The sequence below is a fragment of the Oncorhynchus clarkii genome, chromosome 11 (genome assembly GCF_045791955.1).
Source record: "Oncorhynchus clarkii lewisi isolate Uvic-CL-2024 chromosome 11, UVic_Ocla_1.0, whole genome shotgun sequence".
Taxonomy (NCBI): domain Eukaryota; kingdom Metazoa; phylum Chordata; class Actinopteri; order Salmoniformes; family Salmonidae; genus Oncorhynchus; species Oncorhynchus clarkii.
This window is the reverse complement of record NC_092157.1, coordinates 15924839-15996927: the sequence shown is the minus strand read 5'-3', so window position 1 is coordinate 15996927 and position 72089 is coordinate 15924839. Positions and strand designations below refer to the sequence as shown.

The following is a 72089-nucleotide window of genomic DNA, read 5'->3' as shown; positions in this document are numbered from 1 at the left end:
ATCACCAGTAACGATGACACAGCCTATATGGAGGAGGTCAGTGACCTGGCCGTGTGGTGCCAGGACAACAACCTCTCCCTCAACGTGATCAAGACAAAGGAGATGATTGTGGACTACAGGAAAAGGAGGACCGAGCATGCCCCCATTCTCATCAATGGGGCTGTAGTGGAGCAGGTTGAGAGCTTCAAGTTCCTTGGTGTCCACATCACCAACAAACTATCATGGTCCAAACACACTAAGACAGTCGTGAAGAGGGCACGACAAAGTCTATTCCCCCTCAGGAGACTGAAAAGATTTGGCATGGGTCCTCAGATCCTTAAAAGGTTCTACAGCTACACCATCGAAGGCTGTATGGCAACTGATCAGCCTCTAACAGCACGGCACTACAGAGGGTAGTGAGTACGGCCCAGTACATCACTGGGGCTAAGCTTCCTGCCATCCAGGATCTCTATACCAGGCAGTGTCAGAGGAAGGCCTTAAAAATGGTCAAAGACTCCAGCCACCCTAGTCATGGACTATTCTTTCTGCTACCGCATGGCAAGCGGTACCGGAGCGCCAAGTCTAGGTCCAAAAACAGCTTCGACCCCCAAGCCATAAGACTCCTGAACAGCTAATCAAAGGGCTACCCACATCCCTCTTTTACGCTGCTGCTATTCTCTGTTTATTATCTATGTATAATCACTTTAAATCTCCCTACATGTGCATATTACCTCAATTAATTTGCATGTTGACTCTGTACCGGTACCCCCTGTATATAGCCTCACTACTGTTATTTTACTGCTGCTTTTTAATTATTTGATACTTAAATTTCTTCAAGCTTTGTTGGTTAAGGGCTTGTAAGTAAGCATTTCACTGTAATGCTTCACGGTTGTATTCTGCGCATGTGACAAATTTGATTTGATTTGACAATTCATACAAGTTGGGACATTTCACTGGTTCTTTTAAGGAAAAATACTATTTTAGGCTTGGGGGTTAGGGTTAAATTTAGGGTTAGGTTTAGAATTAGGGTTAACGTTAAGGTTGAGGTGTTTGGGGTTTGGGGTTAGGGTTACGGTTAAGGGTTAAGGCTATGTTTAGCTCTGGCCATCGTCCGACAATTGAGCTTCAACATGTATAACACACCGCCAACTACCTGGTTTACCTTAATGGGGTACATTAATGTGGACACATTCTCATGTACACACTGAAAGACACCTGAAAGATCCCCCTCTCCCTCTCCTCCCTCTCTCACCTCCATTTTTATCTCCCCCTCCCTCTCTCCTCCTCCACTACTCTCTCCTAGGGCTCGGACCTACCAAGGGGGATGGGGGTACAGTGATTGGGCCGCACATGAGGGAAAGTGAGTCGTTTCTCATCCATAACGTGAAGCCTCAATCTGAGTTCTGATATAGCCCCCTATGACTCCTCAAGTCTGACTACAGTACCAGAAAACCAAAAGGCATATGGAAACACACATCTACACAGAAATATTATTTTGAGTATTCCATTACTGTTCCTGAATGATTGACCTCAGTTATCTATGAAATTCACTTACTTGAAATTGTTTTTTCAGTATCCATACCTCATATCGGCTGAAATAGAAGTGAAATATTTGGTTGAAATGCACTCTGGTTTCACAGACCTGTGATAGGCATGATCATAAGACTTTTAATTAAATATGAATTATTTTTATGGTTGTATTACCATTTTTTTATTATAGGCTTTTTACACTTGATACGCAACATAAAAAATGAACAGTGGCGCAGGTGCACAAAGTTAGTGTGCACCTACCATCATCAAAACAATGAAGTGAAACTGTTTGCAATTCACCTGTTCAGCCACAAGATGGCAGCAGTGTTTTATGTAGCCCATAGCTTTTAGCACACTACATGGCCAAAAGTATATGGACACCTGCTCGTCAAACATTTCATTCCAAAATCATGAGCATTAATATGGACTTGGTCCTCCCCCTTTTCTGCTATAACAGCCTCCACTCTTATGGGAAGGCTTTCCACTAGATATTGGCACATTGCTGCAGGGACTTGCTTCCATTCAGCCACAAGAGCATTAGTGAGGTCGGGCATTGATGTTGGGCGATTAGTCGGTGTTCCAATTCATCCCAAAGGTAATTGGGGTTGAGGTCAGGTCTCTGTGCAGGCCAGTCAAGTTCTTCCACACGGATCTCGACAAACCATTTCTGAAAGGAATGCTTTGTGCACAGGGGCATTGTCACGTTGAAACAGGAAAGGGCATTCCCCAACTTTTGCCACAAGTTGGAAGCACAGAATCATCTAGAATGTCATTATATGCTGTAGCATTAAGATTTCCCTTCACTGGAACTAAGGGGTCTAGCCTGAAGCATGAAAACAGCCCTAGACCATTATTCCTCCTGCACCAAACTTTACAGTTGGCACTATACATTCGGGCAGGTAGCGTTCTCCGGGCATCCAGCAAACCCACATTCGTTCATCGGACTGCCAGATGGTGAAGCGTGATTCTTCACTCTAAAGAACGGATTTCCAAAGGCGGCGAGATTTACACCACTCCAGCCGACGCTTTGCATTACGCATGGTGATTTTAGGTTTGTGTGCAGCTGCTCAGCCATGGAAACCCATTTCAACAAACAGATCTTGTTGTTTGCAGAGGTAATGACTGTTACAACCGAGGACAGACAATTTTTACGTGCTACACTTCAAAACCCCACCTCCGACTTGTATCTCAAGACCGTTTAAAAAAATGCTTGCTTTTTCCTCATAGAAAATGTCATCCTGGCTAAGCTGGCCAATCAACGGTCTACTCGCATGAATATTTTTAATGACCGGTATACACACATGACCGGTATACACACATAACACCATTCTGTTGTTGGGGTACGCCCATACCATTAATTCTGTTGTTGGGGTACGCCCACACCATTCTGTTGTTTTTTTTATTTTATTTTTACCCCCTTTTCTCTCCAATTTCGTGGTGTCCAATTGTTGTAGTAGCTACTATCATCGCTACAACTCCCGTACGGGCTCGGGCGAGACGAAGGTTGAAAGTCATGCGTCCTCCGATACACAACCCAACTTAGCTGCACTGCTTCTTAACACAGCGTGCATCCAACCCGGAAGCCAGCCGCACCAATGTGTCGGAGGAAACACTGTGCACCTGGCAACCTTGGTTAGCGCGCACTGCGCCCGGCCCGCCACTGGAGTCGCTGGTGCGCGATGAGACAAGGACCTCCCTACCCAAGGCCTCCCTAACCCGGACAACTGTGCGTCGCCCCATGGACCTCCCGGTCGCGGCCGGTTACGACAGAGCCTGGGCGCGAACCCAGAGTCTCTGATGGCACAGCTGGCGCTGCAGTACAGCGCCCTTAACCACTGCGCCACCCGGGAGGCCCACCATTCTGTTGTTGGGGTACGCCCACACCATTAATTATGTTGTTGGGGTACGCCCACACCATTAATTATGTTGTTAGGGTACGCCCACACCATTAATTATATTGTTGGGGTACGCCCACACCATTAATTATGTTGTTGGGGTACGCCCACACCATTAATTATGTCGTTGGGGTACGCCCACACCATTAATTATGTTGTTGGGGTACGCCCACACCATTAATTATGTTGTTGGGGTATGCCCACACCATTAATTATGTTGTTGGGGTACGCCCACCCCATTAATTCTGTTGTTGGGCTACGCCCACCCCATTAATTATGTTGTTGGGGTATGCCCACACCATTAATTATGTTGTTGGGGTACGCCCACCCCATTAATTCTGTTGTTGGGCTACGCCCACCCCATTAATTATGTTGTTGGGCTACACACACACCATTTCAACACAGAAAAGCTGCTTTTTAACATACTTAATTACCCATTTGTGGAGGGAAAAGTATTTCACTTATTGTAATTAATTATAGCTCATATTTGATAGAAATCTGGAAAGACTGGACAGTTACTTTATCATCTCCACTAATAACAATGTTCTTCTTAATGAATTATATTGATGCTGTTTATGATGGTCCCTGAGGTGAGTGTTTTACGGCCATTGATGCTGTTCAAACTTACATTATGTTGACAGGCATGGCGCCTGTGAGTAACAGCCAGATATCTAAACAGCTGCCAAGCACAGGGTCAGCTCAAGGTCTCTGCATCCCTCATTCAGTAGGAAAGCTGCTCCCAGCTCTTTCTCTCTCTCCCCCATATAATTTCATGTCTGCCAGCCAATGACAGTACAGTTGAAAGTATGACCCCCCTCCCCTTATAATGTTTACTAACTACACTGCTGAAAAAGAGAGTGAGTGTGAGAGTGTGATTTTTACTGGGGGGCTAGAACAGGGTGTATAGGGAGGTCATAATCCACCACTCCAAGGGCATGGTAGTAGTCTGTCCCCGCTGGAAGGGGGTCAGGATAGAGGCTGGTGACAGTTTTGTCTGCGGATTGAGCCTTTCATTCCCACACAGTCCCCTGCTAATCTGTACAAGTGCTAGTTGACACAGAGCTGCTGCAATGGTCCACAGAGTCTATAACACAATGTTTGAGGAGATCCTCTCTCTCTTTGCCTCTCTTTCTCTCGCTTTGCATTGGGAGCTGATAGTCTACAGTACGTGTCTTGGATTTTAATAAGGTGCAAATCAGTGGTGGCTGGTTGCACTTTAAATGGGGAGGACAGGCTCAGTAATGGCTGGAACAGAATGAACGGAATGGTATCAAACACATCAAACACCTGGTTTTCCACGTGTTGGATACCATTCCATCCATTATTATGAGCTTTCCACACCTCACCAGCCTCTTCTGGTGCAAATATCAATACTATCTCTTTCCAAGTGTGTATATGGCTCTAGACCCTAAAATGCCTTTTCCAATTATCTCTCTCCTCTTTCCTTTGCTCCTGTTTCTCTCACATTGCCTCCCCCTCATAGACCACTGGTGTGCAGCAGGAGGCTATAGAAGAATACATCTGGAGTAAGACAAACGGCCTCTGAAAATAATTAGATTCTGCCAATCTTTCCCATGCCCATTAATTTGTGTTTGAAGCCTGCTGATTTTTTACAATGCATAGCGAGATTTACTGGACAGATGGTGTGTGTGTATTAAGGAATCCGGTTCGATTGAGTTCATTGACTGTAAGAGCCATGGAAACATCTGACATACTTATGATAAAAGCGGTTTTGGGGTGAGTTATCTGCTCCATAAAGTAATACTGTTGCTAGGTACTTTGTTCTGTATGACCTGAACAGACCTTGGCCTTTACACACTGGGACTGTCTGGTCATATTAATGGGTTGGCCACTTCTCTCTCGTCTTCCCAGCGCTGAGAGTCGGGAAGCAAGTTCAAGGAGGGAATGTTTCAATAAATAAAAGAAACAATGAACACGAAACACAAACAATGCACCGACATGAAAACAGAGTCAATAACACCTGAGGAAAGAGCCAAGGGGAGGGACAGATATAGGGAAGATAATCAAGGAGGTGATGGAGTCCAGGTGAGTGTCATAAGACAATGGCGATAGGTGTGCGGAATAATCAGCAGCCTGATGACCTAGAGGCCGGAGAGGGAGTATACGTGACACCGTTGCCTATATGGATCAGGTATTATCATAAATGTATGGTTATGGAAGGCAGGGGTGTAGTGCTCCTGCAGCACTTTTTCAATTTGAGAACACACAGAGCTGATAAAAAATATTTCCGGAAAATTATTTCTGAAGGTGAATCAATGTCCTGCACGATCACATAATGACTAATCAGTATATACAAAGTAGCGACCCGTCATTTTGAGCCCCACATTCTTTGCAAAAAAAACAACATGCCTGTTTTGCATGTTATTTTGCCATTAATACGTGTCACATATCAGTTTGCAAACAATGTAAAAAAAAGTTATATCATTGAGATAATAAAGCTGCATACAAACATGGTCTCTTTTTTTATTTCTTCGGTAAGGCAGCTCCAAAATGCAGGCGTTTCAGCCTAGCTCAGTGCTTTCTGTGGTGGTGGGGCAAGCCAGCAGAAAATTGCATTGCGCTGTGATTGGCTCAGTGTTCTGTCACTCATGGGGACACTACGTCACCGCCAAGTCTTAGGGTAGAGCTAGAAAATTCAAGCCCCTTTGGTGATGCCATATAGTTACATTGGAACTACCCATCCAAGAAGGTTCAAAACGTATTTTCCCAGCTCGTTTTCCCAGAGTTCCCACGTGTCTTGAACTCACTAAAGTCAGATCTACAGTAGCTTTGATTGGACTGATCATGTCAAAATCATACTTTCAAAATCTTAGCTAGCAGTCATCATCATGAATCAGAGTCGACAATCTACTGGCAAATCCTTTTTAATCCTTGGCATATGAAGAGAAATAATGAAAATAAATTATAGATAAAACGTATTGGTGCTCATTGGCCATTGGACATAAACATTAAACAACAAGTTGGAAATCGTAAATTCTACAATGAGTGGTTTGGAGGGAATTAGTGGCTAACTGCAATCATTGAAAAGCAATCATTAGCCTGCTATTCTGTGGAGTGGCTATGTGGTCCCAAGTCTAAGATTAAGGGTCTCTTTTCCTAGTTTAAAATGATAAACATTCAACATTGGCCATGCTGTCAATGAAGCATGATTTGTGCCACGCTCAAAACAACTGTTAACTCCAAACTGCAAACGTTGACTTTAGTGAGTTCAAGACAACTGGGAACTCTGTAAAAAGAGCTACAACTGGGAAAATAAGTTTTGAACTTTCATCCAACTTGGAATTGTAAATCCGGAACTCGAGGACTCTTTCTAGAGCTACCACCTAAAGATCACTGACATCTTCATGATTCAACCTGTAAAAAGTAAAGAATTATTCACGATTGACAGTGATGATAGCTTATTTTGAAATTAGGTATGCATCATTTTCTTTTTGAGGTTATTAAACATACACAATTCATTTGAGGCAATATGTGTGGGCATAGGCAAACGTTGCAATTGGAGGATGTATTTTATGCATATTTTATAATCTATTAATAGACTACATCTGTCGGTACAAACTTTGTTTGAGAAATGATGACTTCATTAACATATTTTTTTGCGACCTGGCATCTAAAAAAATGGCACTACAGGAAGTATTCACTCCATCCCTGTGTGTAAGACAGGTATGGATGCACCTTAACAGAGACGCACAGGCGCAAATTGTTTTCCTCTGATAATCATGGTCAAATGGGCAATAATCCTCAAGAACACATAGACAATTATACCACTGTAAATGAACTCACCGACGTGTAATTTGTCGTAAGGATTGACGAGATGAAGTTATTACTTAGTCAGCTTCATCCTAATATGAAACGGATTTCCTCTCTGCCCAGTTACTACTCACAGCCTGTGAAGATTTATTTGGGTGTTTTAAATTAATCTGCACGCTGGAGGGCGATTTTTTTTTTAAATATAAAAATACCATAACAACTTATAGCTCACGCACAACCAACTTCTCACCTTGTCGACTACACGTTGTTATTGACGGAGTCTGTCTCAGAAGGGTGTATTTTAAGACCTGCTCGTTAATGCGCAGCACCAACGGTGTCGCGCGGTGCAATAAATATCTTCCGAGCTCGTCACTAGATTTTACCGTCCTCAATTGCTCTTCCCCTAAAAAATAACAGAGTCTCGGTAATTGAAAATTCGGACCTGCATCCTGATGTAGGCTAGGCTATGTCATACATTTTCCATCTAATAATACACGGGCATTTGACTGATAATTATGAATGTAGGCCACTTTGGTTTATGCCCATAGGCCTTTGTAAATTTATAACTTTTCTCTTCACTCCCACTAGCCAAACAAAACGTATATCAATTGTAAATCTGCTTGAACATATAGGCCTTGTATGACAAGGTAGATGCACCACCACCACGCATAGTGTAATCGTTACACTTGAAGCTCATTTTCATCGAGACTAGATGGCTCTATCACGTTCCGAGATGCTTCAGCGCAACTCAAGTCAAGTGAACCAGTGGCTTTGCTAGAATAACTCAAGGAAGGGAAAAACGGAGTATGTGAGTATCTCTAGTCTTGTGCATTAATGAGTTTCGCGGCTCTGACTCAGAGCGCGTGGACAATGGGCGCCCCACAGCTCTGGGTGCAGTTAGAGCGGATAAAAACAGTCCGGACAACTTTTACCTTCCAACGGACGGATTCCACGATGGCACCTCATGCATCCTGCGCTGAAACAGCCTAACAGGTAGGACTGTCTGTTTGTGGCGCACACATAATAAACATGACAGGTTTAAATACAAGTTGGAACTGTTATTGTCGCCTGCCGAGTTTTATTCTGATGCATTTAACCGTTTTACATCCAGCATTTATTTAGGTGTTTATTTATTCTAGCCCAGCCTGCTTGATGTATGACTTTCATGATTTTTTTCACTTTATGCCGACTATTACCCATGTTTTATTAAGTATGGTCCATTCGACCATATCCTTTGGCCATGCATGTTGGCTTGTCACATGTGGTGTAGGTGTCAGGGACTGACCCCAATCTCAAGAGAGACATATCGAAGGTGTAGGTAGGCAACCTTTCGCGCGGAATTTTATGGGTTCGACTTTAATTTATCCTATGAGGAGTGCATAAGAGGCTTCCGCATGCAAATGAGGATGTCCTGACAGCAGGGAGGATTTATCAGAACTGCATGTGTAAGATAGCATCTCCAAATTGATTTGGACAGCCAAAGTGATTAGAAATGATAACTGCACATTTCAGTGATAATTGTGATAGGCTATCTGGATAAATAGTAGCACTGTTATTTTTAATTACCAGCTTACATATGGAATGCCTATAAGCAATGCAATCATGGATGAATACATTTGATGTCAGTCCAGTTATTTTTCTCATGTGAAAATATTTATGTAAATGTGTGTTTTGGTAGTTTGTTTTGGCGGTGTGTGGGGGTTGTCTGAGGGAGCTGTTTTTTAAAATTTCATGTTCAAGTACATTGGCACCTTCAGCACAACCTGAGCCATCAACAGGACAAACAAGCACTGCCTGTTCCAAAGCACGTACATATGTGTGTGTGTGTGTGTGTGTGTGTGTGTGTGTGTGTGTGTGTGTGTGTGTGTGTGTGTGTGTGTGTGTGTGTGTGTGTGTGAGTGAGAGAGAAAGAGACACAGCCACACTCTGCCAAAACATTTGTGTCTTTTTTCCCTGTCTTCAACGCATGTAGACCCACGCTGCATTGTCGTTCCCGGGTCCAGTGATAGAGGTGTTTATTATCTGAGGGCAGCAAGTGTGCAGCACCAGTCACCTCGATCACTCTTAATTCATCATGTCTCCATGCATATGGAAGATATCTCTCCCTGTAGACTCTGTTTGGGTCTGTTCTATCACTGCATAGGCTCAATAACTAGACAGGATCAAGGACTAGACTGAGTCAAGGACTAGATCGGGTCAAGGACTAGACAGGGGGACTAGACAGGATCCAAGACTAGACAGGATCCAGGACCAGGCATGATCAATGACTAGACAGGAGCAATGACTATACAGGATCCAGTAATAGACAGGGTCAAGGACTTGACAGGATCCAGGACTTGAGAGGGTCAAGGATTAGACTGGGTCAAGGACTAGGCAGGAGGACTTGACAGGATCAAGGACTAGACAGGGTCAAGGACTAGACAGGAGGACTTGACAGGATCAAGGACTAGACAGGGTCAAGGACTAGACAGGATCATGGAATAAACAGGGATAGAGAGAAGATAGAGCATGAGAGAATCAAGAATATTCAGTGCCTTCGGAAAGTATTCACACGCCTTTACTTTTTCCACATTTTGTTGTGTTATTAAAATTGATTCAATGAGATTGTTTGTCACTGAGCTACACACAACACCACGTAATGTAAAAGTGGTATTTTGTTTGTAGAATCTTTTTGAAATTAATAGAAAAATAAAAACAGAAAGTTCTTGAGTCAATAAGTATTCAGCCTCTTTGTTACGGCAAGCCTAAATAAGTTCAGGTGTAAAAATTTGCTGAACAAATCACATAATGAATTGCATGGACTCATTCCGTGTTCAATAACAGTGGTTAACATTCTTTTTTAATAACTACCCCATCTCTCTACCACACACATATCTGTAAGGTCCCTCAATTGAGTACTGAATTTCAAACACAGATTCAACCACAAACACCAGGGAGTTTTTTTCAATGCCTTGCAAAGAAGGGCACCGATTGGTAGATGTGTAAAAAAACAAGCAACAGACGCTGAGTATCTCTTGGAGCATGGTGAAGTTATTAATTAGGCTTTGAATGGTGTATTAATACACTCAGTTACTACAAAGTTACAGGCGACCTTCCTAACTAGTAGCCGGAGAGGAAGGAAACCCCTCAAGGATTTCATCATGAGGCTAATTGTCACGTTCTGACCTTAGTTCCTTTTTTATGTCTACATTTTTGGTTTGGTCAGGGCGTGAGTTGGGGTGGGCATTCTATGTTTTTGTTCTATGTTTTGTATTTCTGTGTTTGGCCTGGTATGGTTCCCAATCAGAGGCAGCTGTCTATCGTTGTCTCTGATTGAGAACCATACTTAGGTAGCCTGTTCCCACCTGTGTTGGTGGGTAGTTGTTTTCTGTTTTGTGTGTCTTCACCTTACAGAACTGTTTCGTTTCGGTCACTCTCTCTCTTTGTTGTTTTTTGGTTATTGCAGTGTTCAGTTTATTTATTAAAATTAACATGGATACTTACCACGCTGCGTTTTGGTCTGATCCTTCCTATTCCTCATCCGAGGAGGACAACGATCGTTACACCAATGGGGATTTTAAAGCAGTTACAGAGTTTAACGGTCGTCATATGACAAAAATGAGGATGTATCAACAGCATTGTAGTTGCTCCACAATTACTGACCTAAATTACATGTTGAAAAGAAGGAAGCCTGTATAGAATAAAAAATATTCCAAAACTTGCATTCTGTTTGCAACAAGGGACTTAAGAAATACTGCAAATAATGTGGTAAAGAAATGTACTTTTGGTCCTGAATACATAGCTTTATGTTTGAGGCAAATCCAACACAACACATCACTTCGTACCTCTGTTCATATTTTCAAGCATGGTGGTGGCTGCGTCATGTTATGGGTATGCTTGTCATCGGCAAGGACTAAGCTCAGGCAAAATCCTAGAGGAAAACCTGGTTAATTTTCTTTCCAACAGACACTTGGAGACAAATTGTCACGTCCTGACCATAGAAAGCCTGTATTTTCTATGGTAGAGTAGGTCAGGGCGTGACTAGGGGTGTTTAGTCTAGTTTATTATTTCTGTGTGGGGTTCTAGGTTTATTTTTCTATGTTGGTGTTTGTGTATGATTCCCAATTAGAGGCAGCTGGTAATCGTTGTCTCTAATTGGGGATCATACTTAAGTTGCATTTTTTCCACCTGTGGGTTATGGGATATTGTTTATGTTTAGTTGACTATTCGCACTATATTGTCATCACGGTTAGTTTATTCTTTATTTTGTTTTGTATTAGCTTAAGTTTCACTTTCTTTATTAAACATGTGGAACTCTATGCACGCTGTGCCTTGGTCCGATCACCACTTATTATAACGATTGTGACAGAATATCCCATCTACAAAGGACCAAGCAGCGTGCCCGGGAGGTAATGGCATCCTGGTTTTTGGAGGAGATTAGGGAGAGAACATCCTGGACTTGGGATGACATAATGGCAGGAGAGAAGAGCCTGCCGTGGAAGCAGGCGGAAGCAGCGAAGGAGGGACAGTGACGAAGTCGGGGAGGAAGGCCACAGAAACCCCAAGATTTTTGGGGAGGAGCACATGGAGCAGTCGGCGGAGCCGAGGAGTGAACAAGAGCCAGTCTGGGAGAAGGAGAATTTGGAGGAGAGAGAAATGGGAGAGTTGTTGAGTTGGTGGAGGATGCACGATTTGGACTAAAGGAACGTGTTGTCAGTTTGGTACCACCTGAGTCAGCTCCCCGTACTTGTCCTGAGAAGTGTGTTAATGTTCCAGAACAATTGATGCCGGCTATACGCACCAGGTCTCCAGCGCACCTTCACAACCCAGTACATCCTGTGCCAGCTCCTCGCACTTGCCGTGTGAAGTGTGTTAAAGTTCGGGAACAATTGATGCCGGCTATACGCACCAGGTATTCAGGGCACCTTCACAGCTCAGTACGTCCTGTGCCAGTTCCTAGCACTTGCCGTGCAAAGTGTGTTGAAGTTCCGGTACCATTGATGCCAGCTATACGCACCAGGTCTCCAGTACGTATCCACAGCCTGGTACGTCCTGTGCTAATTAGCAAATGTTGTACAATCAATGTGTGCAAAGCTCTTAGAGACTTACCCCAAAAGGGTCACAGTTGTAATCGCCACCGAAGGTGCTTCTGCAAAATATTGTCTCAGGGGTGTGAATACTTACAGTACTCATCTACTCATTCTAGGGTTTTTCTTTATTTTTACTATCTTTTACATTGTAGAATAATAGTGAAGACATCAAAAGTATGAAATAACACATATGGAATCATGCAGTAAGCAAAAAAGTGTTAAACAAATCAAGATATATTTTATATTTGAGATTCTTCAAAATAGCCACCCTTTGCCAACTTTGCATAATCTTGGCATTCTCTCAACCAGCTTCATGAGGTAGTCACCTGAAATGCATTTCAATTAACAGGTGTGCCTTGTTAAAATGTTCATTTGTGGAATTTCTATTCTTCTTAATGCGTTTGAGCTAATCAGTTGTTTTGTGACAAGGTAGGGCTGAAGCTGAACAGAAGATGGCCCTATTTGGTAAAAGACCAAGTCCATATTATGGTAAGAACAGCTCAAATAAGCAAAGAGAAACGACAGTCCATCATTACTTTCAGACATGAAGGTCAGTCAATTCGGAAAATTTCAAGAACTTTGAAAGTTTCTTCAAGAGTGCAGTTGCAAAAACCATCACACGCTATGATGAAACTGGTTCTCATGAGGACTGCCACAGGAAAGGAAGACCCAGAGTTACCTCTGATGCAAAGGATAAGTTCATTGGAGTTACCAGCCTCAGAAATTGCAGCCCAAATAAATGCTTCACAGCGTTCAAGTAACAGACACATCTCAACATCAATTGTTCAGAGGAGACTATGTGAATCAGGCCTTCATGGTCGAATTGCTGCAAAGAAACCACAAATAAAGGACACCAATAATAAGAAGACACTTGCTTGGGCCAAGAATTACAAGCAATAGACTATAGACCGGTGGAAAACTGTCCTTTGCTCTGATGAGTCCAAATTTCAGACTTTTGGTTCCAACCTCCATGTCTTTGTGAGACGCAGAGTAGGTGAACGTATGATCTCCGATGTGATGTTCCCACCGTGAAGCTTGGAGGAGGAGGTGTGATGGTGTGGGGGTGCTTTGGTGGTGACACTTTTGGTGATTTATTTAGAATTAAAAGCACAATAAACCAGCATGGCTATCACAGCATTCTGCAGCGATATACCATCCTATCTGGTTTGCGCTTAGTGGGACTATCATTTGTTTTTCAACAGGAAAATGACCCAACACACCTCCAGGCTGTGTAAGGGCTATTTGACCAAGAAGGAGAGTGATGCAATGTTGCATCAGATGACCTGGCCTCCACAATAACCCAACATCAACCCACTTGAGATGGTTTGGGATGAGTTGGACCGTAGAGTGAAGGAAAAGCAGCCAACAAGTGCTCAGCATATGTGGGAACACCTTCAAGACTGTTGGAAAAGCATTCCAGGTGAAGCTGGTTGAGAGAATGCCAAGAGTGTGCGAAGCTGTCATCAAGGCTGTAAGGTTCTGTATTTATTTTCTTAGTCAACCTTGAGTTCTGTTTCGTTGTGTTCTTGGACGTAGCCCTGTTTCTTTGTGTTCTATAACGTAGCCCTGTCTTTCATTTTTGTTCATTAATTTCACCTGTGTTAGTTACTCACCTGGTCTTATCAACTCCTTATTTAGTTCAGTTCATTCTGTTTGTGCCTTGGTGAGGTATTGTCCGTTTTGACTCTACTAAACTTTTTCCTAGCCCGTTTGTGAGAAGCAGTTATAGCCTTCAGTCCTAGTTTTGATTCACCTGCCTGTTTGCCTACCTGTGTATGACCATTGCCTGTCTGTGACCACAATTCCTGCCTTCTGCGAAATAAACAGCTGCCGCGCCCTGCGAGTGAATCTACACCTTTTTCTCCCTGAGTATTCACTACAAAGGAAAAGGGTGGCTACTACTGCTAGAATTTAAAATATAAAATGTACTTTGATTTATTGAACACTTTTTTTAGTTGCTAGATGATTCCATTTGTGTTATGTCATAGTTTTGATGTCTTCACTATTATTCTACAATGTAGAAAATAATTTTAAAATATATAAAACCCTTGAATGAGTAGGTATGTCCAATGAAATATTTCTGTATTTAATTTTCAATACGTTTGCACAAAAACATGTTTTCACTTTGTCATTATGGGGTATCGTGTGTAGATGGGTGAGTTTAAAAAAACAAATGTAATCCATTTTGAATTCAGGCTGTAACACAACAAAATGTGGAGTTAAGGGGTGTGAATACTTTCTGAAGGTACTGTGTATGTGTAGTATCAGGAAGTAGACCATAGATATAGAGGGATAGAGAGTAAATGTTGAGGGAATACAGAGGGATTGAGAATAGAGCTGAGTCCATCATTACAGCTGTAGAGAGGAGGAGACACAGGAGGGAGTCTGGGACAACCAGGTTAGTATTGTGGGGAGTAGTGGGAGCTATGTGGGACAATGAAACATGAGGAGAAGAGGGAATGTGAAAGGAGGGGAGGGAAGGAGGGGAGGGAAGAGAAGGTGAGAGGAGTGGCCCTTGTACACTCCCCCTGCTGATCTGAAAGGTCTGGATAGGTTAAATTAATGTAGCTGGAAGGTATTTGTAGGTTAGCATAATCAACCTACCACAGGGCCAGGTACAAGTGTCAACCATTTTATAACAAAGGTATGTTATGCATGAAGCGGGGATTTGGACTGCACAGGTATAGGCATTACCATGTTGCTGATACCTGGAGTCCAGCCATGAATAGGAGAAGGGTAGGGGGAATTGATGGAGAGAAGTGGGTGAAGGGATGAAGATAGGGAGGGATGATGACAGGGACCATAGCCAGAGAGAGCTAGAGAGAGTGAGAGAGAGAGTGAGTGAGAGAGAGAGATAGGACCCAGACCACTCAAAACAGCAGCTTGGGAGTTATTAGCGCTCTCTGATGGAGAGGGTTTACCGTAACAGGCCAAAGGCAATAATCAATGACATGACTGCATTAGATTAACATGTTTCAATTTAGCGTTGTAGCCATTTAATACAAGCAATAATCCACAGCTATTTACTGTGAGGGAATGACTAGGAAATCCTCATATTAAAGAGGGAGTACTGTTGCAGTAAGATTAAATTGATGATTGTGCCAACAGTTTGGGTCTGCTGTAGTCCTCTCTGTTACAGTGCTCTTTGCAGCAGTGTTGTCTGTTGCCGTGCGCCCTATGGGCTCCCAAGTGGTGCAGCGCTCTGAGGCACTGCATCTCAGTGCAAGAGGCGTCACTGCAGTCCCTGGTTTGAATCCAGGCTGCATCACATCCGTCTGTGATTGGGAGTCCCATAGGGCGGCACACAATTGGCCCAGTGTCGTCCGGGTTAGGCCAGGGTAGGCCATCATTGTAAATAAGAATTAGTTCTTAACTGATTCTTAACTGCCTAGTTAAATAAAATGTTTTATTAAATTCAGTGCTCTCTGTTGCAGTGCTCTCTGTTTCAGTGCTCTTTGCTGCAGTGCTCATTGCTGCAGTGCTCTCTGTTGCAGTGCTCTCTGCTGCAGTGCTCTCTGTTGCAGTGCTCTCTGTTGCAGTGCTCTCTGCTGCAGTGCTCTTTGTTGCAGTGCTCTCTGCTGCAGTGCTCTCTGTTGAAGTGCTCTCTATTGCAGTGCTCTCTGTTGCAGTGCTCTCTGCTGCAGTGCTCTTTGTTGCAGTACTCTCTGCTGCAGTGCTCTCTGTTGAAGTGCTCTCTATTGCAGTGCTCTCTGTTGCAGTGCTCTTATCTGTAGTGCTCTCTGGTACAGTGCTTTCTGTTGCAGTGCTCTCTGTTGCAGTGCTCTTATCTGTAGTGCTCTCTGGTACAGTACTTTCTGTTGCAGTGCTCTCTGTTGCAGTGCTCCAGCAGAAAACATTAACCTCTAGCAGCCTTCCTCAGATTCACATCTATGACATTAAGCTGTAAAACCTCTCATGTTGATGTGATTATTATTTTGAATCGGTCAAGAGGGAGGATGTGAGGGATGATCGTTGGTCATGATTCCATTCAGGGTCGGGCGAGAGGCACAGGGTGTATTGCAAACTCACCTCACAACGTTGCACCTAAGGCCTGAACCAGGGTCATATTTCCCTATAACCAAGAAAATAAACATGATTTAAGAGAGTTAAGTGAAAATAGTGCACAGTGACAGCTGTTTGGGTTCCATGACAATCAACAATGTCATAGTGAGAAGCAGACAAGCCTGGCCTATAGAGAGTATTGAATCATAATTACCTCAGTAGCTAACCTACTGCTTTGGCCAAGTGCCAATTATTCAATGCAAAGTAGATAATCAGATTCTAATAACATGTCCTCGACTTTATTTGTCCACTTATTAGTATTAAGGCTAAAACATGCCATCATTAGATACATCCCACATACATCCAGTACGTCACACTGCAGACACAGATGCTGGTCCTGTCTGCCTTGTACATAGAGGTCACATTAGTGATGATATGCAGAGAGCAGACAGCTCTGAACCATACAGTACAGTGGTCATGTCTGGAAGAGGGAGCCTGATGTATAGTGTCTCACTGGAACCCAGAGGATAGGAAGGGTGCAATATTGTATATTGGTCTTGGTCATGGGGATGTATCAGATTAGATGTGCATGTGACTCAGGGTTTCCCTATGAGGATTACATCTTATATCACATGTACAGTATGGAAGGTTTTTTGTCTTAGTAGTTGTCATGTGATAGATATCAGCTCAAGCTATGTCCCTCTCTCCCATGCAGGTCTCTCACCCAGCCCTTCTCTCATGTCACCGGGACGTCACCATGGCGATGTTTAGCGGATCTGAACGCTTCTTCTGGAATGACTCGGAACAGGTTCCGGAAGACCTCCGCCTCCAGCGGAATTCCTCTGGTGGTTGGGAGGAGGATACGGAGCGTAACTACTACGCCATGCTGTACTCCCTGCTCATCCTGGCCATCGTGTTTGGCAACGTGCTGGTGTGTCTGGCTGTGGTGCGGGAGAGGTCCCTACAGACCACCACCAACTACCTAGTGGTGAGCCTGGCTGTAGCTGACCTGCTGGTGGCCTCGCTTGTCATGCCCTGGGCCGTATACCTGGAGGTGAGGGTCCACTGGGTGGGGGTGACAGGGATACGTTGGGGAGGGAGGGTATTTGGAGGTGAGGGTCGACCTGTGTGGGTGGACCAGGGATAGGTTGGGGAGGGAGGGTATTAGGAGATAAAGCAGGTTCGGAGCAGGGATGGTGGTGGTCTTGCCAACTCCTATTGTAATTGGCGTGACAATGTCCATAGGACCATAGGAGTTGGCCAGCATAACAATATCTCTTTGTTGGGAATGTCCGTTGGGAATGTTTAGGGCTGGGATGTTTTTCTTGGTCAGGTCCCAGGGTTAGAAACACTCCTCAGACCTACTCATGTTATATAAACTACTGAAAGAGACACAGTTTGTGACACTGGATGGCTTTGGGATTGACAGGAAGGGGAGGGGATGTGTTCACTTTGAGTTTTCATTCTTTTCAATGAATTACAGTGCATTCTGAAAGTATTCAAACTCCTTGACTTTTTCCACATTTTGTTACGTTACAGCCTTATTCTAAAATGGATTGAATAGTTTTTTCCCCTCATCAATCTGCACAAAATACCCCATAATGACAAAGCAAAAACAGGTTTTTCGAAATGTTTGCAAATATGTAAAAAATAAAATATATTAAAACTGAAATATCACATTTACATAAGTATCCAGACCCTTTACTCAGTACTTTGTTGAAGCACCTTTGGTAGCGATTACAGCCTTGAGTCTTCTTGAGTATGATGCTACAAGCTTGGCGCACCTGTATTTGGGGAGTTTCTAAAAATTATTCTCTACAGATCCTCTCGGTCAGGTTGGATGGGGAGCGTCGCTGCACAGCTATTTTCAGGTCTCTGTGTGCTGTCTGCTTAGGGTCGTTGTCCTGTTGGAGGGTGAAACTTCGCCCCAGTCTGAGGTCCTGAGTGCTCTGTAGCAAGTTTTCATTAAGGATCTCTCTGTACTTTGCTCCGTTCATGTTTCCCTCGATCCTGACTAGTCTCCTAGTACCTGCCTCTGAAAAACATCCCCAGAGCATGATGCTGCCACCACCATGCTTCACCGTAGGGATGGTGTCAGGTTTCCTCCAGATGTGACATTTAGGATTCAGGTCAAAGAGTTCAATATTGATTTCATCAGACCAGAGAATCTTGTTTCTCATGGTCTGAGTCCTTTAGGTGCCTTTTGGCAAACTCCTAGCGGACTGTCATGTGCCTTTTACTCAGGAGTGGCTTTTGTCTGCCCACTCTACCATAAAGGCCTGATTGGTAGAGTGCTGCAGAGATGGTTGGCCTTCTGGAAGTTTCTCCCATCTCCACATTGGAACTCTGGAGCTCTGTCAGAGTGACCATCAGGTTCTTGGTTACCTCCCAGACCAAGGCCCTTCTCCCCCGATTGCTCAGTTTGGCCAGGTGGCCAGCTCCAGGAAGAGTCTTGGTGGTTCCAAACTTCTTCCCATTAAGAATGATAGAGGTCCCTGTGTTCTTGGGGACCTTCAATGCAGCAGACATTTTTTGGTAGTCTTTCTTGACACAATCCTGTCTCAGAGCTCTACAGACAATTCTTTTGACCTCGTGGCTTGGTATTTGCTCTGACATATACTGTCAACCTTATATAGACGTATATTTATCTTTCCAAATCATGTCCAATCAATTGATCTTACCACAGGTGGACTCCAATCAAGTTGTAGAAACGTATATCAAGGATGATTAATGGAAACAGGATATACCTGAGCTCAGTTTAAATGTACATTTATTTATTTATTTATTTATTTTTAAACCTATTTTCGCTTTGTCATTATGTGGTATTGTGTGTAGATTGATGAGGGGAAAAAATTATTTAGTCCATTTTAGAATAAGGCTGTAACGTAACAAAATGTGTAATAAGGGAAAGGGTCTGAATACCTTCCCGAATGCACTGTACATGTGAGAGATGGAGGAAGGATAGGGCAAAGAGATGGAGGAAGGATAGGACAGGGAGATGGAGGAAGGATAGGACAGGGAATGGAGGAAGGATAGGGCAGGGAGATGGAGGAAGGATTGGGCAGGGAGATGGAGGAAGGATAGGACAGGGAGATGGAGGAAGGATAGGACAGGGAGATGGAGGAAGGATAGGAAAGGGAGATGGAGGAAGGATAGGACAGGGAGATGGAGGAAGGATAGGACAGGGAGATGGAGGAAGGATAGGACAGGGAGATGGAGGAAGGATAGGGCAGGGAGATGGAGGAAGGATTGGGCAGGGAGATGGAGGAAGGATAGGACAGGGAGATGGAGGAAGGATAGGAAAGGGAGATGGAGGAAGGATAGGGCAGGGAGATGGAGGAAGGATAGGACAGGGAGATGGAGGAAGGATAGGGCAGGGAGATGGAGGAAGGATAGGACAGGGAGATGGAGGAAGGATAGGACAGGGAGCTGGAGGAAGGATAGGACAGGACAGGGAGATGGAGGAAGGATAGGACAGGGAGATGGAGGAAGGATAGGACAGGGAGATGGAGGAAGGATAGGACAGGGAGATGGAGGAAGGATAGGACAGGGAGATGGAGGAAGGATAGGACAGGGAGATGGAGGAAGGATAGGACAGGGAGATGGAGGAAGGATAGGACAGGACAGGGAGATGGAGGAAGGATAGGACAGGGAGATGGAGGAAGGATAGGACAGGGAGATGGAGGAAGGATAGGACAGGACAGGGAGATGGAGGAAGGATAGGACAGGGAGATGGAGGAAGGATAGGACAGGACAGGGAGATGGAGGAAGGATAGGGCAGGGAGATGGAGGAAGGATAGGACAGGGAGATGGTCATGTTATTACTTTGAGTTTCTCCCTTATAGGGTGTGAGGGGTGTGGTGATACATTCAGTGACTGTGAGTGGCTGGAAGATATTGATGCCTATTGCTTCTAAGAATGTTTTATCTTCCTATATGCTCCACATAATTGTCCCCTGTTAGGAGTGTTACTGAAATGAATTTAGAGAGGTATAGTCAGTGGGGGTTGTTTCGTCCATTAGATATAATTCTTGGCTTGGGGGACTGGAGGAAGATAAAGTGTTGATGTGTTCATTTTGAATTGGTCAAGAGGGAGGACGTGAGGGATAATCGTTGGTCATGATTCAATTCAGGGTCGGGCGAGAGGCACAGGGTGCTATTGCAAACTCAACTCAACTTGCACCTAAGGCCTGAACCAGGGTCAGATTTCTCTATAACCTCAACCATGTGGAGTTGAGAAAATATACATTATTTAAGAGAGTTAAGTGAAAATAGTGCACTGTAACAGCTGTTTGGGTTCCATGACAATCAACAGTGTCATAGTGAGAAGCAGACACAAGCCTGGCCTATAGAGAGTCTTGAATCATAATTACCTCAGTAGTTAACTTACTGCTTGATGACGAGTTTCTCACACTACTGGCCTATCTGGGTGATGTTTTTTCTCTCCTGAATGATCTGAATCTAGGATTACAGGGACTCTCCGCAACTATATTCAATGTGCGGGACAAAATTGAGGCTGTGATTAAGAAGTTGGAGCTCTTCTCTGTCTGCATTAACAAGGACAACACACAGGTCTTTCCATCAAGTTTACGGACAATGTCAAATGTGGTATAGCGAAGCACCTGAGTGAGTTGGGTGTGTAATTACGCAGGTACTTTCCCGAAACGGATGACACAAACAACTGGATTCGTTATCCTTTTCATGCCCTGACTCCAGTCCACTTACCAATATCTGAACAAGAGAGACTCATTGAAATTGCAATAAGCGGTTCTGTGAAAATGTAATTTAATCAGAAGCCACTGCCAGATTCCTGGATTGGGCTGCGCGCGGAGTATCCTGCCTTGGCAAATCGCACTGTTAAGACACTGATGTCCTTTGCAACCACGTACGTATGTGAGAGTGGATTCTCGGCCCTCACTAGCATGAAAACTAAATACAGGCACAGACTGTGTGTGGAAAATGATTTAAGACTGAGACTCTCTCCAATACAACCCAACATTGCAGAGTTATGTGCATCCTTTCAAGCACACCCTTCTCGTTAACCTGTGGTGAGTTATTCACAATTTTCGACAGCAGGAAGAATTAAGTCCACCACAATAGTATGGGACTTGCCTGTCCTAGCCACTCGGTAGCTCACCATATAGGACGCTTCTAGCCCCTTCTTATTAATGGTATCTGTTGCTTTTATACATGTCTTACTACTCGTAATTTGTCTTAATTCTCACTCAAAAAACTCCTGTGGCTTATTTTTCACATTGGAATTTTTTGTTTCTAAATGTCTGAGCAAGAGTGAAGGTTTCATCGAGTTGTGAGATACTACTTTTGGACATATAACACACTGTGGCTGAGGAAAGGCACTACTCCCAATATAAGTGAACTCCAAACAAATGTAGTTCTCATCATATTTGTGCCTCTTCGATGGTCCAACGTCCCTGTTTGTTGTTCGGTGCTTTCCCGGGTAGCCGAAGGGCTGCAACTGATTCACAACTGTCAGTGTCCATGCTAGCTGGGCTAACCACAAATGTAAAATTACTGATGCTAGCATTGGATGTGCTCGTGGAAGCAGACCAACTTGTGTCGTCGACAGGTGCAGGTGTAGAACTGCTGGTAGTAGCAGTACTATCTGTAGAGCTGGTATGTGTTTCTATGGACACGGGCCTTACTTTTTTTTTAACCATTTATCATAAACGGAATGAGCAGCAGCTACGTTTGGTTACATAAGGACCGTTAGTGGAATTCCCGCGAGAGAGTAATGGTTAATGTGATTGGATATTCATTATTTGACTTTGCTACCTGTTTTGGATTTGAACTTGCAACCTTTCGTTTACTAGTCCAACGCTCTAACCACTAGGCTACCCTGCCGCCCCATAATAGTGAAGACATCTAAACTATGAAATAACACATATGGAATCATGTAGAAACCAAAAAAGTATTAAACACATCCAAATATATTTTATATTTGAGATTCTTCAAAGTAGCCACCCTTTGCCTTGATGACAGGTTTGCACACTCTTGGCATTCTCTCATCAAGCATCACCTGGAATGCTTTTCCAACAGTCTTGAAGGAGTTCCCACATATGTTGAGCACTTGTTGGCTGCTTTTCCTTCACTCTGCGGTCTGACTCACCCCAAACCATCTCAATTTGGTTGAGGTCGGGGGATTGTGCAGGCAGGGTCATCTGATGCAGCATTCCATCACTCTCCCTCTTGGTAAAATAGCCCTTACACAGCCTGGAGGTGTGTTGGGTCATTGTCCTGTTGAAAAACAAATGATAGTCCCACTAAGCACAAACCAGATGGGATGGTGTATTGATGCAGAATGCTGTGGTACCCATACTGGTTAAGTGTGCCTTGAATTCTAAGTAAATCACAGAAAGTGTCACCAGCAAAGCACCCCCACACCATAACACTTCCTTCTCCATGCTTCACGGTGGGAAATATACATGCAGATTTCATCCGTTCACCCACAACGTGTCTCACGAAGACACAGCGGTTGGAACCAAAAATCTCTAATTTGGACTCCAGACCAAAGGATACATTTCCACTGGTTTAATGTCCATTGCTCGTGTTGCTTGGCCCAAGCAAGTCTCTTCTTCTTATTGGTGTCCTTTAGTTGTGGTTTCTTTGCAACAATTCGACCATGAAGGCCTGATTCACACAGTTTCCTCTGAACAGTTGATGTTGCGATGTCTGTTACTTGAACTCTGTGAAGCATGTATTTGGGCTGCAATTTCTGAGGCTGGTAACTCTAATGAATTTATCCTTCCATTCCTGTGGCCGTCCTCATGAGAGCCAGTTTCATCATATCGCTTAATGGTTTTTGCATTCATGTCTTAAAGTAATGATGGACTGTCGTTTTTCTTTGCTTATTTGAGCTGTTCTTGCCATAATATGGACTTGGTCTTTTACCAAATAGGGCAGTCTTCTGTACACCCCCCCCCCCCCCCCCCCCCCCCACCTTGTCACAACACAACACAACTCAAACGCATTAAGAAGTAAAGAAATTCCATAAATTAACTTTTAATAAGGCACACCTGATAATTGAAATGCATTCCAGCTGACTACCTCATGAAGCTGGTTGAGAGAATTCCAAGTGGGTGCAAATCTGTCATCAAGGCAAAGGGTGGCTATTTGATGAATCTCAAATATAAAATATATCTTGATTTGTTTAACACTTTTTTGGTTACTACATGATTCCATATGTGTTATTTCATAGTTTTGATGTCTTGACTATTATTTTACAATGTAGAAAATAGTAAAAATAAAGATAAACCCTTGAATGAGTAGGTGTTCTAAAACTTCTGACCGGCAGTGTATTTTTTATTTAAAAAAAAACTTGAATCACATTTTTATTTGGCGTACCCCCGACAAAATTGCGCGTACCCCTGGGGGTTCGCGTACCCCCGTTTGGGAATACCTGAATTAGAGGATAGGAAGGATGCATGTGGATGGGGGGTATATGTCAGGCGCTGCAGCTCAGAACACATTTATCTCTGTCAGACAGTTGTTATCACGTATTATAGCACCTAAGGGAAGGCCTGTCTGAGCAGCACTATCTATCTGGGTGAGGCAGGCTGGAACTGGGACTGTGTAATTGTACTTTCAAGGGTTTGAACGTGGGTGGCATAATTGGACAGAGAAAGAGAGAGGGAGGGAGCAAAAGAGAGAGGGAGGAAAAGAGAGAGAGAGAATAATTTATTTGATGTGTGTTGTTGATTATGAAGAATGATGATTGATATGGATAATGATGATAATCATGATGATACTGATGAAGCTGTGTGAATGTGTGTGTCGTGTGACCCTGCGTTACCTGTCCAGGTGGTCGGAGGGGCGTGGCTCTTCAGCAGGATGTACTGTAACATCTTTGTCACCTTGGATGTCATGATGTGTACCGCCAGCATTCTCAACCTGTGTGCTATCAGCATTGACAGGTAAGACGCTCTGCGTGCGTGTGTGTGTCTGTTTCTTTGTGTCCGTGTGTGTGAGAGTGTGCGCGTGTCTGAGTTTCTTTTTGAAAGAGAAAGTGGGCATATACTATACGAGTGACTTAGTGTGTGTGTGTGCGTGTGTGTGCGTGTGTGTGTGTGTGTGTGTGTGTGTGTGTGTGTGTGTGTGTGCGTGCGTGCGCACGCGTGCGTGCGTGCGTGTGTGTGGTAGACTTTATATATAGTACTATTTGTCATTACTGCACCTCCAGTTGGCTTGATGTTGAGTTGTCAGGTTCAGAGAGCATGTCTACTTTCTTCAAATGAGCCTTAAATATTTGTGCTGGAGGGATGTGCCTGTACCCTCTAGGTTAGCAAATTGTATAATGTTGTAAACTACTTCCCATGTTTACTGTTGATGTGCATTGGGCATGTACATTATTTATCTGCTTAGTTTTCCAGCTCATGTATAAGTTAATATTTAATGTTCATAATGTGTGTGTGGAGAGTGAAAGCGTAGGGTTATTCTCTGTTTATGTGCATCTTTATACTGAAAATCACTCATTAGCAGGTTACCCTGACAGGTGATTCATTAAGTCCTTCACCTGGGTGTGAAGTCTGTGTGTGTGTGTGTGTGTGTGTGTGTGTGTGTGTGTGTGTGTGTGTGTGTGTGTGTGTGTGTGTGTGTGTGTGTGTGTGTGTGTGTGTGTGTGTGTGTGTGTGTGTGTGTGTGTGCGTGCGTATGTATGTGTTTGCGTGTGTGTATGAGTGAGCGAGCGAGAGAGAGAGAGAGAGAGAGAGAGAGAGAGAGAGAGAGAGAGAGAAAAGAAAGAAAGAGCGATAAAGAGAGAGACAGAGAGAAAGACAGAGAGCTGATCTGTTTAAAGGTCCAGTTTACAGCCTGTGTGTTACACTGTACGGATGCAATTACATTAGCTGTCCCAATGATGTATCACTGCTCTCCCAAGCAGACATCACATCTGTATTATTATCATCCATGTTTTCCAGAAACACCTGGGGCATATATGTTTTTGATAGAATGCTTTCACCAATATGGTCCCGCTTTAAATGACGTGCAGCTTATAAAAGCTTCATAAAGCCTTCATAAAGCCTTCATAAACATAACATAAATGTGTCACAAATCATCTATAACCGTATGTCATGCTCTATAAAGGGTTTATAAATGTGGCATAACTGTGTGACATAACCACCAATGTCAAATGTGACATAACTATGTAAAATATGACATAAACTTGTGCTTAATAAAAGGGTGGCATAAGCACTGTTTAATAAAGTATTTATTAAGTATATTGAATTGAGGCTTCACAAAGCATTCATAACCTTGTCATGCACCTAGGTAGAGCATTGCAACACCAGGATAGTGGACCACCCATACGTATAAATGTATGCACGCATGGCTGTAAGTCGCTTTGCATGAAAGCGTCTGCTAAATGGCATATATTATTTTATATTATATTATTCTAAAACATTTCTAGGATGGCTCAACCTCTTTTCCCCCCTGGGTGCATAGACAATATTGGACCTGACCTCAACTTTACCCAAAATGCTGTGCTGTGTGATGACACACGCTCTAAAGTGAAATCATTGGCCTTTTAAAATCTGTTTTTATTTTTTGTGTAATTTGTTTTTTTCCCCAAATTCCGTTTTCTCGTTTCCCCACAGTTTGTTTCACACGTTTTTAATAGAAAAACAACTGAATTGGATTTTCTGTGTTCACAGCAATGCATAAAACACATCAGGGGATAACTTTTGGGGTCTGGGAAAAATCAAAGAAACTTTTGAGAGTAGTTACCCTTTCATTCATGTGGTGTTTCTGTAGAGCAGTAAGCTCACGTGATGCAGTTTGCAACTCAAATGCCCACTTGTGCTACCACTGGACAGCGAAAAACAAGTAAGTTAACCTTTATTTATTGTAATTGAAATTAGTTTGTAGTAGTTAAGTGTTGAGTTAGATTATATAAATCAAATCCAATTTTATATTTGATACATAGATAGCTACCATAGCTACCTCAATTGTCATTTCAAATAATTTGTGACAAAATAGCCATTTCTAGCTAATGTTAGCAGCATAAGCTAGCTAGTTAGCTATACCAATACAACATTTAGCTTGCTAGCAGGCTCAGCTAAATACAAATCTCCCTAGATACAGCCACGTCTCATAGTCAAGTCATTAGATTTGTGAATTAAAGAGGAATATAATAATACGAATCAAACTAAGTTTCCCATCTCCTCATTTAGAGTATTTATTGTGCATCACAGAAATGCCCTTACCCAGATGGTGAGACAAATGCATTTCTTAACAGACCTGCTACCCTTACCCAGATGGTGAGACAAATGCATTTCTTAACAGACCTGCTACCCTTACCTAGATGGTGAGACAAATGCATTTCTTAACAGACCTGCTACCCTTACCCAGATGGTTAGACAAATGCATTTCTTAACAGACCTGCTACCCTTACCCAGATGGTGAGACAAATGCATTTCCTAACAAAAATGCCCTTACCCAGATGGTGAGACAAATGCATTTCCTAACAAAAATGCCCTTACCCAGATGGTGAGACAAATGCATTTCCTAACAGACCTTCTAACTTTCTTTGTTGTTAGGTTGGAACCAACATGCAGTACCTCCAGCAGAGGCAAGGACCATTTGTCCGCCAGCTCAGGAACAAGATACGCTATTCACTGCCCTGTGTAATGTTTAGTAATTGCATTGCTGGACCTTTTTAAATAACGTATTTGATTGATTTAAAAATGTAAAAATAAGAGGAAATGTATGGTTTAAACTCGTCTTTAATGTTTATTTGTTTTAGCTGTTAGTGATAATTCCCTAGGTGTTAATACATTTAGCCTTTATGTATGTGTTATGAATGAATGAAGGTCTGAATTTATAATAAGTACAGCGTCATATGATATAAGGCATTTATGAATGCGTTATAAGTTATCAGAGCGGTCTGACTCTAAAGCAAGTACATCGTCATGCAATGTAGAGTCTTTATAGATGTGTTATGAGTAGGGCTGTGGCGGTCACATATTTCCATCAGCCGGTGATCGCCAAGCAAATAACTGTCAGTCTCATGGTAATTGGCCATGAATTAACATAAACACATTTAGCATCTCCTGGCTTCCACACATAGACTACAAGCTAATACTGAACATCTACATTTTAAAAAGTATAATAAATCAATGTAGTATGGCCTACACTTTCACAATAAATCCATTATTTATTTTAGACAGGTCTAAAGAAGCATGATATAAAGAAAATGTAGTCTATTTCAGAAGAAAAGAATAGCATACTCTGAGTTGTCGTTATGTTAGATCCTGATCTTACACTAGTTCATTTAGCAGACAAGATGTGCTTAGAATTCCAGGGCATTATTTTATAATATGAAGAATACAATTGAGCAAAGCTGAATAAAATATAAAGGATATGTTCTCCAAACGATTTGGAGTGCGAACATGCAGCTATTCTGTGTTGTATGGTTAACAAAGAAATAGGTATTCCTATATGCTTCATTTAGTGTTGTTAATATAACGTTAGTTGTTCTACAAATGTTGGGCTATACGTTTTGATGTGTAATACATTGTTACGGACGACACTACAGTGGTAGGCTTGCTTACCAACAACGACGAGACGGCCTACAGGGAGGAGGTGAGGGCCCTCGGAGTGTGGTGTCAGGAAAATAACCTCACACTCAACGTCAACAAAACTAAGGAGATGATTGTGGACTTCAGGAAACAGCAGAGGGAGCACCCCCCTATCCACATCGATGGGACAGTAGTGGAGAGGGTAGTAAGTTTTAAGTTCCTCGGCGTACACATCATAGACAAACTGAATTGGTCCACCCACACAGACAGCATCGTGAAGAAGGCACAGCAGCGCCTCTTCAACCTCAGGAGGCTGAAGAAATTTGGCTTGTCACCAAAAGCACTCACAAAATTCTACAGATGCACAATCGAGAGCATCCTGTCGGGCTGTATCACCGCCTGGTACGACAACTGCTCCACCCACAACCGTAAGGCTCTCCAGAGGGTAGTGAGGTCTGCACAACGCATCACCTGGGGCAAACTACCTGCCCTCCAGGACACCTACACCACCCGATGTCGCAGGAAGGCCATAAAGATCATCAAGGACAACAACCACCCGAGCCACTGCCTGTTCACCCCGCTATCATCCAGAAGGCAATGTCAGTACAGGTGCATCAAAGCAGGGGCCGAGAGACTGAAAAACAGCTTCTATCTCAAGGCCATCAGACTGTTAAACAGCCACCACTAACATTGAGTGGCTGCTGCCAACACACTGACTCAACTCCAGCCACTTTAATAATGGGAATTGATGGAAATTGATGTAAAATATATCACTAGCCACTTTAAACAATGCTACTTAATATAATGTTTACATACCCTACATTATTCATCGTATATGTATGTACTGCACTCTATATCATCTACTGCATCTTTATGTAATACATGTATCACTAGCCACATTAAACTATGCCACTTTGTTTACATACCCTACATTACTCATCTCATATGTATATACTGTACTCGATACCATCTACTGCATCTTGCCTATGCCGTTCTGTACCATCACTCATTCATATATCTTTATGTACATATTCTTTATCCCTTTACACTTGTGTAGTAGTTTTGGAATTGTTAGGTTAGATTACTCGTTGGATATTACTGCATTGTCGGAACTAGAAGTACAAGCATTTCGCTACACTTGCATTAACATCTGCTAACCACGTGTATGTGACAAATACAATTTGATTTGATTTTATTGATTTGATTTGATGCGACTCTAATGATGATTTGAAAAAAGTTGCTTGAAAGACATGTTTTCTTTGTGCAGGCTGTACACACTATATCCTTCACTCATTCACAATTTGACAAGCACTTGATAATGTCTAGAATTTCACGGCGGCATCCCCTTGTGTGGCCATAATGCACCCTAAAAAAACATGCCTTTTGCAGCCAGTGGCCATTGTGCCCTTCTCCATGCGCTCCAGTACCTCTCACTCACATGGCTCTCCGTCAGTGATCGTGTGTTTCTCACAGGCTATGAGTGAAGACAGACATCGGGGACGCAACTGCTCTTGTCCTTATCCAATTCTGAGATGCATATTGAAGATATTGGAAGAACTGTCCACATTTCCTGTTCATCAGCCAACAAGATGAGTAGACCTAACGAACAGCAAAAGCACTAGCCTATGTCAATCTACTATCCTCCATAGTACAAAAGTCAACCTATTCTATTCTGTGCGAGAAATAAATATTCCAAAGTGATCACAAATGCAATTATGCATAGAATATTTTTATTATAAAGGTGCATTTGTATGATGAAAATTGTTTTCCCCAAACTTGAAATTTAGGCGCTGCTTATGTATGCCAGTTAAGTGCTTAATTTTGAGATGTTATGTGGCCACTTTAGTTGTGATACAAATCTTATTAAAACATATAGGCCTATGGGCTAGTCCTACAATGAGGCGTGCGACTATGATTAGAAAAAGTCGCAAAAAAAGGAATTGTTTCTTATGCTGGGCATCATTCACAGCTGATAATATATAATTCACACGTGATAGACTAATATTGTCACCCATCAGACTGTTCTTGATTTAATCTTGTCTTTACATATACTAAATAATACAGTATATGTGTGAAATTTGTTTTGATTTAATATGGACCATTATCATGCATAGGGGCAGCGCGAAAAAACACATGTCATCTATGCACTTAAATAGCGAATGGAGGAAGCTTTTCCCATGGTTCATTTTCATGCCAGCCAGGTAGGCTATACTCCTGCTGTAAATATAAACAATGTGTTTAATATTAGGAAAGTTGAGAAATAAATATAGTAGGCCTATATGATGGGATCCTCCTATTTTTAGTAGAGGCCATCACTCTGTTTTCTCGCTCTGTTGCATAGCCTATAGAAATGTTGTGCAACATTAGCTCATGGGCTCTCATGAAGTGCTTGATCAGATTTTCAATTACATTTGCATTGATGTCAGAGTGATTAGAGGGACAATAGAGTGCTGAGTACCAGGCAGTTAGCAAGTTTGGTAGGCTACTAATGACCAGCAGCAGCATCAGAGCTTGGAGAAGCCTAATTATGTTACTGAACGGTCACATGGAAATGAACTGCCTTCATGACTCGTGACCGCGGGTGTGGCGGTAATACGGTCACCACAACAGCCCTAGTTATGAGTATTACAGGATAATGCATAAAGTGTCAATAAATAGGTTATAAAAGTTCTGCTGATTTATGAAGGTTCTCTCATGATCCACAGGTTACTGGGGTGTGAGAGGTGTTTAGATAGGTTGATGGACCTGCAAAGCTTGTGTTTGTGTGCATGTGTGTGTCTCAGAGCCAACATGATTTGGAGTAGTCCTACAGTAACTGAGACTACCCCAGCAGGTATTCCTCTTCTGTTTCCATGCTGGAGACCAGGGCTTGATTACAACCTGTTACAATGGTGCCAACATTTTGTGGCTGATCTTTCAGTGGGGGACTGGGTTGAATGTGTCAAAGATCTGACTGGGTCCAGCACCCCACGGTATGGCTTGTTATATTGTTGTATCAGAGACCTGACTGGGCCCAGCTCCCACGGTATGGCTTGTTATATTGTTGTATCAGAGACCTGACTGGGCCCAGCTCCCACGGTATGGCTTGTTATATTGTTGTATCAGAGACCTGACTGGGCCCAGCTCCCACGGTATGGCTTGTTATATTGTTGTATCAGAGACCTGACTGGGCCCAGCTCCCACGGTATGGCTTGTTATATTGTTGTATCAGAGACCTGACTGGGCCCAGCACCCACGGTATGGCTTGTTATATTGTTGTATCAGAGACCTGACTGGGCCCAGCACCCACGGTATGGCTTGTTATATTGTTGTATCAGAGACCTGACTGGGCCCAGCTCCCACGGTATGGCTTGTTATATTGTTGTATCAGAGACCTGACTGGGCCCAGCACCCACGGTATTGCTTGTTATATTGTTGTATCAGAGACCTGACTGGGCCCAGCTCCCACGGTATGGCTTGTTATATTGTTGTATCAGAGACCTGACTGGGCCCAGCACCCACGGTATGGCTTGTTATATTGTTGTATCAGAGACCTGACTGGGCCCAGCACCCACGGTATGGCTTGTTATATTGTTGTATCAGAGACCTGACTAGGCCCAGCTCCCACGGTATGGCTTGTTATATTGTTGTATCAGAGACCTGACTGGGCCCAGCTCCCACAGTTTGGCTTGTTATATTGTTGTATCAGAGACCTGACTGGGCCCAGCTCCCACGGTATGGCTTGTTATATTGTTGTATCAGAGACCTGACTGGGCCCAGCTCCCACGGTATGGCTTGTTATATTGTTGTATCAGAGACCTGACTGGGCCCAGCACCCACGGTATTGCTTGTTATATTGTTGTATCAGAGACCTGACTGGGCCCAGCTCCCACGGTATGGCTTGTTATATTGTTGTATCAGAGACCTGACTGGGCCCAGCTCCCACGGTATGGCTTGTTATATTGTTGTATCAGAGACCTGACTGGGCCCAGCACCCACTGTATGGCTTGTTATATTGTTGTATCAGAGACCTGACTGGGCCCAGCACCCACGGTATGGCTTGTTATATTGTTGTATCAGAGACCTGACTGGGCCCAGCTCCCACGGTATGGCTTGTTATATTGTTGTATCAGAGACCTGACTGGGCCCAGCACCCACGGTATGGCTTGTTATATTGTTGTATCAGAGACCTGACTGGGCCCAGCACCCACGGTATGGCTTGTTATATTGTTGTATCAGAGACCTGACTGGGCCCAGCTCCCACGGTATGGCTTGTTATATTGTTGTATCAGAGACCTGACTGGGCCCAGCACCCACGGTATGGCTTGTTATATTGTTGTATCAGAGACCTGACTGGGCCCAGCACCCACGGTATGGCTTGTTATATTGTTGTATCAGAGACCTGACTGGGCCCAGCTCCCACGGTATGGCTTGTTATATTGTTGTATCAGAGACCTGACTGGGCCCAGCACCCACTGTATGGCTTGTTATATTGTTGTATCAGAGACCTGACTGGGCCCAGCACCCACGGTATGGCTTGTTATATTGTTGTATCAGAGACCTGACTGGGCCCAGCTCCCACGGTATGGCTTGTTATATTGTTGTATCAGAGACCTGACTGGGCCCAGCATCCACGGTATGGCTTGTTATATTGTTGTATCAGAGACCTGACTGGGCCCAGCACCCACGGTATGGCTTGTTATATTGTTGTATCAGAGACCTGACTGGGCCCAGCACCCACGGTATGGCTTGTTATATTGTTGTGTTTGTGTACTAAGGAACATGTAAATAAAGACACTTTCTTTAGGTTGAGGTCTTTCATCAAGGTAAGTGTATCCATTCAAAGTTGGCTTTAGTGGGAGTGACCATATAATTATATGGGAGTGACCTGACTGAGTAAAGTATTTGTCATCAGACTATGTCCTTTGCTAGCAAAAAATATTTCCCCTTGTCCTCATTTACAACAACTACCTGGGGAATATTTACAGGGGAAGAGTTAACACAGCCGCATAGTAATAATTATGGCTAAACCCCACCCATTCCCACAATTTATTTTCTTAAAATGTTATTTTAACCTGACCTTAACCTTAACCCTAACCTTAACCACAATGATAACATTATGCCTAACCCTAACCTTAAATGAACACCAATACATTTTTTTTCATACATTTTTATGATATAGACAACTTTGAATTTGTGGCTGCGCTATCTAGTGGAAACCATTCCCCTTGGCCTCAAGGGAGAAAAACACAACAGCTCCTACCTTCCAGCTAGCTAATTAGCAAAGGACATAGCTAGCAAGCGAACAACAGGTCCTACCTTCCAGCTAGCTAATTAACAAAGGACATAGCTAGCAAGCTAAATGCTCCACCAAGAAGAAGAAAGACTACATCCTTAAAATATGTGGTCGATATGTGTTGCGCTTGTGTGGAATACTATCCCAATGAGAGTTACAAACACAATCTCTTTATTGCCAAGACTCATTGGGGAAGATGTTTTGGGGGATTAAGGTTATGATTAGGTAAGAGTTATGATTATGGTCAAGGTTAGGGTAAGGGCAGGGGTTAAATCAAATCACATTTGAATGGTCACATTAACACATGTTTAGCAGATGTTATTGCGGGTGTAGTGAAATGCTTGTGTTCCTAGCTCCAACAGTGCAGCAGTATCTAACAGTGCAGTAGTATCTAAACATTATTCACAACAATACATACATCTAAAAGTAAAATAATGAAATATATAAATATTACATTGAGCAATGTTTGAGTGGCATTGCCTAAATACAGTAGAATATGACACAGTATATACAGTACATATGAGATGAGAAAAGCAGTATGTAAACATTATTTAAACATTATTAAAGTGACTAGTGATTCCATGTCTATGTTTATAGGGCAGCAGCTTCTAAGGTGCATGCTTGTGTAACCAGGTGGAAGGCAGCTAGTGATGGCTATTTAACAGTCTGATGGCCTTGAGATAGAGTCTCTCGAGAGAGTCTCTCGGTCCCAGTTTTGATGCCCCTGTACTGACCTCGCCTTCTGGATGATAGCAGGGTGAACAGGCCCCGGCTCGGGTGGTTGATGTCCTTAATGATCTTTTTGGCCTTCCTGTGACATTGGGTGCTGTAGGTGTCCTGGAGGTGGTTCCCCTAAACCCTAACCCTAAGGTTAAGGTTAGGGTTTAGGGCAGGGACGTACCAATGATCCCAGATAGCACAACAGAAAAACGATTAGGGGTAATGTGAATAACGTGACTTCACTAAACCATTAGAACGTTTCTGCAACTAACTCCCCCTAACAAGCAACGTTTGAAATATGTTCTACCCTCTTGTGGCTTTGAGTCAGTGACTCTTATCACGAAGCATGTCTATATCATATTCAACATAGTGGGTATGTCACATTTGACATTGGTGATTATGACACACAGTTATGCCACATTAATTAACACTTTATAAAGCATGACATATGGTTATAGATGCTTTGTAATACATTTATGTAGTACTTATGAAGGCCTTATGAAGGATCTATGAAGCCTTTATAAGCTGAATGTTATTGGAAGCGGGACCCAAAACACATAAATGCTGTGGTATTACGCTACATTTGCAGTAAATTAAGTACATTCATGATGTCCTATAGTTTATGCTGTTTGTTACAGTTTTTGACGATTGCTGACACACTGAAGGTGAATGCTGAGGCTAAAGCGTCAAAACCTTAACTTTTGTAACCCTGCCTTAAACAGAGGCACCAAAAGTACAAACACATTTTCTGCTTTCCACTTTGTTTGCAGTTCTGCAACACACTTTGCACTTTGTTTGCACTTTGTTTACAATTCTGCAAAACACTTGCAAAACACTACACACTGTTTCTTACATTAGACACTTCGATCAAGAATGAAATCTCTTGCAATCATTGGAAAACACTTCTATTCAAAATACGAAACATACCTGAAATTGTCAACACCCACACACACACACACACACACACACACACACCCACCCACACACACACACACACACACACACACACACACACACACACACACACACACACACACACACACACACACACACACACACACACACATGAAAACATTTATACAGTAATTGAACACCAATTAGTCTGAGCCTCAGCACTGCAAATAGACCTCCGGTAAGATCCCCTCTTTTGTGAGAACTTTCCAAACATGGAGGCAGTGAGAGCGAGAGGAAGAGGAAGAGGGAGAGTAGTAGGAGGAGGACAAGAACAAAGAAGGGGACCAGGCAACGGAGACATATTTCCGATGACATTAGGGCCACTTTGGTGGACCATGTCATAAATCATGGCCTGACGACGAGGGATGCGGAGAGTCCAGCCTACACGGTAGCATCCATAATACGGACATTTAGGCTGGAGAACAGGTATGTCTTCAACTTTCTACACTAGACTGTATGTATGTAATCGTTGCACATCATTCTGCATCACAATACAATGTATGTCCTACAATATTAGGTCTATGCTCCCCAGTGCCTGTAGCTTGTAGTTTTGACTGAATGTGTCTGACCCATCCCTCCCCATCCTTGTGTGAAAATGTAGACATTGTAGTTCTGTGTTTTGAGTTACACCATATTGACGGTACAGTGTATGCATTTTCTGTTACAGAGAGTCCTGGACTTTGATGCAGCTGCACAGCCTCATGAGTTCATTTTCATTGATGAACCAGGCGTCGGGGCCGAAATGTTATAGGACAAAGAGCCGTTGTGAATGTCCCTGGGCAGCGCGGGGGAAATATCACCGTGTGAACCGCCATTAGTCTGCAAGGAGTTCTCTATCACCATGCCACCCTAGGTCCCTACAGTACTGCACACATAATCATATTTCTGGATGTACTATATAATGCAGTTGTACAGGGCGGACCAGAGCAGCCCAGGTTTGTGGTCATCTGGGATAATGTTGGTTTCCACCGAGCTGCTCTGGTCAGGGACTGGTTCACCAACCACAATAACTTCACAGTTGTATACTTGCCCCCTTACTCCCCATATCTCAATCCGATTGAGGAATTCTTTTTGGCTTGGAGTTGGAAAGTGTATGACCACCAACCACATGCACGCCTTCTCTTCTGCAAGCAACGGAAGAGGCAGGCGGAGACATTGAGGTGGGGTCAGTCCAAGGATGGATATGGGGCAAGGAAATATTTTCCCTGTTGCCTAGCCAGGGTTGACACTGCTTGTGATGTGGATGAGGTGATGTGGCCAGACCCTAACAGAAGGCGGGATCCATAAACCATCCACCCCATCCCTTACAATCCCTTACAATGATATGTTTTGTTTACCATTGCACTGTAATTTTACGGTAATTAATATTGTTTCCGTGAGTTTACAGTAACATATTGTATTGATTACTGTACTGTAATTCTACTTTTTAAAGTTGTTTTGTTGTTGTTGTTAATAACCTGCAATGGAAAAAAATAAGCTGTATATTTTTTTTTCTGAAGCCTTTCTACTTTTGTGTTCATTGAAATGTGAGTAGATGTACTGTACTGGACAATCTTTCACAGAAAGAAGCCTGTATGAGAAAATCAAAAAGGTATACGAAGTACTAAAGACAGCAGTGTTTTGTATAGAGTACATCAATGTGTTGTTGCTGCTTTGAAAGAGTCATTTACAGTTTTTTACAATCCCTTTGGCACTAATTTCAGAACCTTGTGATCATTTTTCAATACTCTAGACACAAAACTCAAAACAGTCATCACTTGTAACACAGGCTGTCCAATGTTCAAAACATTTCAGTGTGCATTCATATCTTTAAACAATCCTTGCACTTGCAGAATCATTGGTTCAAATAACAAATGTATCATGAAATACCATAGTTTCACTATGTTGTTGTTCGTTCAATCATTAAATATTGTAGTACAAAATATGTGATATATGTTTCATTGTGGTACTACCTGTAAATACATCACTGTAAAATGACTAGTAAAGAGAATACTACAGACACAGTGGAATCATTGAACAACATCTGAAATGTATTGATGAAATACAATAAAATCACTCATAGGTTTCTCTGAATCAAAGCAAAAATAATTAGCTACAAAAAAAGAAAAAAACTACAGTAAAACATCAACTGCAGTGTTCCTCACCTGGCTTACTGTAAAACATCAACTGCAGTGTTCCTCACCTGGCTTACTGTAAAACATCAACTGCAGTGTTCCTCACCTGGCTTACTGTAAAAAGCAAAACAAAGGATTGATTACTGTACTTCTATATTTCCATCAACGCTGTCTTGTGGATTTGGCCGTAGGTTTTCATTCACATCACAATGGATGTTTTCATTAGACAAACATCTTGGGAAGAATTTTCGGGCATGGTGAATCCAGGCCTGACACTGGTCTGCCGTGATGTCATTGCATGCATCATCCATGGCCTGGAGAAGGGTGGCTTGTTCATGAGGGTGCCTATCATATACAGTGGGGAGAACAAGTATTTGATACACTGCCGATTTTGCAGGTTTTCCTACTTACAAAGCATGTAGAGGTCTGTAATTTTTATCATAGGTACACTTCAACTGTGAGAGACGGAATCTAAAACTAAAATCCAGAAAATCACATTGTCTGATTTTTAAGTAATTAATTTGCATTTTATTGCATGACATAAGTATTTGATCACCTACCAACCAGTAAGAATTCCGGCTCTCACAGACCTGTTAGTTTTTCTTTAAGAATCCCTCCTGTTCTCCACTCATTACCTGTATTAACTGCACCTGTTTGAACTCGTTACCTGTATAAAAGACACCTGTCCACCCACTCAATCAAACAGACTCCAACCTCTCCACAATGGCCAAGACCAGAGAGCTGTGTAAGGACATCAGGGATGAAATTGTAGACCTGCACAAGGCTGGGAAGGGCTACAGGACAATAGGCAAGCAGCTTGGTGAGAGGGCAACAACAGTTGGCGCAATTATTAGAAAATAGTTCAAGATGACAGTCAATCACCCTCGGTCTGGGGCTCCATGCAAGATCTCACCTCGTGAGATGTGATTTTCTTGATTTATGTGTTAGATTCCGTCTCTCACAGTTGAATTGTACCTATGATAAAAATGACAGACCTCTACATGTTTTGTAAGTATGAAAACCTGCAAAATCGGCAGTGTATCAAATACGTGTTCTCCCCACTGTACCTTCCACCTACACGTGGAGAAAAAAATCCTAAATCGGGTTTTAGGAAAGGAGAGTATGGGGGTAAGTACAGGGTGGTAAATTGTGGATGGGCCTGAAACCATGCTTGCACCATTTGAACATGGTGGAACCTGACATTATTCCACACAATGACATAGGTCAATGACATAGGTCTGCAATGACACAGCTCTACAGACCTGATTTAGCCCATCAAGGAAGGTTACATTCGAAAAGCGAATCATGTGGCTGCCTGCAACTCAATATATAGAGTAGAGAGCTTTAGTTAGAACGGGCAAGATGCGTAATCTAAGCAACTTTGACCGTGGTATGATTGTTGATGCCACACATGGTTATTCCAGCATCTCAGAAACAGCTGCCCTCCTGGGATTTTTATGCACTACAGTCTCTAGAGTTTACAGAGAATGATACGATAAACAAAACACACTCAGTGAAAGGCATTTCTGTGGGAAAAAACAACTTGTTAATGAGAGAGGTCAGAGGAGAATATCCAGACTCATTCAAGCTAACAGAAAGGCCACAAATGCTCAAATAACAGCTGTTTAAAACAGTGGTGTGCAGAAGGGCATCTCTTAACATACAACACCATGAATAATTCAGGCTGTTGTGGAGGCAAAAGGGGGTCCTACCCAGTACTAGATAGGTGTACCTAATAAAGTGGCCGGTGAGTGTACAGTAATGTCAAATCTGAAAACAAGGTCTGGAAAAGTGGTACATGAGACCATAGAAACAGTGTGATAAAGAATGATGATGAAATATTACATACATAGTGGTTCAGTCAAAGTGGTTCATGTTCCACGGTAATTGGTGTCAATGGATCTTGTTATCCTGAAACTTTCATGATCTAAACATGGAATATTGTTTGTCAGTTTCCATAAAACTATGCATTAAGAGTAATGCAACAGTTACTTATCATTTTGAGCAGCTGTATCAATAGACAGTCATCTCAGATATAATGTGTGAATTGCATTTTGAAATGGTAATACTTTAATGTTAAGTTGGGTTATTTTGAACAGGTGATTTTAGTTCAATGAACAAATGATCTTAGCTTTATGTGTATTATATCCAAGCAATTGGAAAAAGTGTTAAAGTTGTGAAAAATGTGCATTTTGATCAAATCAAATTTTAGTTGTCACATACACATGGTTAGCAGATGTTAATGCGAGTGTAGCGAAATGCTTGTGCTTCTAGTTCCGACAATGCAGTAATAACCAACGAGTAATCTAACCTATCAATTTCACAACAACTACCTTATACACGCAAGTGTAAAGGTATGAAGAATATGTACATAAAAATATATGAATGAGTGATGGTACAGAACAGCATAGGCAAGATGCAGTAGATGGTATCGAGTACAGTATATACATATGAGATGAGTAATGTAGGGTATGTAAACATTGTATGAAGTGGCATTGTTTAAAGTGGCTAGTGATACATTTTTCCATACATTTTTCCATTGTTAAAGTGGCTGGAGTTGAGTCAGTGTGTTGGCAGCAGCCACTCAATGTTAGTGGTGGTTGTTTAACAGTCTGATGGCCTTGAGATAGAAGCTGTTTTTAAGTCTCTCGGTCCCTGCTTTGATGCACCTGTACTGACCTCGCCTTCTGGATGATAGCGGGGTGAACAGGCAGTTGCTCGGGTGGTTGTTGTCCTTGATGATCTTTATGGCCTCGGGTGGTGTAGGTGTCCTGGAGGGCAGGTAGTTTGCCCCCGGTGATGCGTTGTGCAGACCTCACTACCCTCTGGAGAGCCTTACGGTTGTGGGCGGAGCAGTAGCCGTACCAGGCGGTGATACAGCCCGACAGGATGCTCTCGATTGTGCATCTGTAAAAGTTTGTGAGTGCTTTTGGTGACAAGCCAAATTTCTTTAGCCTCCTGAGGTTGAAGAGGCGTTGCTGCGCCTTTTTCACCACGCTGTCTGTGTGGATGGACCAATTCAGTTTGTCTGTGATGTGTATGCCGAGAAACTTAAGACTTACTACCCTCTCCACTACTGTCCCATCGATGTAGATAGGGGGGTGCTCCCTCTGCTGTTTCCTGAAGTCCACCATCATATCCTTTGTTTTGTTGACGTTGAGTGTGAGGTTATTTTCCTGACACCACACTCCGAGGGCCCTCACCTCCTCCCTGTAGTCCGCAGGTTTTGGTAGCAGGCCGTGTCAGTGGCACTGTATTGTCCTCAGAGCGGGCAAAGAAGTTGTTTAGTCTGTCTGGGAGCAAGACATCCTGGTCCGCGACTGGGCTGGTTTTCTTTTTGTAATCCGTGATTGACTGTAGACCCTGCCACATACCTCTTGTGCCTGAGCCGTTGAATTGCGACTCTACTTTGTTTCTATACTGACTCTTAGCTTGTTTGATTGCCTTGCGGAGGTAATAGCTACACTGTTTGTATTCGGTCATGTTACCGGTCACCTTGCCCTGATTAAAAGCAGTGGTTCGCGCTATCAGTTTCGTGCGAATGCTGCCATCAATCCACGGTTTCTGGTTTGGGAGTGTTGTTAGAGCCGATTTGGACATATTTGCATAAAAGACTGAACATACCGAGCTCCATGTACATTTGTGTAAATATAGTAAATATTAATGTACATGATGAAATATTAGGTACGTACCGTTATGATTTATATTTACCTGATTGAGATATATTCATTTGTTATTGTAATTCAGTTTTTGTCCCTTCCCTCTTGCCCATTCATTGTATTGTGGTAAGTGTGTTAGGATAAAGGCAGGAAGTCCTTGCTAGATGCGGGAGCGGTATAGTTTTTTGACCATACAGACATACAGACATACAGACATACAGACAGGTCATATTATGTATTTTCCATATGCTTTAAGTTGATTGGAGAATCATTTCTTTGTTAGATATAAGAATAATAAATATCCCTGGATGTCATTGAATGTTTGGCCTGAGTGTGGACTGTATGCGTACCAAACAACCCCGCTTCAGGCCTGGGCAGTGGCTATGGTAAAGAGGAAAGGAAGCCATTACAAATGTTTTAATAGTTGCTGTGGGTACGACATCGCCGATGCACTTGCTAATAAACTCGCTCACCGAATCAGCGTATTCGTCAATGTTGTTGTTTGACGCCATGCAGAACATATCCCAGTCCACATGATCGAAGTAATCTTGAAGCGTGAAATCAGATTGGTCGGACCAGCGTTGAAAAGACCTGAGCATGGGAGCTTCCTGTTTTAGTTTCTGTCTATAGGCTGGAGGCAACAAAATGGAGTCGTGGTCAGCTTTTCCGAAAGGAGGGTGGGGGAGGGCCTTATATGCGTCGCGGAAGTTAGAATAACAATGATCCAGGGTTTTACCAGCCCTGGTTGCACAATCGATATACTGATAGAATTTAGGGATTCTTGTTTTCAGATTGGCCTTGTTAAAATCCCCAGCTACAATGAATGCAGCCTCAGGATATGTGGTTTCCAGTTTACATAGAGTCAAATGAAGTTCGTTCAGGGCCAGTGATGTGTCTGCTTGGGGGGGAATATATGCGGATGTGATTATAATCAAAGAGAATTCTCTTGGTAGATAATGCTGTCGACATTTGATGGTGAGGAATTATATGTCAGGTGAACAGAAGGACTTGAGTTCCTGTATGTTGTTATGATCACACCATGTCTCGTTAATCATAAGGCATACCCCCCCCGCCCCTCTTCTTACCAGAAAGATGCTTGTTTCTGTCGGGGCGATGCGTGAAGAAACCAGCTGGCTGTACCGACTCTGATAGCGTGTCTCGAGTGAACCATGTTTCCGTGAAGCAAAGAACGTTACAGTCTCTTATGTCTCTCTGGAATGCTACCCTTGATTGGATTTCATCTACCTTTTTGTCAAGAGACTGGACATTGGCGAGTAGTATGCTCGGGAGCGGTGTGCGATGTGCCCGTCTCCGGAGCCTTACCAGAAGACCACTTCGTCTGCCTCTTTTACGGCGTCCTTGTTTTGGTTTGCGGGCTGGGATCCGATCCATTGCCCTGCGTGGTGGGCGAAACAGAGGATCCGCTTTGGGGAAGTCGTATTCCTGGTCGTAATGATGGTGAGTTGACGTTGCTCTTATATCCAATAGTTCCTCCCGACTGTATATAATAAAACCTAAGATTACCTGGGGTACCAATTATTGGTTGTAAGTTTTGTGTCTAGAGTTGTGTCTAGAGTTTTGTAAAATGACATCAAGGTTCCGAAATTAGTGCCAGAGTGATTGTAAAAAATTGTAAATGGTGCATGTATGTATAATTTTGTTGCAAAAATGCCACTTTGAAAAAGGATTGTTAGGTTTTGATTGCAGAGTTTCATTTTGACATAGAAATAAAATGTTTATCTCCAAGTGTTGTGTCTTATTTGGCTTGTGTGTAGAGTTTTGACACAATGAGCCAAATTCCGCAACAAGTGTATAAGCAATCGCAAGAAACTGTAATACAATATATTAGGATAAATATATCAAAATAGATAGAAAGTGATTGATAATGTGATGATGCAGGTCCAGGGGTCGGACTGACTCATACTGTTTGGCTCATGAGAAACACCCACATTTCTATCATTACGTTTCACATTTTCTGAGTTCAACGCTAAAGTGATCTGAAGTGATCCGAAGTGATCCGAAGTGATCCGAAGTGATCCGAAGTGATCCGAAGTGTTCTGAAGTGTTCTGAAGTGATCTAAAGTGTGCCGAAGTGTGCCGAAGTGATCCGAAGTGTTCTGAAGTGATCTGCCGTGTTCTGAAGTGTGCCGAAGTGATCCGAAGTGTTCTGAAGTGATCTGAAGTGATCTGCCGTGTTCTGAAGTGATCCGAAGTGTTCTGAAGTGATCTGAAGTGATCTGCCGTGTTCTGAAGTGATCCGAAGTGATCCGAAGCGTTCTGAAGTGATCTGCCGTGTTCGGAAGTGTTCTGAAGTCATTGCAGGCAATCTCAACGCTGTGCATTGGAGGGAAGTCATCCTCCTCCCTCATGTGGTACCTTTCCTGCAGGCTCATCCTGACATGACCCTCCAGCATGACAATGCCACCAGCCATTAAGCATTCTTGGCATACAACACAAAGTTTATGAATTTTATCAAAGCTTTCCTGGCCAATTTGCTGAATAGCCACATTTAGTAATTGTGAAACAATTTCAATATAGAAGTGCTTTATTTGCTGTTCCATTGTGGAACTTGATATCACGCTCATTGGAATTGAATTTGCTTCTTTCTCTTTCTGTTAACTTCTAATTTTTCTAACTTAATTGACCTCTCCCTTTTACAAATGATCTCTCTCTCTCTCCCCATCTGTCTTTCTATCTCTCTCTGTCTCTTTCTCAAACACAAACTTTCTCTCTCAGAGTGAGAGATCTTGTCACAGATCAGTATAACCTGACTGATCAATTTCCAGGGTTAGGGTTAGTTAGCATAACCAGTCTGTTTGTGGTGACTGATCCATTTCCAGGGATACGGTTAGGGTTAGTTAGCATAACCAGTCTGTTTGTGGTGACTGATCCATTTCCAGGGATACGGTTAGGGTTAGTTAGTATAACCAGTCTGTTTGTGGTGACTGATCCATTTCCAGGGATACGGTTAGGGTTAGTTAGTATAACCAGTCTGTTTGTGGTGACTGATCCATTTCCAGGGATACGGTTAGGGTTAGTTAGTATAACCAGTCTGTTTGTGGTGACTGATCCATTTCCAGGGATACGGTTAGGGTTAGTTAGTATAACCAGTCTGTTTGTGGTGACTGATCCATTTCCAGGGATACGGTTAGGGTTAGTTAGTATAACCAGTCTGTTTGTGGTGACTGATCCATTTCCAGGGATACGGTTAGGGTTAGTTAGCATAACCAGTCTGTTTGTGGTGACTGATCCATTTCCAGGGATACGGTTAGGGTTAGTTAGCATAACCAGTCTGTTTGTGGTGACTGATCCATTTCCAGGGATACGGTTAGGGTTAGTTAGTATAACCAGTCTGTTTGTGGTGACTGATCCATTTCCAGGGATACGGTTAGGGTTAGTTAGCATAACCAGTCTGTTTGTGGTGACTGATCCATTTCCAGGGATACGGTTAGGGTTAGTTAGCATAACCAGTCTGTTTGTGGTGACTGATCCATTTCCAGGGATACGGTTAGGGTTAGTTAGTATAACCAGTCTGTTTGTGGTGACTGATCCATTTCCAGGGATACGGTTAGGGTTAGTTAGTATAACCAGTCTGTTTGTGGTGACTGATCCATTTCCAGGGATACGGTTAGGGTTAGTTAGTATAACCAGTCTGTTTGTGGTGACTGATCCATTTCCAGGGATACGGTTAGGGTTAGTTAGTATAACCAGTCTGTTTGTGGTGACTGATCCATTTCCAGGGATACGGTTAGGGTTAGTTAGCATAACCAGTCTGTTTGTGGTGACTGATCCATTTCCAGGGATACGGTTAGGGTTAGTTAGCATAACCAGTCTGTTTGTGGTGACTGATCCATTTCCAGGGATACGGTTAGGGTTAGTTAGTATAACCAGTCTGTTTGTGGTGACTGATCCATTTCCAGGGATACGGTTAGGGTTAGTTAGCATAACCAGTCTGTTTGTGGTGACTGATCCATTTCCAGGGATACGGTTAGGGTTAGTTAGCATAACCAGTCTGTTTGTGGTGACTGATCCATTTCCAGGGATACGGTTAGGGTTAGTTAGTATAACCAGTCTGTTTGTGGTGACTGATCCATTTCCAGGGATACGGTTAGGGTTAGTTAGTATAACCAGTCTGTTTGTGGTGACTGATCCATTTCCAGGGATACGGTTAGGGTTAGTTAGTATAACCAGTCTGTTTGTGGTGACTGATCCATTTCCAGGGATACGGTTAGGGTTAGTTAGTATAACCAGTCTGTTTGTGGTGACTGATCCATTTCCAGGGATACGGTTAGGGTTAGTTAGTATAACCAGTCTGTTTGTGGTGACTGATCCATTTCCAGGGATACGGTTAGGGTTAGTTAGTATAACCAGTCTGTTTGTGGTGACTGATCCATTTCCAGGGATACGGTTAGGGTTAGTTAGTATAACCAGTCTGTTTGTGGTGACTGATCCATTTCCAGGGATACGGTTAGGGTTAGTTAGTATAACCAGTTTGTTTGTGGTGACTGATCCATTTCCAGGGATACGGTTAGGGTTAGTTAGCATAACCAGTCTGTTTGTGGTGACTGATCCATTTCCAGGGATACGGTTAGGGTTAGTTAGTATAACCAGTCTGTTTGTGGTGACTGATCCATTTCCAGGGATACGGTTAGGGTTAGTTAGTATAACCAGTCTGTTTGTGGTGACTGATCCATTTCCAGGGATACGGTTAGGGTTAGTTAGTATAACCAGTCTGTTTGTGGTGACTGATCCATTTCCAGGGATACGGTTAGGGTTAGTTAGCATAACCAGTCTGTTTGTGGTGACTGATCCATTTCCAGGGATACGGTTAGGGTTAGTTAGTATAACCAGTCTGTTTGTGGTGACTGATCCATTTCCAGGGATACGGTTAGGGTTAGTTAGCATAACCAGTCTGTTTGTGGTGACTGATCCATTTCCAGGGATACGGTTAGGGTTAGTTAGTATAACCAGTCTGTTTGTGGTGACTGATCCATTTCCAGGGATACGGTTAGGGTTAGTTAGTATAACCAGTCTGTTTGTGGTGACTGATCCATTTCCAGGGATACGGTTAGGGTTAGTTAGTATAACCAGTCTGTTTGTGGTGACTGATCCATTTCCAGGGATACGGTTAGGGTTAGTTAGTATAACCAGTCTGTTTGTGGTGACTGATCCATTTCCAGGGATACGGTTAGGGTTAGTTAGTATAACCAGTCTGTTTGTGGTGACTGATCCATTTCCAGGGATACGGTTAGGGTTAGTTAGTATAACCAGTCTGTTTGTGGTGACTGATCCATTTCCAGGGATACGGTTAGGGTTAGTTAGTATAACCAGTCTGTTTGTGGTGACTGATCCATTTCCAGGGATACGGTTAGGGTTAGTTAGTATAACCAGTCTGTTTGTGGTGACTGATCCATTTCCAGGGATACGGTTAGGGTTAGTTAGTATAACCAGTCTGTTTGTGGTGACTGATCCATTTCCAGGGATACGGTTAGGGTTAGTTAGCATAACCAGTCTGTTTGTGGTGACTGATCCATTTCCAGGGATACGGTTAGGGTTAGTTAGCATAACCAGTCTGTTTGTGGTGACTGATCCATTTCCAGGGATACGGTTAGGGTTAGTTAGTATAACCAGTCTGTTTGTGGTGACTGATCCATTTCCAGGGATACGGTTAGGGTTAGTTAGTATAACCCGTTTGTGTGATCCATCTCCAGGTACACAGCGGTGGTGATGCCTGTCCTCTACAACACCACACACAGCTCCAGGAAGCGGGTCTCGGTCATGATCGCGACAGTGTGGATCCTGGCCTTTGCTGTATCCTGCCCCCTGCTGTTCGGATTTAACACATCAGGTGAGACACGTGAGTACAGGTGAGACACACCCACACCCCCTCGCGCCAACACAGTTTGAAATTAACCACTATCCAGTGATGGAAAACTGCCTCCCTAGCCAGTGAGTCAGTTCTTGATTGTAGTGAATTATCTCTATTACTCAGTGTGTGTTGTTTCTCTCCATATGTCAATTAAGTGTAGGTGTTACGGTTTTCTTCTATCTCCTCCTCTGACAAGGAGGTGTAGCAAGGATCGGACCAAAATGCGGCGTAGTTGGTGTTCATGTTCTTTAATGAAGGAAAAACTCAAACATGAACATAATACAAAACAACAAACGTGAGAAAACCTAAACAACCTATCTGGTGAACAAACAAACACAGAGACAGGAACAATCACCCAAGAAACACTCAAAGAATATGGCTGCCTAAATATGGTTCCCAATCAGAGACAACGTTAAACACCTGCCTCTGATTGAGAACCACTCCAGAAAGCCATAGACTATGCTAGATACCCCCACTAAGCCACAAACCCAATACCTAACAAAAACCCCAAGACAAAACACACCACATACAAAACCCATGTCACACCCTGGCCTGACCACATTAATAAAGAAAACACAAAATACTAAGACCAGGGCGTGACACCAGGCTTTTTCAGAAATTCACCAATTTGTTCACACCAATGTTAGGTCTATGGGGTAATCTATCAGTCTCATTATAATAAACTATATTAAAATCCCCACCAACTATAATCTGACTGGATGGATATTTTCTCAGAGTGATTTGTGATAAGTGATTTGGAGGACTAGAACAGGATCCATACACATTACACAACACAAAGAATCTGTCCATGTGATTGATGACCGCTACTAGCCAATGTCCATTGGTGTCCATGTGAGTAAACAAAAATGTCCCTTTGAAATTATGTGGTAAAATTGCAACCCCAGCTGCATGATTAGTCCCGTGGACAAGAAAATGTCACTGCCCCGCTGATTTTTATTAATCTATATTTCGTATTCGTATTTTTTTTTAGGTACAATTTTAAAAAAAGAATTGAACTGCATTGTTGGGCTTGTAAGTAAGCATTTCACCTGTCGTATTCAGCGCATTTTATTTGATTGCATTTTCCCCAAAACGAAAGTCCTCTTTGCATGAATGTGTTTCTTGAATGAATATAAGATCTGCGTTACAATCGTAAAAAAAAGAAGCTTTCCTCTTCAACCGGTTTCGTATCCCCCTGGCATTGATTGACATAAACTTCATGTCCATATACACAAAATAGAAAGGAAAATCCTATGCTCTCTCAACTCTCCCCTCTCTATAAAAAGTTGCTTCATATACAGTACCATTCCAAAGTTTGGACACACCTACTCATTCAAGGGTTTTTCTTTATTTTTACTACTTTCTACATTGTAGAATAACAGTGAAGACATCAAAATGATTAAATAACACATATGGAATCATGTAGTAACCAAAAAAGTTTTAAACAAATAATCAAAATATATTTTATATTTGAGATTCTTCAAAGTAGCCACTCTTTGCCTTGATGACAGCTTTGCACACTATTGGCATTCTCTCAATCATTTTCATGAGGTAGTCACCTGGAATGCATTTCATTTAACAGGTGTGCCTTATTAAAAGTGAATTTGTTGAATTTCCTTCCTTCTTAATGCGTTTAAGCCAATCAGTTGTGTTGTGATAAGGTAGGGGTGGTATACAGAAGACAGCCCTATTTGGTAAAAGATCAAGTCCATATTATGGCAAAAACAGCAAAAATAAGCAAAGAGAAACGACAATACATCATTACTTGAAGACAAGAAGGTCAGTCAATTTGGAAGGTGTCAAGAACTTTGAAAGTTTCTTCAAGTCCAGTTGCAAAAACCATCAAGAGCCATGATGAAACTGTCTCTCATGAGGACTGCCACAGCAATGACCCAGAGTTACCTGTCTCTCATGAGGACCACCACAGGAATGGCCCAGAGTTACCTGTCTCTCATGAGGACCTCCACAGGAATGACCCAGAGTTACCTGTCTCTCATGAGGACCACCACAGGAATGGCCCAGAGTTACCTGTCTCTCATGAGGACCACCACAGGAATGACCCAGAGTTACCTGTCTCTCATGAGGACCACCACAGGAATGACCCAGAGTTACCTGTCTCTCATGAGGACCACCACAGGAATGGCCCAGAGTTACCTGTCTCTCATGAGGACCACCACAGGAATGGCCCAGAGTTACCTGTCTCTCATGAGGACCACCACAGGAATGACACAGAGTTACCTGTCTCTCATGAGGACCTCCACAGGAATGACCCAGAGTTACCTGTCTCTCATGAGGACCACCACAGGAATGGAAGACCCAGAGTTACCTGTCTCTCATGAGGACCACCACAGGAATGGAAGACCCAGAGTTACCTGTCTCTCATGAGGACCTCCACAGGAAAGGAAGACCCAGAGTTACCTGTCTCTCATGAGGACCTCCACAGGAATGGAAGACCTAGAGTTACCTGTCTCTCATGAGGACCTCCACAGGAATGGAAGACCTAGAGTTACCTGTCTCTCATGAGGACCTCCACAGGAATGGAAGACCTAGAGTTACCTGTCTCTCATGAGGACCTCCACAGGAAAGGAAGACCCAGAGTTACCTGTCTCTCATGAGGACCTCCACAGGAAAGGAAGACCCAGAGTTACCTGTCTCTCATGAGGACCTCCACAGGAAAGGAAGACCCAGAGTTACCTGTCTCTCATGAGGACCACCACAGGAATGACCCAGAGTTACCTGTCTCTCATGAGGACCTCCACAGGAATGGAAGACCCAGAGTTACCTGTCTCTCATGAGGACCTCCACAGGAAAGGAAGACCCAGAGTTACCTGTCTCTCATGAGGACCACCACAGGAATGGAAGACCTAGAGTTACCTGTCTCTCATGAGGACCTCCACAGGAAAGGAAGACCCAGAGTTACCTGTCTCTCATGAGGACCACCACAGGAATGGAAGACCCAGAGTTACCTGTCTCTCATGAGGACCACCACAGGAATGGAAGACCCAGAGTTACCTGTCTCTCATGAGGACCTCCACAGGAAAGGAAGACCCAGAGTTACCTGTCTCTCATGAGAACCACCACAGGAATGGAAGACCCAGAGTTACCTGTATCTCATGAGGACCTCCACAGGAATGGAAGACCTAGAGTTACCTGTCTCTCATGAGGACCTCCACAGGAAAGGAAGACCCAGAGTTACCTGTCTCTCATGAGGACCACCACAGGAATGGAAGACCCAGAGTTACCTGTCTCTCATGAGGACCACCACAGGAATGGAAGACCTAGAGTTACCTGTCTCTCATGAGGACCTCCACAGGAAAGGAAGACCCAGAGTTACCTGTCTCTCATGAGGACCACCACAGGAATGGAAGACCCAGAGTTACCTGTCTCTCATGAGGACCTCCACAGGAATGGCCCAGAGTTACCTGTCTCTCACGAGGACCTCCACAGGAATGGCCCAGAGTTACCTGTCTCTCATGAGGACCTCCACAGGAATGGCCCAGAGTTACCTGTCTCTCATGAGGACCTCCACAGGAATGGAAGACCTAGAGTTACCTGTCTCTCATGAGGACCTCCACAGGAATGGCCCAGAGTTACCTGTCTCTCATGAGGACCACCACAGGAATGGAAGACCCAGAGTTACCTGTCTCTCATGAGGACCTCCACAGGAAAGGAAGACCCAGAGTTACCTGTCTCTCATGAGGACCACCACAGGAATGGAAGACCCAGAGTTACCTGTCTCTCATGAGGACCTCCACAGGAATGGAAGACCCAGAGTTACCTCTGCTGCAGAGGATAAATTCATTAGATAACTGCACCTCAGATTGCAGCCCAAATAAATGCTTTACAGAGTTCAAGTAACAGACACATCTCAACATCACCTGTTCAGAGAAGACTGCATGAATCAGGCGTTCATGATCGAATTGCTGCAAAGAAACCACTACTAAAGAACACCAATAATAAGAAGAGACTTGCTTGTGCCAAGAAACATGAGCAATAGACTTTAGGAACTTTTTGGTTCCAACAGCCGTGTCTTTGTGAGACGCAGAGTAGCTGAACGGATGATCTCCGCATGTGTGGTTCGCACCGTGAAGCTTGGTGGAGGTATGATGGTGTGGGGATGCTTTGCTGGTGGCACTGTCAGTGATTTATTTAGAATTCAAGGCACACAACCAGCATGGCTACAACAGCATTCTGTAGCAATACACCATCCCATCCCATTATTGGGACAATCATTTGTTTTTCAACTGGACAATGACCCAACACACCTCCAGGCTGTGTAAGGGCTATTTGACCAAGATGGAGATTGATGGAGTGCTGGATCAGATGACCTGGGCTCTACAATCACCTGACCTCAACCCAATTGAGATGATTTGGGATGAGTTGGACCGCAGAGTGATGGAAAAACAGCCAACAAGTGCTCAGCATATGTGGGAACTCCTTCAAGACTGTTGGAAAAGCATTCCAGGTGAAGCTGGTTGAGAGAATGCCAAGAGTGTGCAAAGTTGTCATCAAGGCAGAGGGTGGCTACTTTGAAGAATCTCAATTATAAAATATATTTTGACTTGTTTAATGGTTCTTTGAGTTTGAGTTTGAGTTTATTTTATTTTTACAGGGACAGTGCACATTAATCAACGTTTCAGTAAAAGTGCCGGTTTTAGCCAGCCGGCTAATTTTCAACCACAGTCCCTGGGCAGGTTATTAAAAACAATGACAATATAGACAATAGCAACATAGGACAAGCAAGACATAGCATACAGACAGTGCAAAATAGGACAAGCAAGACGTAGCATACAGACAGAGCAACAGCAAGACAACAGCAAGACAAAATTCATAAAAGCACCAAAGTGTTTCCACACCTCACAAGTTACAGACAACAGACATGGAAAGTGGCAACACACAGCTAGGGACCATGTTCACAAATCTGATTGACTTCAAGCATTTTGTGAAAGTGTGATATGTGGTGCAGTTATGTGTGTCTGATGGCAGTGTATTCCAGACATGGGAAGCTCTCACAGAGAAAACGGATTTACTAAAGGTGCTTTTCTTTAAGGGAACTATACAGTCACCTCTCATGGCAGACCTTGTGGATCTGCTGCCATATGTTTGGGTTTTCTGTTTAACAAAAATACTGAGTGGAGGGGGAGCCAGGCCATTTAGGATCTTGAATACAAGACATCGGTGTATTGTACAAGATCTTCCCAACTCAGGAGCTCATGCTTTCTGAGGATGTAACAGTGATGATGGCTATTGGGCTTCCTATCAAGCACTTTGAGAGCCTGTTTGTAGACAGACTGAATAGGTCTTAATGTTGTACCGCAAGCTTGGGCCCAACTAGTCAAGCAGTATGTTAAGTGGGGGAGTATCATAGATTTGAAGTACAGTTTTGCTACCTCTGTAGTCAAACAATTTCGTATTAGTCGGAAATTAGCTAGGTTGAATTTGGTTATTTGAATTACCTTTTTCACATGCTTTTCAAGTATGATGCCAAGGTACTTAAAATCAGATACCACCTGGAGCTTCTCCCCTGACACATACATCTGGCTCAGTAGCATCTGTTGCCCTCTTTGTGAAGAACATGCAAACAGTTTCTTTCACATTGAGATGCAAACACGAGTCACTGAGCACACTTTGTAACCTGGACCATTACAGTAGTGAGTTCTTGTGCAGCTTGTTGTTTGCACTTTCCATGCACATATATCACTGTATCATCTGCGTACATTTGAACTTCAGACCCAGTACAGACAGAAGGCAGATCATTAATGTACAGGCTGAACAGGAGGGGCCCCAGTATTGACCCTTGGGGCACGCCCACATCATAGCTAAGAGTAGGCGACAGCTCTTTGCTCAGTCTGACACACTGAGTTCTGCCTTCAACGTATGATTTCATCCATCTCAAGGCATCGGGGGAAAAGTTTAACTTGGACAATTTTGTGATGAGAATCTCATGGTTAACCGTATCAAAGCCTTCCTTAGGTCCAGTAACACAGCCCCAACAACGCCCCCTTTGTCCATCTTGGACTTCACATTTTCCAGAAGAAAGCAGTTGGCCGTTTCTGTGGAGTGTTTCGCTCTGAAGCCAAACTGCATGGAGTGTAATGTGAAGGGGCTGTTGTTGAGGTGGGCAATCAGTTGTTCTGCTACACACTTTTCAACAACCTTTGACACCACAGGTAGTATACTAATGGGCCTGTAGTTACTCACGTCAGCAGGGTCGCCTGATTTAAAGATGGCCGTTATTATGGCCGACTTCCATACCCTTGGAAACACCCCTAGACCAATAGATGTGTTGGTGACCTTAGTAATGGGACCAATGAGTGACTCTTTGTAGTTTTTAAGAAAGGTAGAGGTCAGGCCAAACACATCTTTGGCTTTAGAGTTCTTTAGTGAGCTAATCACCTTGTTCACCTTTGACTCAGAAACCTCCCTTATGATGAAGACAGGTTGAGCATCATTTACTAGCATAATTTACTACATTATTCCATATGTGTTATTTTTTTGTTTTGATGTCTTCACTATTGTTCTATAATGTAGAAAATAGTACAAATAGAGGAAAACCCTGGAATGAGTAGGTGTTCTAAACTTTTGATTGGTACTGTAGGTCCATTAACTTTTTTTATATATTTTCTATTTGGTTTAAGTTGTTTAAGTTTACACTGAAAGCGTTTCTCCATCCCTGTAACACTGGTATAAATTATTCGGGAGACAGACGCAGGAATGGGTCATAGGATTTGTTATTGTACCAAAATTACGGCGTGCCGTATAAAGGCACGGGAACGAATGTCACGCCCTGACCTTAGAGCTTTTTATGTCTCTATTTTGGTCTGGTCAGGGTGTGATTTGGGTGGGCATTCTATGTTCCTTTTTCTATGTTTTTGTATTTCTTTGTTTTGGCCGGGTATGGTTCTCAATCAGGGACAGCTGTCTATCGTTGTCTCTGACTGGGAACCATACTTAGGTAGCTTTTTCCCACATATGTTTTGTGGGTAGTTGTTTTCTGTTTTGTTGTTTCTGCACCAGACAGAACTGTTTTGTTTTGTTCCGTTTTGTTATTTTGTCTCAGTGTTCAGTTTAAATAAATTATCATGAACACGTACCACGCTGCGCTTTGGTCCACTCCTTCTTCATGCAACGACGAGCGTTACAACGAAGACGAAACAAACACTATACAAAAACACAGGGTTGAAACACAAACAAAAGAGCGAGGAGTACCTTGAATAAATAACACAAGTGCACAATAATTAACACACGGTACGAGATCCGTAATCATCATCTGCCCAAAACACACAGCACAGGTACTTACATGCACCAATGGACATTGTAACAATATCGGACGGACCATCCCGCTGTCTTCCTCAATGGTCCATTATTATGTCACGCTGGTATGAAGAGATTCGGGAGACAGGCGCAAGAATGCGTAATCATGTTTTTATTAAACTCAAATTACGGCACGGGGACGAAGACCAAACAAACACGTAACAAAACACAGGGTAGAAACCCAAAACAAAAGAGCGAGGAGCACCTCGAATAAATAACACACGCGCACAATGAGACCCGTAATCATCTGCGCAATCCACAATGGCATGGAAGCCAAAACAAACAGGTACTCACACCCACCAACGGACATTGTAACAGTAATGTACAGCCCAATGGACACCAAAGGGCACACTTATACGAGTACTAATCAGTGGGAAGTAATGAATGTTCCGGAGGGATCCGAAACCTTGCAGCTTGGGAACCACTGGACTAGAGGTTCAGCTCAGATCAGGATCAGGGACGTACTGTAAGTGTTTAATAATTAGACCATGGTTGTGTTCTCCGAACGGTGGTTTTCTTCTTCCTCAGGCGACCCGACGGTGTGCTCCATCTCCAACCCTGACTTTGTGATCTACTCGTCGGTGGTGTCCTTCTACCTGCCCTTCACTGTCACCCTGCTGGTGTACGTCCGCATCTATGTCTTCCTACGGAAAAGGAGGAAGAGGATCGCCTTCCGCCAGGCCAGAAGTGGAAAGGTCCAGCCAGGCTCGGCCCTGCCCTCAGTGGTGAGAACACATCCAAATGGTCCCACAGTGATAGTGCAAATGTACATTGAAGTGAGTGCATACCCTCATACATCTGCACATCGGTGTAAGGATTTCCTTACACAAGAGATGGCAATCTCAATGGGACTCACATAGATAAATGAATGATAAAGCACTACACGCTCACATCAACATTCCACTCATGAATAGCCAATGTCACAAGTGGCATCTGTCATGTGACACAACCACAATGAAATGTTTACCACCATCATACAGAGATCTTGGAGAGATCTGATGTAGAGAGGAGGTCATCCAGCTATTAGGCTTGTCGTGGTTGCAGGAGGAGGGATGATGATATAACCACTCCATGGAGTTGTGCTGAGGTCCGTGCTGCTCTCTAGGTGGCCGGCTCCATGTGATGTGTAGAAAGGAGCGTATCTGTGATGTGAGAGCTGGGCGAACAGGCTCAGTTCTACTCATTTGTCAGTTCATGTTATACGATCATGTGGGATCTGAGGATCCGTGGGCTTGTTGGAGTTCCTTTGATCATTACATTCACGTTCAGGCAGGTTTCAGGGTCATTTCCATCACACTAGAGGTGACTGTAAGGTCATGCCCATAATGTGACGGTAGCAGGTGGAAGGATAGTTTATGTTACAGTCCGCTCTTTACCGGCTTAGAAATCACAATGTCAAATAAATGGTAATTACATGGTAATTATGAACTAATTACTGTTTTGTTTAATTGGGATTCATTAAAATAGGAGCCATTATGTTGTATTTAGTTCCAAAGGGTGCCAATTGTTACCACATAATGTCTTAGTAAATACCAAGCAACACCATCTGGAGGGGAAGTCAAATAAAGAGAATTGAATCAGTGACATTGGGACTGGTTATAAGATCAGACCCTTCGTTTGAGCGGCGGGTTGCAGGATCATTTCCAGTCATTGAGCCCAGGTTTGATCATATCCATTATGGGTCGTTTGTGTTATCGAATCACGTCCTAGGAGACATCTGGGATGAGGGAACTAACGGTGCTGTTTGGGAATGTTGGAACAGGATTTAGTTCCAGCTAACTGGAGAAAAATGTGATATGGAGAGAAAAGCTTTCAATGCTGTCCTGATTTATTTTTATTTTGATAAAAATGGAATTCAATTTTTTCTCCCCATCCAATTTCAATATAGTCAATCAGAGATTAGAGCAAGATTATCTGCAACACAGCAGGCAAAGACGTTAAGAACTTGAGGAATCTGGTTTAAGGTGTTCGAGGGCCCTGTGCTACGTGGTTTAGTCAACAGCTACTATATTGACAGATGGATGGATGGGGGAATGGGTGCTAAGATAGATTTGTTTACCTTTTGAAGGATGAGTCAGGTGTGATATTTCCTCTCTGCCAATCCTCTCTCCCTCCTTCTCTCCCTCCCTCCGTCTTGCCTCCTGTGTGTTTAGGGACAGTTAGAAATTTACTGGGGTGGGTGGGTTAAGGGTCCAAAATAGGGGAGGGTTGACTAACTTTTGTTTTGCTTTGGTGAGGGTTGTGTATTGTTTCATTGGGCAAAGAGGATGGTAGTGCATTTTTTTCCCTTGTTAACCTGTCTATGACTGGGGTTCAACAGCCAATGAAATTGCAGGGCGCCAAATACAAATCAAAAGAAATCTCATAAATCAAATTTCTCAAACATACAAGTATTAGGCACCATTTTAAAGATAAAATTCTCGTTAATCCAGCCAAATTTCAAAAATGCTTTACAGCGAAAGCTCCACAAACGATTATGTTAGGTCATCACCAACTCACAGAAAAACCCAGCCATTTTTCCAGCCAAAGAGAGGAGTCACAAAAAGCACAAATAGAGATAAAATTAATCACTAACCTTTGATGATCTTCATCAGATGACACTCATGGGACTTCATGTTACACAATACATGTATGTTTTGTTCGGTAATGTTCATATTTATATTCAAAAATCTTATTTTACATTGGCGTGTTACGTTCAGTAGTTCCAAAACATGCAGTGATATTGCAGAGAGCCACATGAATTCACATAAATATTTATAAATGTCAATGAAAATAAAAATTTTAGACATGGAAATATAGATACACTTCTCCTTAATGCAACCGCTGTGTCAGATTTCAAAAAAACTTTACGGAAAAAGCATCATCTGAGAACGGCGCTCAGAGCCCAAACCAGCCAGAGAAAAATCTGCCATGTTGGTCAACATTATTCATAAACAGCATTATAAATATTCACTTACCTTTGATGATCTTAATCAGAATGCACTCCCAGGAATCGCAGTTCCACAATAAATGCTTGTTTTGTTCGATAATGTCCATCATTTATGTCCATTTATGTCCAATAGCTTCTTTTGCTAGGCCGTTTGGTAAACAAATCCAAATGCGCGATCTAGTCCATTCGGACGAAACGTTCAAAAAGTTATATTACAGATCAAAGAAACTTGTCAAACTATCCATAGAATCAATCTTTAAGATGTTTTTATCATAAAGGTTCAATAATGTTCCAACCGGAGAATTCCATTGTCTGTTGAAAAGCAATGGAACGACAGCTACCTCTCAAGTGAAAGCGCGTAACTGAGAACAAGGCTGTAGGCAGAACACTGACTCAAAGAGCTCCCATCCGGTCCCACATCACATGAGAAGCCTAAAACAACGTACTAAATACGGTTGACATCTAGTGGAAGCCTTAGGAAGTGCAACATAACCAATATCCCACTGTGTATTCAAGACGGGTGAGTTAAAAAAACTACAAACCTCAGATTTCCCACTTCCTGTTTGAGTTCTGTTATACTCACAGACATCATTCAAGCAGTTTTAGACACTTCAGATTGTTTTCTATCCAATACAAATAATAATATGTATATATTAGCATCTAAGACTGAGTAGGAGGCAGTTCACTCTGGGCACGCTAATCATCCAAAAGTGAAAATGCTGCCCCCTATCCCAAAGAAGTTAACATTCGCTCTTTTGCAGGTTTACTATATAATTTATCCATACAGCCAAGTTTCCTCATCTGCTTGCATGCACCTCCACTATATCAAGGTGTTTTGGTACTTCCTTTATGCACTACGCTTTTCTGTGTGCTAATTTTTACTATACCACAGGTCAATATGGTCTAGCAGTCTGTCTATCCTGCCCTCTATTCACCATTCATAGTGACAATAGGAGTTGGTGGCTCATTTCTCCAGATCTGCAATAGGCTAACTAGCAATCATACCACAGGTAAAAGCATTCAAAGCTGCATACATTTTCAATATGAATCCACAAGAACAAATAGGAATAGCTGATAGGCAGCGGAGAGGCCAGTTGCATCATTGCGCATGAAAGAGCAGTGAAGACATGAGACACACAGATGAAAAAGCTCCCCTATTGATCTTGTTTAGGGACAATACAATTCTCCTAACAAAACTAGCCTACAACACCACAATGCAATTAATAATTGCAATATTGTGTTTAAGTGAGTACAAAATTATACTCTAGGCTGCAGTGAAAATACCTTATTTACATAAGTATTCAGACCCTTTGCTACGAGACTCGAAATTGAGCTCAGGTGCATCCTGTTTCCATGGATCGTCCTTGAGATGTTTCTACAACTTGATTGGTGTCCACCAGTGTTAAATTCAATTGATTGTACATAATTTGGAAAGGCACATGCCTTTTGTCCCACAGTTGACAGCGCATGTCAGAGCAAAAACCAAGCCATGAGGTTGAAGGAATTGTCCGTAGAGCTCCGAGACAGGATTGTGTCGAGGCACAGATCTGGGGAAGGGTATCAAAACATTTCCGCAGCATTGAAGGTCCCGAAGAAGGCAGTGGCCATCATTCTTAAATGGAAGAAGTTTGGAACCACCAAGACTCTTCCTAAAGCTGGCCGACCGGTCAAAACGGGGCAATCAGGGGAGAAGGGCCTTGGTCAGGGAGGTGACCAAGAACCCAATGGACACTGACAGAGCTCCAGAGTTCCTCTGTGGAGATGGGAGAACCTTCCAGAAGGACAACCATCTCTGCAGCACTCCACCAATCAGGCCTTTATGGTAGAGTAGCCAGACGGAAGCCACTCCTCAGTTAAAGGCACATGACAGCCCGCTTGTAGTTTGCCAAAAGGCACCTAAAGGACTCTCAGATCACGAGAAACAAGATTCTCTAGTCTGATGATACCAAGATTGAACTCTTTGGCCTAAATGCCAAGCGTCATTTCTGGAGGAAACCCGGCACCATACCTACGATGAAGCATGGTGATGGCAGCATCATGCTGTGGGGATGTTTTTCAGTGGCAGGGACTGGGAGAATAGTCAGGATTGATTGAAAGAGGAACAGAGCAAAGTACAGAGAGATCCTTGATGAAAACCTGCTCCAGAGCGCTCAGTCAAGGGGTCTGAATACTTTCCCAATGCACTGTATATATACAGTATGTATATATTTTGTAACTGACAAATAAAATCAATCCAAACTGTGCAGCGGCCATTTGATAAATGGAAACAGACTTTGGTTACTGGGTAGGCCTACAAGGCAGGGAGGGATGTATTTTCTGTTTGTCGAGATTGACATAGTCTATCATGGTATTGAAAACGCATACCATGATTTTGAAGAACCTGAAGTCGTTATGCTTTGTGTGGTGCATTGGCACAGAAACCTGTTGGTGGAAAATGAGTTGTTTATATTATTCTAAATATGGCATCATAATTGTGATAATCTGATATCCCCATAGCTGATCATTGTCTGGCTCTGATTGTAGTGTAGGACTAATGAAACAGGCAGGGAGATTGAACTCATCCTTGGTGATGGGCGAACCCTCAACCTCCTGGCCCGTATCCCTTTGCGGCATCGACTATGCCACAAAAGCATGCTGAAGTGGCAAAGTCGATATCCACGACTATAAACACAGGGTCGCTAGGATTATTATTTGTGGTCGTAAACATTATTTTGAGTTAATTCTATGAGGGTAAATTTCAAACTGTCCCTTACATGTTGCAAGATGAGTCAGTCATCATGTGTATCCCTCTCTCCATCTCTCTCTCGCCCCATTCATCCCTCTCTCGTTCCATTCATCCCTTTCTCTCTCCCTTCATTCCCCTCTCTCAGGAGACGTGTCTGCAGGAGGAAACCCCCAAGGAGAAGAGAGACCTGTCTCCCATCAGGATCAAAGTGGTAAGAGTAGTGTGTATATGTGTGTGTGTGTATATGTGTGTGTCCATGCGTGTGTGTGTGTATATCTGAGTCCATGCGTGTATGTCTTTATGCGGTCTGCATGTAGGTGTTTGTTTATGTTGGAAAGTATGAGAGGGTAAAGTACACTTTTAGAAGGAAAGGAGCCTGGGAGAACCTTTTGGGGTTCTAAAAATTGCCACACAGGGAACCTTTCCAGTTCAAAAAGGTTCCTCGAGGAACCTCTCTGAAAAGAGGAATCCCTGTGTAAAGGTTGAAACTGGAACCTTTTTGTGATGGGAGGGGTTCCATTTTTTACCTTTTTAATAATATATTGTAGAGGTGGCATCCTATCAGAAGGTATGGCTTTCAAATAGTTATTTTTGGCCAAATGTTAGAGTAAATCTCATTCCTGTTTATCATGTTAAGTTTGAACATATTCTCCTTGAATATTTATGCATATTACGTATTCTAATATAATATTAATAATATTAACATTGCTGGTTATATATAGTAATAAAGTGTTAACTATTCCAACTTTGGGATTTGAGTAGACTCTTGAAGAACTGAGGGTATGTTTACACAGGCAGCCCAATTCTGATTATTTAAATTGGCCGTTTGACCAACCAAAGGTGCAAATATGAACCATTGACTAGCAACTAGCAATGGTTCATTTAGGAACTACAGGGGTTCCTTGAGGATCTCCAGGGTTTCTTGAGTCACCACTAATACTAAGAGTGTATGTGAGATAGACAGCTTCGAGGCAGATAGATAGACAACCTGAGTTTTTGGATGGGCATTCAAGCTGCACTGTTGTTGGTTTAAACATAATCTAAATAACTCACCGACTTTCAATGAATCAGGTGGCATATTCAGATATTCTTGGCTGTGAGTGTCTGTTCTCTTTTTAGCTGTGTGTGTGTGTGTGTGTGTGTGTGTGTGTGTGTGTGTGTGTGTGTGTGTGTGTGTGTGTGTGTGTGTGTGTGTGTGTGTGTGTGTGTGTGTGTGTGTGTGTGATTACTTTGTCTTAGCCCCAGGGCTGCGAGGAAGCTGAAAATCTGAATTATGAAGCTCCTCTCCTCGCCTACTGCCTCTAAACTCCGATCCCAATGTTAAAGTTTTGCGCTTTATTTGTCACACCAGCTCGCGCATAATCAACAAATTACTTCAAAGATGGAGAAAATGACAAGCTTTAATTTCCTACTGAGAACAGGGCTGCGAGGCTCGGCTGTTAGACGTGTGTTCAGACTGACAGGTGGAAACATGAGAAACAGGAAGGAGCAGTGAACTAGGAAGGGCCGGGGTCTCTGAAAGTACAGGGTGGAGATCAGGGACACGTCCAGAATCAGGAGTAAATGTCAGGGAATCCTGTCACCTGGTGTCCCAGGTCTGAAAAAGTCCCCGATTAGAGGGGAAATATGAAAGCAAACAGTGTTGCAGACCTTAATCTGCATACCCCCATCCCCTCCCTCTGGAATCAGACAAGGGGTTGTTTTTGGACCAGATCAACAGTAGGGTCATTGGTCAGCACCTTCAGATATGACTGACTGTGTGTTCCTTCCAGGAGAGTGTGGAGCCGGCAGTGCCCCCTAAAACTCACCTCCTGTCGGGGTGCCTGAGGCGTAAGCGTACCCGGACGGCCCCCGTGGAGAACACTCTGCTGCCCCCAGTGGACATCCAGAACTACTGCAGCATCAGCCACGCCTCCTGTGGCCGCACCGAGCACGAACAGGACCGTGTCGAAGAAGAGGAGGAGTTGGCCAAAGAGAGAGCGCGTAGACCCGTGAGGAGGAGCTGTGAGGTCAAGGAGTTGTCCAATGGACGCATTCACACGGCCCTCCGCCCCACCCCCTGCTCCCAGTCCCTGGCCGGCCAACAACAACAACAACATGGAATCAGGAGCATGCAGAACAGGGAGAAGAAGGCTACGCAGATGCTGGCCATTGTTCTTGGTAAGAAGTAGTACTCTCTCTATTAGGACTATCACCATGTATATTATTCATTCATCTCTATGAACTCTACCACGTGATTTGATTGAGAACACATGGACCACATGGGGAAGAGTGGAAAGGAGAGGAGAGACAAAGTAGTCAAATGGGTCAATCAGAAGCTTGGGATGATAGACTGGGAATACTGTTGTAGAATACTGGGGTTATGGACATGGGGGTCTGAGGTCAGAATCACTCTCCCTCCCAGATCTATTCCTGCCATTATAACACCATTTTACTCTGCAGAATAATAGAACAATGTCTCCAGAGCCATACAATACCATTGTATTGCCTGTGTAGGATATCAGTTATAATTCATTACCTTCACTGCTGGGTGCCTAGCACTAGTTTGTCTTCAGTTCTAGTGAGACTTTATTAAATCAGAACAGACCATGGTAAAGCTGAAATGTAAATTGGACGGGTGGATCTAAATATAGATATGTAAATTGGGTGGGTGGATCTAAAGATAGATATGTAAATTGGACGGGTGGATCTAAATATAGATATGTAAATTGGGTGGGTGGATCTAAATATAGATATGTAAATTGCATGGATGGATCTAAAGATAGATATGTAAATTGGACGGGTGGATCTAAAAATAGATATGTAAATTGGGTGGGTGAATCTAAAGATAGAGATCCCCTTTATGAGGTGAAACACCTGCAGTAGCACCTTACCATTCTATTTTTCTTTCACACACACGCAAGCGCACACGCACAGACACATGTATACACACCTGCACACACGCATGCACCGCACACACATACACACACAAACATACACACTGTAATGATTAGCGGATGTTGTTAGCCTCCATTGGTCCAGGCTGTTCATTGTGAGAGCTGGCATGTTGGCGAGTCATTGCCCTACTGAGTGAGACTGAAGCTAATCAGAGGTGTCTGCTTAATTAGACAGAAGAGTCACGTACGCACACATACCACACAAACACACACACACAGAGAGAGCAGATGTCCTCAGCCTGACACACTCCCTAGCTTCTCTGGCCTAGAGAGAATTGGATCGGTCAGCCATGTCACATGACTTGGACGACTTTGAACTGTGGGGGAGACACTTTCTGAATTCCAAATCGACACCTAGCCCGCGGTATCTTAATTTGATCACTCTGTTGTCGGTGAGAATTTTTCTGCGTCGTCAAATGAGCCCGTGATTTACATAAATTCACTGAAACCCTGCAGTTCTCTTTCTCAATCACTCGCTTAACACTTAAGCACCAGAAAGAATACATTTCCTACTACTAGGTCCTACTGTAGGTCCTACTACTGCGACATTCAAATGTACAGTATCTTAAATGTAGCCATACACATCAACAACCACTGTTTTATAAAGCTTAAAGAGATTGAAGGGAATCTTAAGCACTTACAAATCCGTAAGATATTGTTGAATTGGAATTCATAACATACAGTGCCTTCAGAAAGTATTCACACCTCTTGACTTTTTCCACATGTTGTTGTCTTACGGCCTGCATTTAACATTTATTAAATTGAGACTTTGTGTCACTGGGCTACACGCAAAATACCCCATCATGTCAAAGTGGAATTATGTTTTTAGACATTTTTACAAATTCATTAAAAATGAAAAGCTGAAATGTCTTGAGTCAATAAGTATTCAACCCCTTTGATATGGCAAACCTAAACAATATCAGGAGTAGAAATGGCTTAACAAGGCACATAATAAATTGCTCTGTGTGCAATAATAGTGTTTACCTCATCACTGTACCCCACACGTATAATTATCTGTAAGGTCCCTCTTTCGAGCAGTGAATTTCAAACACAGACATTGAATATCCAATGAGCACGTTGAAGTCAGTGGAGGCTGCTGAGGGCAGGAGGGCTCATGAGAATGACTGGAAAGGAGCAAATGAAATGGCATCAAACACGTGTTTGATGTATTTGATACCTTTCCACCTATTCTGCTCCAGTCATTACCACGAGCCTGTCCTCCCCAATTAAGGTACCACCAACCTCCTGAAGTTAAAGTTGAAGTTATTCATTTGGATGGTGTATCAATACACCCTATCACTCCAAAGATACAGTTGTCCTTCCTAACTCAGTTGCCAGAGAGGAAGGAAACCGCTCAAGGATTTCACCACAAGGCCAGTGGTGACTTTAAAACAGTTACAGAGTCTAATGTCTGTGATAGGAGAAAACTGAGGATGGATCAACAACATTGTATTCACTCCACAATACTAACCGAAATGACAAAGTGAAAAGAAGGAAGCTTGTAAAGAATGAAAATATTCCAAAACATGCGTTCGGTTTGCAATAAGGCACTAAAGTAATAATGCAAAAAATGTGGCAAATGTATGTCCTTAATGCAAAGTGTTATGTTTGGACCAAATCCAATACAGCACATCACTGAGTACCACTCTTCATATTTTCAGGCATGGTTGTGGCTGCATCATGTTATAGATGTGCTTGTCGTCGGCAAGGACTAGTCAGTTTTTTATGATACAAAGAAACAGAATAGAGCTAAGCACATGCAAAATCCTAAAGGAAAACCTGGTTCAGTCTGCTTTCCAACAGACACTGGGATATGAATTCACCTTTCAGCAGGACAATAACCTGAAACACAAGGCCAAATCTACATTGAATGTTCCTGAGTGGTCTAGTTACAGTTTTGACTTAAATTGGCTTGAAGATCTATGGCAATATTTAAAAATGGCTGTCTAGCAATGATTAACAACTAACTTGACAGAGCTTAAATAATTTTTTAAGGAATAATATTGTACAAATATTGTACAATCCAGGTGTGCAAAGCTCTTAGAGACTTACCCAGAAAGACTCACAGCGCTGAATCGCTGCTAAAGGTGATTCTAACATGTATTGACTCAGGGGTGTGAATACTTATGTAAATTAGATATTTCTGTATTTCATTTTCATAAATTAGCAAAAATGTAAAAAACATGTTTTCACTTTGTTGCTATGGGGTATTGTGTATAGATGGGTGAGATGTATTTTACTTGATTTTTCATCCGTTTTGAATTCAGGCTGTATAAAAATATGGAAGAAGTCGAGAGGTAAGAACACTTTCTGAAGGCACTGTATCATTTTTTTGCAGGGCTTAATACAGTATATCATATGAAATTGTTTACAAAACTTTCAAAACTACTGGCAGAAATGATACAAAACCTTTATAACGCATCTTTAATGACACAAGAGCGATATTGAGTCTCTCCACTATGACGTACAAGTGTATCCGAAATGCAATTGGACTCTAAACAACTAGTTTCCCGTTAGAAATTATCAATTTTATGATAATAATCAAATCCTCCTGCTGCAGGGTTATTTTACTCCTTCAACGAAACCTACATAAAGGAACATCCTACATTAAGATCTGTACATAAAGTGTCTATGGGGGTATGGGTCTACTTGGAATTCTGTCAGTGTGTTGAAGTTGCTGTATGTTAACTTGCTGGAGGATGTTTGTATAGGAGCATAAGTTAAACCCATTAACCCTGTAGACCAGGCTTGCTCTCTGTGGCTGCTGTAGCATGCGTTAGCTGACCGTAAGGCTAATGTATACACCACACACTGTACAGGTTCATGAGAAATGAAAGTGTTTGAAGTCATAATTCTGACTCCCTCTCTTTTACTTTTTCACTCCCTCCTCTTTATCTCGCTTTCCGCTGTCTCGTTCGATCTCTCGTTCTGTCCCCCCCCCCTCTCTCTCCATCCCTTTCTCTCTCTCTCTCTGCCCATCATGCTCTCCCTCTTCCCTCTTCCCCATCCATATCTCCTCATCCCTCCCCTCTTTCTCCGTCCCTCTTGCTCTCTCCATCGCTCTCTCTCCATCCCTCCATCTCTCTCTCCCCCTTCCTTCCCTCTCTCTCTCCATCCTTCCATCTCCCTCCCCTGTCCCTCTCTCTCTCTCCATCCCTTTCTCTCTCTCCCCCCCTCTCTCTCTCCATCCCTTTCTCTCTCTATCTCTCCCTCCCCCTTCCCTCTCTCTCTCTCTCTCCATCTTCCAGGAGTGTTCCTGATCTGCTGGCTGCCGTTCTTCGTGACTCACATCCTGAACACCCACTGCAGGACGTGTCGTATTCCCCCGGAGCTCTACAGCGCCTTCACCTGGCTGGGCTATGTCAACAGCGCCCTCAACCCTGTCATCTACACCACCTTCAACATTGAGTTCAGACGCGCCTTCATCAAGATCCTCAGCTGCTGAGAAGAGAGTTGGTCCGGCATGACCATGTCAGGCTAATGGCCAGGCACCTGAACTGTACTGGACCTTGGGCCCGGCATACCTGAGTATGAATAAGATGCATGAGTCATGGCCTGAGCCTGACTGCATATTATCAGGGGCAATGACTCTACTTCAATAAGATCATCTGCTGCTGAGAGGCCAATAGGTCCACCATAACCATGTCAGGCAAGGCTTATGACCTGTACTGGACCTTAGGCCCGGCACACCTGATGTGCACACCTGAGCATGGATAATGGATACAGTACCTGAGCCATGGATGCATGAGCCATGACCCGTTCATCTTTAGGGTCAATGACTCGTCTTCATTGAAATCATCTCCAGCTGAGAGGACAGATCCATGAAGACCATGTCTGACCATGCTCTTCCACTGAACCTCTCAGCACACTATAGCACACCTGAGCAAGGACTCTCTGACGGTAACACATGCCCTGCACACCTGAGCTGAACTACAGGTACCGTATCAGACTTGGCTGCTAGTTAGCTGGGCAAGGACCTGCTCTACCTGTGTTATACTGTACACAGCGGGCAGAGGACATGAAGGGAGGGTATGGGAGTTAAATTCAAACCATACAAATTACTGCTACAATACTGGTGATTCAGAGGTGGGGGAAATACTTGTATAGAGAAAAGAGGACAAATGCAACAAAGGAAATGAAGAGAAGTAGAGTTCCACACATCCATATGACACGATGTACAGCCATCAAAAGACACTGAATGCCCTTTCCCTGCTGCCTGATGCAGGGGAATTCAACCGGAGGAACCAAAGGGGCTCCGTGACAATAAATACAAAATAAAGTGGAAGAAATACAATTTTGATTTAAATGTTGTTGTGACTATCCCTAGCAACAACAGATGAAACCATTTTTTTATGACATACTTCTTCCACATTTTGTTGTGTTACAGCTTGAATTTAAAATTGATTCAATTTAGATTTTTTTTGTTGTCAATGACCTACACACAATACCCCATAATGGCAAAGTGGAATTATGTTTTTAGAAATTTGTACACATTAATAAAAAATGAAAATCTGAAATGTCTTGACTCAATAGGTGTTCAACCCCTTTGTTATGGCAAGCCAAAATAAGTTCAGGAGTACGAATTTGCCTAACAAGGATTTTTGAATGACTACCTCATCTTTGTACCCCAGCCGAGCAGTGAATTTCGAACACAGATTCAACCACAAAGACCAGGGAGGTTTTCCAATACCTCACAAAGAAGGAAACCTATTGGTAGATAGGTTTAAAAAATAAAAAAAGCAGACACTGAATATCCCTTTGAGCATGTTGAAGTTATTAATGACACTTTGGATGGTGTATCAATACACCCAGTCACTACCCAGATACAGGCGTCCTTTCTAACTCAGTTGCCGGAGAGGAAGGAAACCGCTCAGGGATTTCACCATGAGGCCAATTATGATTTTAAAACAGTTACATAGTTGAATGGCTCTGATAGGAGAAAACTGAGGATGGATCAACAACATTGTAGTTACTCCACAATACTAACCTAAATGACAGAGTGAAAAGAAGGAAGCCTGTACACATTACGGGGCGGCAGGGTAGCCTAGTGGTTAGAGCGTTGGACTAGTAACCGGAAGGTTGCGAGTTCAAACCCCCGAGCTGACAAGGTACAAATCTGTCGTTCTGCCCCTGAACAGGCAGTTAACCCACTGTTCCCAGGCCGTCATTGAAAATAAGAATTTGTTCTTAACTGACTTGCCTGGTTAAATAAAGGTAAAATAAAAAAATTAAATATATTCCAAAACACGCATCCTGTTTCCAACAAGGCACTAAAGTAAAACTGAAAAAAATGTGGCATAGAAATTAACTTTATGTCCTGAATACAAAGCGTTATGTTTGGGGCAAATCCAACCCAACACATCACTGAGTACCACTCTCCATATTTCCTGGCATGGTGGTGGCTGCATCATGTTATGGGTATACTTGTCATCGGCAAGGACATGAGAGGTTTTTTTAGGATAAAAATAAATGGAATAGAGCTAAGCACAGGCAAAATCCTGAACCTGATTCAGTCTGCTTTCCAACAGACACTGGGACACAAATTCACCTTTCAGCAGGACAATAACCTATAACACAAGGTGAAATATGCACTGCTTACCAAGACAGGACAATTAAATGTGCAAATATTGTACAATCCAGGTGTACAAAGCTCTTAGACTTACCCAGAAAGCTGTAATTGCTGTAATCGCTGCCAAAGGTGATTCTAACATATATTGACTCAGGGGTGTGAGTATGTACACTACCGTTCAAAGTTTGGGGTCACTTAGAAATGTCCTAGTTTTTGAATAAAGAATGGTACCAACATATTCTCCGAAAGCAACTTCTCCCAACCATCCAGGAACAGTTTGGTGACGAACAATGCCTTTTCCAGCATGATGGAGCACCTTGACATAAGGCAAAAGTGATAACTAAGTGGCTCGGGGAAAAAAACATCGATATTTTGGGTCCATGGCCAGGAAACTCCCCAGACCTTAATCCCATTGAGAACTTGTGGTCAATCCTCAATAGGCGGGTGGACAAACAAAACCCCACAAATTCTGACAAACTCCAAGCATTGATTATGCAAGAATGGGCTGCCATCAGGATGTGTCCCAGAAGTTAATTGACAGCATGCCAGAGCGGATTGCATAGGTCTTGAAAAAGAAGGGTCAACACTGCAAATATTGACTCATTGCATCAACTTCATGTAACTGTTAATAAAAGCCTTTGACACTTATGAAATGCTTGTAATTATACTTCAGTATTCCATAGTAACATCTGACAAAAATATCTGAAGACACTGAGGCAGCAGACTTTGTGAAAATTTATATTTGTGTCATTCTCAAAACTTTTGGCCATGACTGTAGATATTCCATAAAAAATCAGCAGTTTCCATCTACAATAGTCATTTACAACATTAACAATGTCTACACTCTATTCCTGATCAATTTTATGTTATTTTAATGGACAAAAAATGTGCTTTTCTTTCAAAAACAAGGACATTTCTAAGTGACCCCAAACTTTTGAAGGTTAGTGTATATAAATGAGATATTTCCATATATAATTTTCAATAAATTAGCAACATTATCTAAAAACATGTTTTCACTTTGTCATTATCGGGTATTATATGTAGATTGGTAAGGAAAACAATCTATTTAATGCATTTTGAATTCACGCTGTAACACAACAAAATGTGGAATATGTAAATAGGTATGAATACTTTTTGAAAGCACTGTACCTACAGTAGAAAGGAGAATATCTTATTTCTAATGATGTCAACTTTATTTCTCAACTCCTAATATTGAGCAAATTACACTCACTGGAGGCAATTACACTCACTGGAGTATCTGACAGGCTTTAAAAAAACAGCCGTGAATAGGCTACCAGTGAGTGCCGATGGCTGCTTTGACATTCATTTGACTTTCATATTCATTTTTGCCAACTGCTCTTAGTGAAAATGTGTTTGGAGTTACCGTTCAAGCTAATAGGCTGTTAGAGTTTACACTCCCTCTTCCAATTAGAATGTGGGGAATACAAAATAATGAAAATGATCTACCAAGTCAGTTCATTTTAAAATGTTGGTTACTTCTCCTTGCCATTATCATTCACCTGATGATAAGAAGAAAAAAATATGTTAACGTATGATGGGGATCCCTGGGTCGCCGGTTTGCCTGGGAGCGGGTCCCTGGGAAGGAAAAGGTTGAAGACCCCTGGTCTAATGTGATCTTTGAATGAGATACAAGGAATGATACGCTGTCCTGGTGTTGGTGTTTTAAGGCATTTGTTGGTCCAAATATAAATGGAAGAACTTGTCCCGATTGGTATTTTTAAATCACTGACGAATGATCTTGAGACTGATTCCCTGACCTGTCAGTGTTTTTAATTTGCTGTTTTTGATTTTGTTATACTTTTGTGAATTCTATGGTTTTTACTAGATTATTTGTAGTTTTTCATGTTGTTTGTCTGTCATTTTTGTAATGACTTGGTGCTGCCTATCTTCACCAGGACGCTCTTGAAAAATAAATGTTAAATCTCAATGAGCCCTTCCTGGTTAAATAAAGGTTAAATAAAATTGTAAATCTGGTTGAAAAGGTGACATGAAGAAAGACCCTCAGTCAGTAATACTCACACAGATCAGTCCTACTCACAATCCTCTGTTAGATGCCTGGAACAGTTATGACCAGGCCACAAATGCTGACGACATGTGTCAATCAAAGCACAGTCTTCCTTGCCTCAGTGTATTACTATTTGAGTCTACAACTCACAGCTCAAGCACAGTTCTAGGATGCATCCCAAATCACATCCTATTTCCTGCATAGTGCACTACTCCTGACCAGATGTAGTTTGAATAAGGTGCCATTTATTACGCAACCCTAGAGTTCACAGCTCTGTCTGCTACACTACTCCAACTGATGACTCAAAGCTACTGTATACATGTACTGTAGCAAGGGCTGCACAGTCCAATTCATTTCTAAGGTTCACTGAGGTGATTGGGCCTATTATATTCAGAACAGCAGTACTTGTGATTACTACTGACATCATCCAGGGCTCCTGCTAGAGGTGTCACTGCAGACCCTGGTTTGATTCCAGGCTGTATCACAACCAGACGTGATTGGTAGTCTCATAAGGCGGCCCAGCGTCGTCCGGGTTAGGGTTTGGCCGGGGTAGGCCGTCATTGTAAATAATAATTTGTCCTTAACTGACTTGCCTAGTTAAATAAAGGTTAAATAAAACATGTTTAAATCCACCCACCACCATGTATTTAGAGAACTATATGGCTCTGTCCGCCTCTGCATGCGTGTCACAGTCAACAAGCTGTTTATATTTGAATCACTGTGAATTCCTTCAAGAGTCGCTTAAAGGCTCCGTCCATCTGAATCACAATGAGTCATTTTATATCTGGATGTGAGAGATGTTTGGATTGCTGTTGGAGTCATTTAAATCGATGTCAACACTTATGGATCACAGTGTTTTGAAAATGGTTCTTTGTGTCACTGTTAGATTTTTTGATACGCCTCTGGTTTAGCCATGCCTGCTGGGTTGAAAATTATCTGAAGCTCTCTGTTCCTTGATAGTGGCGTCCTCAGGAGGCGGGGCTTTGTAGTGCCAGTGAATCAGACACGGGTGTGAATGGTGAGGTGGGCGGGGCTGTCATAGATGAGAAAAGCTTCTCTGTGTTGTGGTGAATAAAAGCTAAATTAAGCACTTCTCATCGGCTACTTGTCATCTGTACGCACGCACGCACACACACAAAACACACACTCACACACACACACAGAGAGTGTGGAGAGAGAAAGTGAGCGGTACATGTGGTGTGGAGAGGCAGATTGGGCTCTGGGGCAGTATCACAGCTGGAACCCAGCTGAGCCTTGAGAGAAACCACAGAAACATGTAGAGAGATAGAAAGAAAAGAGAAGATGGATGGAAGGCTGAAGACAGAGAGAGAAAATATGAATGAAGGGCTGAAGATAGAGAGAGAAAAGATAGAGCGAGAAAAAGGGAAGATGTATGGAGGGCTGAAAATAGAGATGGACAAAGAGAAGATGGATGGAGGGCTGAAGTTGGAGAGAGAGAAGATGAATGAAGGGCTGAAAATAGAGACAAAAAGGGAAGATGTATGGAGGGCTGAAGATAGAGATGGAGAAAGAGAAGATGTATGGAGGGCTGAAGATAGAGATGGAGAAAGAGAAGATTGATGGAGGGCTGAAGATAGAGATGGAGAAAGAGAAGATTGATGGAAGGCTGAAGATAGAGATGGAGAAAGAGAAGATGGATGGAGGGCTGAAGATAGAGATGGAGAAAGAAGATGGATGGAGGGCTGAAGATAGAGATGGAGAAAGAGAAGATGGATGGAGGGCTGAAGATAGAGATGGAGAAAGAGAAGATGGATGGAGGGCTGAAGATAGAGAGATAAAGAGAAGATGGATGGAGGGCTGAAGATAGAGAGAGAAAGAGAAGATGGATGGAGGGCTGAAGATAGAGAGATAAAGAGATGGATCGAGGGCTGAAGTTGGAAAGAGAAAAGAGAAGATGGATGGAGGGCTGAAGATAGAGAGAGAGAAGATGAATGGAACAAGCAGGTTACACGGTTATTAGAGTCCTTACCTCTTGCCATCCACCCAAAGGGTGCATGGTCAGTGATCAGGGTGAACTTCCTCCCGAGGAGGTAATACTTGAGGGTGTCCAGTGCCCACTTCACGGCGAGGCACTCCTTCTCAACAATCAAGTATTTCTTCTCCCTCGGGAGGAGCTTCCTGCTGACATACATGATGGGGTGCTCCTCGCCTTCCTGCTCTTGGGACAAAATGACCCCTACCCCTGTGTCAGACGCGTCTGTC

General features: G+C 42.9%; 1 protein-coding gene across 1 annotated transcript; it reads left to right on the top strand.

Annotated features, from left to right (window-relative positions):
* The first annotated feature begins 16991 nt into the window (after positions 1 to 16991).
* On the top strand, positions 16992 to 65716 carry LOC139420642 (dopamine receptor D3). Its single transcript, XM_071170849.1, has 7 exons — positions 16992 to 17300; positions 24064 to 24176; positions 46210 to 46346; positions 54210 to 54406; positions 59481 to 59546; positions 61108 to 61495; positions 65520 to 65716. The coding sequence occupies exons 1-7, from the start codon at positions 17004 to 17006 to the stop codon at positions 65714 to 65716; spliced, it is 1395 nt and encodes a 464-aa protein (XP_071026950.1). The 5' UTR covers positions 16992 to 17003.
* The last annotated feature ends 6373 nt before the right edge of the window (positions 65717 to 72089 follow it).

Excerpts from the sequence above, each read along its gene's own strand:
- LOC139420642 (XM_071170849.1), top strand. The coding sequence starts at position 17,004 with ATGGCGATGTTTAGCGGATCTGAACGCTTCTTCTGGAATGACTCGGAA. Across the intron at positions 17,301-24,063 it reads CCTGGGCCGTATACCTGGAG|GTGGTCGGAGGGGCGTGGCT; the intron begins GTGAGGGTCCAC and ends TTACCTGTCCAG. Across the intron at positions 24,177-46,209 it reads TGTGCTATCAGCATTGACAG|GTACACAGCGGTGGTGATGC; the intron begins GTAAGACGCTCT and ends ATCCATCTCCAG.